At 48.9% G+C, this 70,786-nt stretch overlaps 2 protein-coding genes across 5 annotated transcripts in view; one reads left to right on the top strand and one right to left on the bottom strand.

The window, feature by feature from the left end:
• Nucleotides 1-292: 292 nt before the first annotated feature.
• Nucleotides 293-40,815, bottom strand: FCGBP (Fc gamma binding protein). 4 transcript variants are annotated; one of them, XM_044378229.3, is made up of 20 exons: nucleotides 40,759-40,815; nucleotides 38,070-39,293; nucleotides 35,974-36,320; nucleotides 32,317-32,887; nucleotides 29,646-30,250; nucleotides 26,946-27,513; nucleotides 22,157-22,749; nucleotides 19,876-20,467; nucleotides 19,528-19,727; nucleotides 17,941-18,082; nucleotides 16,101-16,438; nucleotides 14,541-15,114; nucleotides 13,532-14,148; nucleotides 12,557-13,100; nucleotides 11,145-11,716; nucleotides 10,304-10,877; nucleotides 9,097-9,296; nucleotides 4,228-4,611; nucleotides 610-857; nucleotides 293-465 (listed from the first exon to the last, which is right to left on the bottom strand). In XM_044378229.3, the coding sequence occupies exons 1-19, from the start codon at nucleotides 40,811-40,813 to the stop codon at nucleotides 627-629; spliced, it is 8,931 nt and encodes a 2,976-aa protein (XP_044234164.2). In that variant the 5' UTR covers nucleotides 40,814-40,815; the 3' UTR covers nucleotides 293-465; nucleotides 610-626. The 4 variants fall into 4 exon arrangements, with proteins under 4 accessions (XP_044234164.2, XP_044234163.2, XP_057170571.1 ...); XM_044378228.3 differs by having other exon boundaries at nucleotides 590-857; XM_057314588.1 differs by lacking the exon at nucleotides 38,070-39,293 and having other exon boundaries at nucleotides 590-857.
• A 29,834-nt stretch (nucleotides 40,816-70,649) lies between these two features.
• The window catches only part of PSMC4 (proteasome 26S subunit, ATPase 4), a 9,095-nt gene continuing 8,958 nt past the window's right edge, over nucleotides 70,650-70,786 (top strand). The window contains exon 1 of the mRNA XM_026482310.4: nucleotides 70,650-70,774. Within this exon, the coding sequence (XP_026338095.1) occupies nucleotides 70,739-70,774 (36 nt within the window). The 5' untranslated portion in view covers nucleotides 70,650-70,738. The remainder of the gene's footprint in view (nucleotides 70,775-70,786) is intronic.

The raw sequence follows: 70,786 nt of genomic DNA on the forward strand, positions 1-70,786 counted from the left end.
CATCTTCTCTTCATCTACTCTTTTAATTATTCATGTCCCTATCTTCCCATTTCTCTACCCCCATCCACCCATCCATGTCCCCCTCCTCTCTCTCTCTCTTTCCCCTCCCTTCCACCACCCATAATCCATCCACCCACCCACCCACCCATAATCCATCCATCCACCCATCCACCCACCCATCTTTTCACCCATCAATAAATATTCCTCATGTGCCAGATGCCCTGGACATCTGACAGCTGCTGTCAAGAGGAAGCTCAGGGAGGAGAGGCATAAGACAGACACATTGGCATGCAGCTTAGCCTAAGATATTTATTCAACGCTCTAGCAGTTGGCCTCAGTGGATCATCAAAGGGGTAGAACGGTGTAGGGGCACACAGGGACATTGTGCACCCTCCAATTATTGCAATCTCCAGGAGGGTCAGGTCCTGAAGTCCTCATTCCTGGCAGATGACTGATCAGCTGTCACTGCAAGAGACAGACTCTTAGCACTTCCTCTTGCAGACTGAGCACTTACCCCAACCATTGCCTTCCCATGGGGACCCACAGGCCACTGCCCCAAGCAGCCTGGCTCCCATGCTCTGTCCCTCACCACAGGGAGAAGTCCTGCACCTTCCAGCTTTCCGTTGTCATCTTCCGGAGTCATGCCCGTCATTGGTCTGGTCCCCATCAAAGTTTCCGCAGACCCCACACAGCTTCCCGGAATGTTCTTCACTGACCATCACCGCCAGCTGCCCTTTGATGCCAAGATGCACCTGGACCCCTGCCTTCTGATTAACACTCACGGAGCCATCGGGATTCTTTTGTATGGACACAGATGCTGATAACTCAGCTGGGAGAGCCACATGGATACCATTCACCTGGTGGTGGTAGGGGAAAACAGAGGTGAGGCTAGAGCCACAAAGGAGCTGGAGGGTTACCAGCATGGAGAGTCCAAGCAGGACAAGTTGAAGGAGCAAAAGCAAAGACACAAGTGCCAAAAGAGAGACGTGGATGGAGGCACTGTACTGAGGGATGCGTACATAAGCTAGCTGGAGATTTGGACAGATGGTTAAAAGGACAGACAGTGGACACAGAGATGGGTCAATGGATAAGTAAGGATGCACAAAACATTGCAAGGGCATCTGGGGTGGTGAGGAGCACTTTGTACCAGATAAACATACAATCCAACCCCAGCATTGTCCTGTCTGGTTCTGCTCTTCAAAATAAAAGAACACTTGTGTGTGTCCTGTAAGTTACTGGTTCCCTAACAAAAGCAATTTCATGAATTATTTTTTCAATGCTGATGTCCAAAGACAAATAATGACCTAGAAAGTATCATAATCATGTGAGAAAACTACTGGTTCTCTGTCATAAGCTGTGGACTCAGTAACTTTGGGAACCGTATGAGTTTTTCCTTTAAATAACAGTTTTTTGTTTTTATTGAGTTAATCCTTCTAGAGTTAGACTCCCTAGAGAAACTTCTTTGAAATAAAAGTTCTTTTTTTTTTCTAAATGATTTCTGTCTGAGTCTTCCTCTGCCAGTTGATTAGAAAGATAGGTAGATATACCTGGATGGATGGATGGGTGGATGGATGGATGGATGGATGGATGGATGGATGGATGGACGGGTGGATGTGTGGATGGATGGATGGATGGATTGGTGGGTGGATGGATGAGTGGATGGATAGAAGAAAGGAAAGAAGGAATGGAGGGAAGGGCAAGGGGAGGGAAGGAGAGAGGGGAAAGGGAAACAGAGATAGAAGAATAGATGGCTGGAAAGAAGGAGAGAAAGAGAGATGGATGTATGGGACCCCTGGGTGGCTCAGTTGGTTAGGCGTCTGCCTTTGGCTCAGGTCATGATCCCAGGGTCCTGGGATCGAGTCCCGCATTGGGTTCCTTGCTCAGCAGGGAGCCTGCTTCTCCCTCTGCCTGCTGCTCCCCCTGCTTGTGCTCTCTCTCTCTTTCTGATAAATAAATAAATAAATAAATAAATAAATAAATAAATAAATACAATCTTTAAAGAAAGAGAGAGAGAGATGGATGTAGTGAAGGATAGTTGTAGGGGTGGATGCAAAGTTTCACCAGGCTTCAAGCTTTGGAAGTGTAAGAACTGGGTCTGAATCATCTGTGTCACTCAGCACATGGCCTGTTGTAGAGGGAGCAGGGCTGAATGTATTCACAAAAACGACCTTTTCCTGGGAATCCTCTTTGGGTGGCCAGGCCCCATTCTGGGTCCTGGGGAAAAAGTGATGACCAAGATGGACAGGACCACTGCCCACCTGAGGATTATATTCTAATGATGGAGAAAGGCAATAAACACAAACGAATAATGGATGACTTCAGAGAGCAAGAAGTGTTTTGAAGGAAATCAAAGAGAGTGATAGCATGGAGACTGGGATGGAGAGGAGGAACTTCTGTAGGTGGTCAGGAAAGGCCTTTCTGTAGAAGCGGTGATGGAACTAAGACCTGGAGGACAAGAAGGTGTCAACTCCGACCGCCTGAGAGAAGAGGCTTGCAGCCCTGGGAACAGCACATGTGAAGGCCAGAGGTGGGAACAAGCCTGGTTTGCTGAAAGGTCAGCTGGGCCTATCATTAGCATAGCTAATGAGGGACAGAGTTACCGGAAATGGGGCTGGAGGTCAGCAGGGGTTAGATCACACAAAGCCTTGTACCCAGGCCAAGGAAGGGAGGTGGCTTGAGTTTGGAATGCTGCTCCAGGAAGCCACCGTAGAGTTTTCCACCTGATCCGATTCCCATTTCTAGAGCACCTGTCTGCTCTGTAAAGAACTGTTTCTCTCTATAGAGGGTCAAGGGGAGGTCAAGAGTAGGTGTCTGTCAACCTGAATTGTGGATCAAGGAGATGGCTTGAGAAAAGGAACGATTGGCTCAGACCACCCTAAAGAGAGAACGCAAGCCTCCCTGTTTCCCGCAGGGCTGAGTCTCGGCCCATCTCCATGCGCTGGTGGGGGGATGCAGACCATCCACTGAGGGGGGTGTGTACAGCATCGGCTGTCTCTCTCCACTGAACCCAGAAGACCCCAGTGGATGTCTCTGCAATCAATAAACAGGTCATAGAAATAGGGAGATGCTCATCTAGGAACTTTAGTGCAACCTGGTGTCTGTGTTTGGGTCTGGGACACTCCCACGTGGGCCATGAATGATTGGCCCGCAAGTCGGCATCAGCTCTGTCTGGCCAAACAGATTCTCTCTCAGAAATCTGGAATAGGGGTGGCGAGAACCATGGGGTTTGGCAAATGCAAATGTAAGTGAGAGGAAGTCGAGGGACAGAAGGGACGGGGCACCAGGGCTGGAACAGACTCCTAGAGGCAGACAATGACAGACATCGTCAGAGTCCAGGAGAAGTTCCTACCGAACACTGCACTTGGACATGATCGTGGCCCCTTGTGTCCACAGTTACCCCCAACACTTTGTTCCCACCAACGTGGCTGAGAACTGAGCCTGGAGCTGATGGGTTCAAAGCCTGGATCTCTCCCAGGCACTGTCCTAATGCCTTGAATGAATGATTTCATCTTCTTGAGCCCTCGTTTATCCTCTGTGTAAAATGGGGATAAGAATAGTCCTTGGGGCGCCTGGGTGGCACAGCGGTTAAGCGTCTGCCTTCGGCTCAGGGCGTGATCCTGGCATTATGGGATTGAGCCCCACATCAGGCTCCTCCGCTATGAGCCTGCTTCTTCCTCTCCCGCTCCCCCTGCTTGTGTTCCCTCTCTCGCTGGCTGTCTCTATCTCTGTCAAATAAATAAATTAAAAAAAATCTAAAAAAAAAAAAAATGAATAGTCCTTGTCTTTGTGGGGAACCACAAAGAATGAAACTGATTTGGTGAATAGCAAGTCCAAAAGATAGAGGTATGAACCCAGATAATACCTACCAGGGCACCTGGATCCAGCCACGCCTGAGGCTCGACCCCTGGATTTTCTAGTTCTGGGGGCCAAAATATTCCTTTTTGCTTAAAGCAATCTGAATTCGGGTTTCTGCTGCTTACAACCTATGGAGCTGGTTAATACTATGATCAAAATGACTAATAGACTTGAGTGTGTTTTCGTTCCTCAAGAGCTCAGCCAGAACAGAGAGATTAAGTTTGGAAATACTGACACAAATACCAATCCAGAGACTAAACTATAGAGATCTGGATAAAGCAAACGCAAGGCAGATGGGCAGCCGGGATTGTAGGGACACGGCAGCAGGACGACAAAAGCCCATGGGAGATGTGCTCCCATGCCCAGGCTTACCCACACTCCGTTCTCTGAGCTCAGAGTCACCAGCCCATCCTCGAAGAAGACGTGAACCTGGTTCACAGATCCAACTTTGCCTTTGCAGGCCTGGACGACAGCCACCACGCGGAACCAGGGGATCGTGTCTGGTAGCCCCGGGCAGCGGGAAGACAGCTCGTAGATGCCCTGGGAGCGGAAAGCTCCGCGGGACCCATCGAAGGTGGTGAGGTTGGCATCCACAGAGAGGGAACAGAGACCCTGGGGGGCCCAGCAGTTCCGGGCCCCGGCCTGGACCTCACACACACGGTCTGACCCGCAGCTGACTGCCTCACACGTCAGGCCGGTGCTTGGGGAACAGGAACAGCGCTGGCGGCAGTCTGAGCTCAGCAGTGAGGAGTTCACCTGTGCACAGAGAGAGGGGCCAGGTGGCCGGGGTGCGGCGGATCGCACCTAAGGCCGCAATCTCCCAACCCCTCGGTATCCACACAGAGTGAGCTGGCAGCAACTTCCATTGAGAGCCATGGAGTTTACTTCCCCTTCCCCCAGGAATCTGGGTTCACCTTGATGCTATGCTTTGGTTGTTATAAGACAGCAGAAACAATGCCGCCCCATTGGTTGGACCTCATAAGACCTCACAGATTTCTCTCTCTCTCTCCCTCTCTCCCTTCCCCTCGTTTTTGGAATCCTGCCCATAAGAACAAGCGTGGGCTAGTCTGCTGGAGGATGAGACCCCACGGAAGACAGACAATGATCCCAGCTGCTACCACTGTATGCCAGCCAGCCCCCAGAGACCTGCCACAGGACTATCGATGAATGAGTGAGCCCCAGAATCGCGGAAGAGCCATCCAGCTGAGTCCAACCCAAACAGGAGACTCCCAGAATCATGAACTCAACAAACAGTTGTTTTAAGCCACTGTGTTTTGGGGTAATTTGTAACCCAGTAAAAGCCAACTGATACCAGGTAGGACAGAGAGCCTAGAGTCCTGACATCCACAGCCCAGAACACAGGGCCCCAGGAACCCAACTCCGGGAAATAATTTTTTTTTTCTCCTACCTGACTGGCTGCTCTCTCCTCACTGCATTTTCAGTTTGGTCCTCATCTCCTAAATCCTTAACTGCTATTTTGCTCAGAGTGCAGTCTTTAGGCCTTTTCCTTCTCTCTGTGTTCACTACCTGGTGATCTCATCAAACCTCATCAAAACTAAAAGCAGTGTCTGATCCTCATTCGGACTCTGGTCGGGGGGGGCGGCGGGTAATTGTCGTAGAGGACATTATTGGGACCACTGGTAAAATTCAAATAGAATCTGTATAGTGTTGAATCAGTGTTCATTTTCCGATTTTGAAATTAATCACATCATAATCATGCACATGAATTTCCTTATTCTTAGGAAATCCATGCTAAAGTACTAAGGGGTAAAGGGGCACCATGACAGCATCACTCTCAAATAGTTCAGGAAAAATGTGCATATATACTTATTTAGGGAGGATGATAAAGCAAATGTGTCAGGACGCCTGGGTGGCCCAGTTGGTTAAACGTCTGCCTTCGACTCAGGTCATGATCTCAGGGTCCTGGGATCGAGTCCCGCATTGGGCTCCTTGCTCAGTGGGGAGTCTGCTTCTCCCTCTCCCTCTGCCCCTCCCCCTTGCTCATTCTCTCTCTCTCTCTTTCTGTCAAATAAATAAATAAAATATTTTTTAAAAAAGCAAACATGTCAGAAGGTCAACAAGAACCTAAAGGAAAGGTACACAGAAGTTCTTTGTATGAGTCTTCCAAGCTTCCTTAAGTTTGAATTCTTTAAAAATAAAAGTCTGAATACAGAACCCAGAAATGGACCCTCAACTCTATGGTCAACTAATCTTCGACAAAGCAGAAAAGAATATCCAGCAGAAAAAAGACAGTCTCTTCAAGAAATGGTGTTGGGAAAATTGGACAGCCACATGCAGAAGAATGAAACCAGACCATTTCCTTACACCACATACAAAAATAGACTCAAAATGGATGAAAGAGGGGTGCCTGGGTGGCTCAGTTGTTAAGCGTCTGCCAACGGCCCAGCGTTATGGGATCGAGCCCCACATCGGGCTCCTCCGCTGGGAGCCTACTTCTTCCTCTCCCACTCCCTCTGCTTGTGTTCCCTCTCTCGCTGGCTGTGTCTCTGTCAAGCAAATAAATAAAATCTTAAAAAAAAATGGATGAAAGAGCTAAATGTGAGACAGGAATCCATCAAAATCCTAGAGGAGAACACAGGCAGCAACCTCTGTGACCTCAGGCCCAGCAACTTCTTGCTGGACACGTCTCCAAACAAGGGAAACGAAGGCAAAAATGAACTACTGGGACTTCATCAAGATAAAAAGCTTTTGCACAGCAAAGGAAACATTCCACAAAACCAAAGACATCCAAGAGAATGGGAGGAGATATTTGCAAATGACATATCAGGTAAAGGGTTAGTATCCAAAATCTATAAAGAACTTGTTTGATAAGTTCTTATCAAACAACACCCAAAGAACAAATAATCCAATCAAGAGGTTGGGCAGAAGACACGAACAGACATTTCTCCAAAGAAGACATACAAATGGCCAACAGACACATGAAAAAATGCTCCACATCACTTGGCATCAGGGAACCACAAATCAAAACCACAATGCGATACCACCTCACACCAGTCAGAATGGCTAAAATGAACAAGTCAGGAAACAACAGATGTTGGAGAGGATGTGGAGGAAGGGGGAGCCCTCTTACACTGTTGGTGGGAATGCGAGCTGGTGCAGCCACTCTGGAAAACAGTATGGAGGTTCCTCAAAAAGTTAAAAATAGAGCTACCCTACAACCCAGCAACTGCACTACTGGGTATTTACCCCAAAGATACAAATGTAGTGATCTGAAGGGGCACGTGCACCCCAATGTTTATAGCAGCAATGTCCACAATAGCCAAACTGTGGAAAGAGCCCAGATGTCCATCGACAGATGAATGGATAAAGAAGATGTCACACACACACACACACACACACACACACACACACACACACAATGGAATACTACTCAGGATCGAAAATGAAATCTTGCCATTTGCAACAACATGGATGGAACTAGAGGGTATTATGCTAAGTGAAATAAGTCAATCAGAGAAAGACAATTATCATATGATCTCATGGATATGGGGAATTTAAGAAACAAGGCAGAGGATCATCGGGGCAGAGAGGAAAGAATGAAACAAGACGAAACCAGAGAGAGAGACAAACCATAAGAGACTCTTAACTATAGGAAACAAACTGAGGGTTGCTGGAGGGGAGGGGGGTGGAAGGATGGGGTAACTGGGTGAGGGACGTTGGGGAGGGTATGTGTTGTAATGAGCACTGGGTATTACATAAGACTGATGAACCACAGACCTGTACCCCTGAAACAAATGATACATTATATGTTAACTTAAAAAAATAAAAATAAAAGTCTGAAAACATTAAAAGAAATGAATGAATGTAACAAAAGAGCTAAATACCATCTCTACACAGATCGCTCACTCGTCTGTATCTCCAGCCCAGACTTCTCTGGTGAATGCCAGACTCACAAATCCTTCTAGCACAGGCAGAGTGGTCAGGGCTGGGATGGGGGAAGCACTTGGGTAATACCTAATCCAGTCTAGTGGATCAGGGAGGGCTTCCTGTAGTCGGTGACACCCGGAGGAAGGAGAAGTTTGGCATTTCCTTCCCCAGAAATCTTGCACTTCCGGACCTTCTAGCCTCTACCTTTTTGCCATTAATAAAACGATGGGGAGAAATGAGGATGGGATGTGGTCATTCATCTTTCCTTTACTTGATAAATATGTTTCTGAGGAGCAAGGATGCCTACTTGTTCAGAGGGTGGGTCTGGGCTGCTGGGGTGTGAATCCCAGCATCACCACTTGCTAAGTGATAGTCCTGGGCTGACCTCTCCTTGTCGCAGTGGTGCCCGTCTCATACGATTCTTATGATCACTAAATAAATCAACACCTGTAACAAACTCGGGGCATCGCAAGAGCGCAGAAAACATCAAGCACAAAAATAAATCCAATTCACTTTCAACTTCCATCAGTAGACAGATTGCTAACTTCACCACCTACTGTGCTGTTGTAAGTTGCTGGTGTTTTTACTGTATGGTGGAGGCAGAGGGTGAGGGCCGGTGCCCAGGGGGTGCCCTTCAGGCACAACGGCACTCGATCCTCAGACACCTATGGTGCCAGGTTGATGATTAACCCCAGGAAGAAAATGAGACTCCAAGAGGTGACTGTAGGAGTCCGAATAATGGCCCCCAAATATATCAGGTCCCAATTCCTGGAACCAGTCAATGTTACCTTATACGGAAAAAGGGTGTTTGCAGATGTGATGAATTAAGGATCTTGAGATGGAGAGCCTGTCCTGGATTATCTGGGTGGGACTTAAATGCAACCCCGTGTATCCTTAGAAGAGGGAGGCACCGGGAGATTTTCACACACACACACACACACACACACACACACACACACACACACAGGAAGGGAAATGTGACAGGGAAGCAGAAATCGGAGGTGGCCACAAGTCCAGGAATGCCTGCAGTCACCAAAAACGTGGGGCGGGGGGCAAGGAATGGATTCTCCCCTGGAGCCTCTGGAGGGAGTGCCGTCCTGCCGACACCTGCTTTCTGATGCTGGCCTTCAGAATTCTGGGACAATAGATTTCTCTGGTGTGAAGCTACCAAGTTTGAGGTCGTTCGACTCAGCAGCTTCAGGACACTCCTACCGGGACTTGACCAGCACTGAGTCACCGAACTGGGAAATGGAGGTGGCTCCTCTGTCCCCATTCTTGAGGGGGTTGGTACAGAAGCCCCGAGTCTCCCTCGAGCTCCTGCACCCTCCCTGCCCGCCGCCAGCCCGCACTCACCGGCAAGTAATGGCCGTTATGGGCGCAGCCGCAGTTCTGTACGGGGACGCAGGTGCCGTGGGAGAGCAAGAAGCGGTCATCACACTCGCAGCCCTCGAAGCAGCGGCTGGTGCAGCCCGTGAGGCCGGAGAGAGCGGCACAGGAGCCCTGGCAGGAGCGCGTGCAGGTGGAGTAGTGGCTGTGGGCGGGGCACTGGAGCGCTGCGAGGGAGGAGGCGGGTGCGGCGGGTCAGGCCTGCGGCCCTCGACACTGACACTGACCAGGGCCTCCCCGCACGCCAGGATCTGGGTTGGCAGTGACAGGGATGCCAGCTACGAAAACAGCCTCCGGCCCTGCCCTATGGAGCTCATGTCAGTGGGCCCAGCTGGATCAGGCCTGCACCGGGAAGCAGAGGCAGAGGGGTCCAGGGCCAGAATGGGGGCAAATACAGGGAGTTGCAAGGACCCAGGAGAAGCCTCCAGGGTGAGGTCCTTGGCTCTGGCTGAGCAACTGGCGGATGGCGTGGCTGCCTGGAGATGGGGACTGGGGTCAGGGAATGGGAGGATCAGGTTTGGAGTAAAATGCTGATGTCATATGGGAACACAGCAGGTGTAAGGGACCCTGAGGACACCCAGGGGAAAGTGTCCAGGAAGCTGCTGGACCCCCGAGACTGGCAGTCAGGAGAAAGGTCGGGGCTGAAGACAGACAGTGTCCACTGTCAGCACAGAGGACAAATCGAGGGCCATAGGGGTGGATAATGGCTCTGGACATAGGTGCTGTCCCTGGGAGAATGAACGAGACATGGCCCTACTTTGAGAGTTTGAAGGAAACATAGCCCTAACTGTGGGTACCTGAGAGATACAGTCCTGGGCTAGGGATCTGAGGGGATATGGTCCCATCTTGGGGGGCCAGGTGAGCCACAGACAGGCTTTATCATGTGAGCTCCGGACCTGCCTGACCAGCCCTCCCGGGTCCCCACAGAAAGGGTTCAGGATGAGCCCTGAGGAAGAACTGCGTCTGCGGGTTCCGGACAGTAGGCCCCTGAAAGGAGTCTGAGAAGGGCCAGTCAGGGGGCAGGAGGGAGGCCAGCAGGGTGTGCTGTGGGAGAGGCTGGGGAGACTTCCAGAGGGAGGGACTGCTCCTGAGATGCAGACAGGACAGGAGCAGATCAGGGGGGTGTCCCTGAGCCCGGTCTGGAGTCTTCTGAGGGGCCCCCCTGGACACTCACGGCAGAAGCTATCTGTCCTCCAGGACTTCACGGTCCCACCGACCGCCTGGCAGGCCGCCGTGTAGGCTGCCAGGCTGCTGCAGAGGAAGGTCGTGCTGCCTTTGTGGAAACACAGGTCGTACACGCATTGGCGGAAGTACTCAGAGGGGTTCAGCACTGCGTGGCAGTCTGCGAAAGGGCCCTGCGGGTCCTGGATCTGACCACAGGCCTGGTTGCTCTCATACGGTGCCGTCTCCTCGGCCGAACACACGGGACAGCCGCTGGCCCCACAGCCCTCGCCACAGCCCTGGGAGGAGCTGGGTGCCCGCCACGCGGCTCCAAAGGCATCCACGCTGGGGGCCTCGGCGCCACTGGGCAGGACAAAGTCGTCGGTCCAGTTGCCGTTGAAGTTCCCACAGAGGCCACAGACCCGGCCACGGAAGGGGCTGGGGATGGATATGAGGACATGGGCATCGCCATCAAAGAGAAGCCGCAGTGCTTTGGTTGTCTGCAGAATCGTGTTCCGGCCCTCGGCAGTCACCCGCACGCGACCCACAGCCACAGGCAGGGCCACAGCCTCACCATCAATGGTGACCTGAGTGGAAAGGTTAGCGGGGTCAGGGACTCACAGAACCATGGGTGAGGTAGTCCCCGCAGACTCCTGGGGTGGAGCTATATCTTTTGCAGACCCTTTGGGGTTGGACCATTTCCCTTGGACTGCACGAGGGTGGAACTGTGTCCCCTTCAGACCCTCAGATCTCTGTCCCCCTCACTCGCCTTGGGGTGGGTTACAGCTCCCTCAAAACCCTCAGGGTGGGCCCTATTCTGCTCAGACCCCCAGGGTAAGGCCACGTCCACTTACCTTTGGCCCCCGAGCCAATGTCACAACCTGGCCAGCCACAGTAACCACCAGCTGTTGGAGATCACCGGCCGCATCCTTCTCAAGCACAATACTAAAGTCCTCGTCCTCAGGCTGTGGGTTGCAGACTTTGGCCAAAACGTAGGAGCAGGAGCCATGCAGGTCATAGACACGCCCATCAAGGGTAATGTAGTGGAGGCCCCTGTTGGCCACACAGCGGCCACAGCCTGTAGGGTGGCAGGCCTGGACACCGTCCTCTACTCGGCACTCCTCGTAGGGCCTGCAGGCTGAGCCCTCCTGGCAAGTGACTTGGCCGCCCGACCCACACTCACAGCGCCGCTCACACTCAGGGCCGGGGTAGAAGGACTCGCCCAGCGGGTAGTAGAGGCCCTCGTGGAGGCATCCGCACTGGCCCACGGGCACACAGGTGTCGCCGCTGAGCACGAAGCCGGCATCACAGACGCAGCCCTCACGGCAGCTCTGCACGCAGCCCTCGGGCGCAGAGAGGCTTGGGCAGCTGACAGGGCAGGAGTCACCGCAGAGCTTGTAGTGGCTGTTGGCAGGGCACTGGAGGGCTGTGGGGACCAAGAGGGAATGAGCCAGGCAGGTGTGAGGGAGGGGACAGGGGAGGTGCGGAGTGGGAGAACCTGCCCAGGTGAATCTGACTGGGGTGTGGGGCCAAATGTATCTTGTATCTCTGGTCCGAATCCACCTGAGTATAGGTGGCTTGTGGATGTCTGACCCGGAGCCTCTGATGGAGTCTCTCTGACAAGGTTAGTGTCAGCGTGACTCTGACCATGTGTATCTGATTGGATGAAGCTGACAGGATACATGTGACCAAGGCGATGTGTCTGAGGGAACTGTCCTGGATGATCCCACCATGAACCTGTATGTATCTACCTGGAGCGATGTCAGGGTCATGATTCTACCTGGGAGTCTCTGCCCAAGTGCCTCTAACCAGGACAGTCCCTGTCTGAGGTTATCAGACCAATTCTCTCTGCCCTTGTGTATTTCAGTGTCCGAAACAGGGTAGGTGCATGGGACCAGCTCTCTAGGTCTCTCTCCAGGGGTACCGGAGAGAATCTACCCGACCAGGTGTATCTTGCTGTGTAGCTTTCGCAGGCTCAGCCACCCCAGTCCGTCTGACTAGGATATCAACACATGAATCTCTGAGAGGGTACTGGACCCAGGGTTTCTGTCCAGGTGTATCTGAGTCTCTCCCATTGCAGTGTGTGACCTGGTGCATTTCAGTGTGTGAATGCCAAGGTCGTTTTTGGACTGGACCTACCTGGCTCAGGGTAGGCAAGGTGGTGCCTAACCCCATGGTGGAGGAGAAGGCTCTTGTCTTAGAGCCGCGAGAAGGGGGAGGCAGGGAGACCCCCTACTATGTGGACCAGGCATGCATCAGTACTCACGACAGAAGTCCGGCCGCCTCCACTCGCCGAGCTGGGCCCCCGCGGCCTGGCAGACTGCCACGTAGGCCGCCACGGCAGGGCAGAGGCCTCCCGGATGGCCCTGGGCCTGGCAGGCGTCCAACAAGCAGGCCTGGAAGTACTGCTCTGGTGGCACGAGGCTGTGGCAGGGCGCCAGCGGGCCATCGGCGGCGGAGATCACGCCACAGGCATCCGGGCCGGCGAAGGCCCCCTGCTGCTCGGTTGTGCACTGCGGCGGGCACGGCCCAGGCACGCACTCCCCGCAGCCCGCCTCGCCGCCCACCTGCCATCCGGACGGGTTGCCGTCCACAGCCTTCAGGTCGTCGTCGGGGTCCTGGTTGTAGTTCCCGCACAGGCCACAGAGGGCGCCTGCGTACGGCGCCGGCACGCGCAGGCGCACGAAGCTGTTCCCGTCGAAAGCCAGAGAGAGCCCAGCGGCCGTGGTCACCACCACGTCCGCGCCGCTCACGTACGCGCGCAGGCGCGAGTCCAGCTGGTAGGGCAGCGCTACAAGCTTGCCGTCCACCTGCGGGCACGGGGTGGGGGTGGGGGGAATGAACGGTGCGGGTACAGGTTCGAATTTTGACTCCACTACCCACAGGGGTCGGGGGGGGAGGGGTCGGGTGGAACTCTGAGACTGTGATCTACCCTTCGTAATAATAATAATGATAGTAGTAGTAGTAGTAACGAGCACCTATAGACAGATGCCGCTGCTTCCCCACACTACACTCTGAAGCAGGTACTTTCCTTAGACCCATTTTATACAGGAATAAACTAAGGCCAAACTATCTAAGAAATGGGGAAGCCATTGCTCCGAGCCCTCCTGCTCCAAGGCCTATACTCCGAACCCCTGCATCATGCCCCGCTAACCTGTGAAAGGTAATCAGGGAAATGGCAAACTCCTAACTGTCCCAGACAACCCCAGGGCTGGCATGTGCTCCCATCCAGGCCCCTCACCTGCAGCTGCTGGGGCCACTGGGCACTGAGGGTCAGGCTGTGTTCGTAGATGTGCAGGGTGACGCTGCGAGTGTAGCTGACCGCCTGGCTGCCCCGGTGCTCGTTGACTACAGTGACGGTGAAGTTCTCAGCCCCCGTGGGCAGCGCATTGCAGGGCGCGCTCAGCAGGTACTCACAGTTGCCTTGGAAGTCGTATCGGTGCCCATCCAGGGTGACGTAATGGGGGTCACCCCAGGCCTGACACTCCGCTGTGCTGACAGGCTGGCAGCCATGCTGGCCCGAGGGCAGCAGCGCACATTGTTCACCTACCCCACACTTGGCAGGCTTGCATACTAGCGAGCCACCCCCAGGCCCACAGTGGCACCTCTGGGAGCAGGTGGCATCAGCCCAGAACTCACTGCCAGCTTCGTGGTAGGTGCCATTGGCCCAGCAGCCGCAGCCACCATCCAGGGGAACGCAGCGGTCGGCGCTCCACACGAAGCCCGAGTCGCACTGGCAGCCCTCGGCACAGGGGCCGTCACATGGCTTTGGGGTTGTGGGGGGCGTAGGGGACGGGCAGCTGTCTGGGCAGGCTGGGCCACAGAGCTCGTAGTGGCTGTTCTCGGGGCAGGCGATCTCTGTGGGTGGACCGAGGAGTGGGAGGGAGAGAGAGAGAGAGGGAGCGGTGTCAGGGGGTGGGGTCAGAGGATTGGAAGGAGACAGAGTTAGACAGAGACAGAGGGACAGACAGAGGGACCAAGGGAAACAGCAAGAGACACTGATAGACAGCAAGAGGGACACAGAGGAAGACCCAAACAGAGACAAGGAGAGAGAGAATGAGAAATGGAGAGGCAGAGAGACAAAGGCAGACACAGAGATAAGCGCCAAGAGACCGAGAGACAAAAACAGAGACAGAGAGATTGAGAAACAAACAAAACAACCCAGAAAGTCCCAAATGAGACCCATCCAGTCTGGCAGAGACAGGACCCCTCCCCCACCCCCAGCTCCTGCTCTGCTCCCCATTACTCACCACAGCCAGCCTGCTCCCTCCAGTCCTTAATGGCAATCCCGGCAGCCTGGCAGGCGGCAGCATAGGCGGCCAGAGCCTGGCAAAGGATGTCATGGGCCCCACCGCCTAGGCAGACATCCAGAACGCAGCCCTTGAAGAAGCTGTCGGGGGCCACATGGGCATGGCAGGCAGCAAAGGGGCCTCCCGCGCCAGGGGCCAGGGGCCCACAGAAGCCAGGGCCCTTGTACTCCTCCAGGCGATCCTCAGGGCATGTTGGACAGTTCCCCTGACATTCATCCCAGCACAGCGGGTCCCAGTCTGGAGCGCGCCAGCTGCCGCCCCAGACGGGTATCGAGGGAGCCAGTGTGCCATTGGGGAAGACTCGGTCGTTGCTGATGTTGCGGTCCATGTTCCCGCAGAGCCCAAACACCTCGCCATGATAGCTACTAGGCAGCGTCACCTCCACTCGCCAATCCCAGTCATAGCTGACCTGAAGCCCGAAGTCAGTCACCAGAAGCGCTTTTGATGGGCCCTGGGTCACCGAAATTCGGCCCCCGGCCAGAGAGACTGGCAGTGCTGTCAGCACACCGTTCACCTGGGGGTGAGGGGGAAAGGAGGTAACCAGAGCTCACTCGTGTGGAGGCTCCAGCTCTGGCCCCCTGCCTCCCTCCCTCATCCTGCTATGGCTGGCAGCTGCCAAGGCCTCTATCATGACCGATGAATGGTTATAGGTCATTTGATAAGCACTGCGGACATGGCTGGAGTCCAGGCCCTGGAGAATGAAACCTCACTCTGCTGCTTTTTCCGGGTCTCTTGCCCTCCATCTCCCTTCCTTCTCTCCTCTCTCTGTCTCTCTGTTGTCTCTCCCTCTCTCTATATCTAGACTTCTTTCTCTTTCTGGATCTCTCTCTCTCTGGGTTTCTCTCTCTCACTCTGTATCTCTCTCTCTCTGTCTGGGTCTCCGTGTCTCTCTCACTCAGTGACTCCCTCCCTCCCTCATCTCCTGTGCATCTCTGTGTGTCTGGACATCTCTTCAAGTCACTTGACATTATTTATTGAGTGCCTACCCTGTTCCATACGTCTCTCTCCCCCTGCGGACTACCATTCATCTGCAACCCCCATTACCTTGGGCAGGAAGAGTGGCCCATCTCCACCCCTCCCTTGCCCGCATCCCTCTCTCCATCTCCCTGAATTTCACTCCATGTTGGAGGCTCTGGGCCTCTCATTTAGTCCCTCACAAACATTCACGGGCTCTCAGCCAGATCCCTGTTTCACAGATAAGGAAATGGAGGCCCACCAAGAAAAGTCACTCGCCCAACGTCATGCAGCTCACAAGGAGAGTCTGGATTCAAACCCAGGTCTCTAAAAAGGCAAGTGCTGAAGTCCTACATCAAAGCCCTTAGCAAAGGGCTGGGCTCGCTTAATTCCCAACAGAGAGGTGATGTTTGCTCTAATTATTGTTGCCTTCGCCGTCGTTTTGTTTAGGGCCTCAGCCAAGAGAGAGCCTTCAGCTCCTAACCGAGGCTGGCAGGACCCCTCGCCCCCACCAGGGGGCTCAAGGGGCCATGCTGCCCGACTTACCCGGACTTTGCCGACCTCTCCTTTGTGGATGGAGATATTGAAGCCGAGGGCAGACACGGTGACGAGCCTCACATAGGACACAGCAGGGTTGCCCCGGTTCTCATTCTTGGTGGTGACAGTGAAGGGGGTCAGGCCCTGGGAGCTGCCCCCCTCGGGGCCAGCTGCTGCTAGCACGTAGTTGCACGTGCCTTGGAAGTCGAAGTCCCAGCCATCGAAGGAGTGGTAGTGTGGGTCACCCCACAGCCAGCATGTGGCCTCGTAGTTGGGCACGCACACGGCCTGGCCAGCCTTCTCCTGGCAGGTCTCCTGTGGCCGACACGTCACACCGTGGCAGGGGTCTGGAGACAGGGAGAAAGGACATTCTGGAGCTGTCCAGCCTAAGGCCGGCTGCTCCCTGGCATCTGCCCCAATCTACTGTACTGGTGCAGGGGGCTGCTGTGGTGAGGACGGATACCAGGGGCCTCCCAGCTGAGACCCACCCCCAGCAGTTTGCTGTCCAAGACCCAGGCCCTGAGGACCTTGCAGCCAAGACCCAGATGGTAGGGTCCTTACATTGGAACCCAGCCCCAAGGGGTCCTGTTATCTGTGATGCCAGCCCCAAGGGCATCCATGAGAGGGCATCCATGGCCTTGGGGTTTTCTGTGTTTCGGACCTGGGCCCCCCATTTCCCCATGCGCCTGAGCTCCCAGCCTTCTGGGGGGCCACCCCCTCTGAGACTCTGTCCAGGAGGTTTCTGTGCTACACCAAGTTACTAGAGGAACTTTCTGGTGAGAGCTTAATCCCAGAGACCCCAACATTTGAGACCCTGACCCTGGGGTCCCTGTATCCCCTCCTGGCTTGGGGATCCCTCTGTGTAAGACTCTGCCTCCCTGGAGTAGCTGCCTCTGAGACCCTGGCCTTGGGGACCTCATTTCTAAATCCCCACCTCTGAGGGTCTCTTTGTCTAAAACTCTGTCCCTAGGGTCATTGTATCTGCGACCCGTTTTTGAATCCCTGTGTCTAGGACTCCAGCCGTAAAACTTCCTCCTCACTCCCCCATGCCTGTTTTCAGTGTATCGCCTCTCAGCTCCAAATCCACCAGTAGAGCTGGACTTTGTCGGGAGAGAGCGCTGGAGGGTCGAGGCAGGGGGTGTGGCTTCCGGGTGCCCTTCCTGCGTTCTGAGGCACTTAGCCAGGTCCATGGCCCCAGCTGGTCCCCTGGAGAGTCACTTAGGCTCTGCCTGCAGCTTCCCACTGAGTCCGGTAGTTTTGCCATCATCCCAGCAGGATCTCCCTGCCTGCAAGCTCCAGCCTGCACAACCTCTAAGCCACTGGGCTCTGGCTGTGCCCTCCAATGACAGCCGCCTCTCGGCCTCTCTCCCTTCCCTGGGTGCCCTGCTTTAGCCTTAGGGGCGGGGTCTGCTCCTGACATGGGCTCTTCTTGTGTTCATTCATGTTCTTCTTACCCCCCAGTACTTGATCTCATGCCACGATGGCAGGGTTGGGTAGTTAGGACTGAGACTCTAAGGCCTTGCAAGTTTAAACATTTACCATCTGGCCCTTTAGGGGAAAAGTTTGCCTATCCTTGCTTTATGCCGAGGGTCTCTGACACCTGCCCCAGGAAACCTTAGCCTTGAGGGTTCCCGCAGCCTGGATTCTACCATAAGAGTCCCTGCCTCCCAGCCTGGAGGCCCTCTGCCCCTGGCCCTGGAAATCCCCAGCCCAGGGGTCCCCAGGTTCAGACCTCAATCCTTAGTCCTCTGTGCCTCCCACTGTGAAAATCAGCGTTTCCACCACTCTCTGCTCCGGAGTCCCCGCCCTCCATTCCCAGCCCCGCCTGGGCCCAGCCCCAGCCCAGCACCTTTGGTGATGCAGCTCAGGACGCCTCCCGAGGGCTCGCACACCTGTCCTGGCTGGCAGCTGTGGGCCTGGCACACCACGCCTTCCCCGGCGTGGCACACACACTGTTGCTGACAGTTGTCGATGAGTATCACCTCGTTGGGCTGTGGGGACAGAGGGTGACGGCCATCAGGGCGGGAGCTGACGATGGCATTTCTGGCGTTCCGGGGCCACAAGGTCCGGAGAACACGAAAGGGGCATCTCTGAGCAGGGCAGCCCCTTGTCTGTGAACCTAAGGCACCGTAGGGCCTTGGGGCCCAATTCATTCATTCTTTCGTTCGTTCACTCATTCATTTTTTCCAAAATGCCCACTCAATATCTGCTGTATAGGAGAAGCAGCGTGACGCAGCGATTAAGAGCAAAGGCTCTGTATCGAGCACTGGGTATTATATAAAACTGATGAATCCCTGATCTCTACCTCTGAAACCAATAATACATTGTATGTTAATTAACTGAATTTAAATGTCAAAAAAAGGGTAAAGGCTCTGGAGCAAACTGCCTGGATCTGAAGCTTGTTTCTGTTATTTCCAAACTGTACCACTCTGCAAATTACTTAACCTCAGGGCACCTGGGTGGCTCAGTCGGCCTTCGGCTCAGGTCATGATCCCAGGGTCCTGGGATTGAGTCCTGCATTGCGCTCCCTGCTCAGCGTGGAGTCTGCTTCTCCCTCTCCTGCTCCCCCTGCTTGTGTGCTTGCAAGCACGCTCTCTCTCTCTCTCTCAAATGAATAAATAAAATCTTTAAAAAATTACCTAACGTCTTGATGACTCAATTCCCTCATCTATAAGCTGCTGATCATAATAGCACCTACCTAAGTAGTATTACTTAGTTAATAATACATAGGAAGTGTAGGGGGAAGGAAAAGGAAAAGGGGTTTTTTAAAAAAATAATCCAGGTTGGAGAGGAAACAAGATGGGGAAAATGTGGTTATCACTAAAGCTGCGTGATGGGTCCATGGAGATTTATTACACTGTTCGCTCGACTTTTGCATATTTGAAAATTTTCGTAATAAAAAGTTCATATGGATGTGCAACGCACCTAGACTGTGCACATGGCATTGAAAGCCGTAACTGGCACGTGGCAAGCACCATCTATCTACTCTTTTGCTTTTGTTGCCACTTTCATTTGTATGAGGAGAAGAGCAGAGAGGGCACCTGCCCTTACAGAGCTCGTGGTCCTTGGCGGGAGACAGACTTTAGACAAACAGTCAAATCAAAGAAAGAGGAGTGTGTAGGTGAGGGTGGGAGAGGGAAGCAGAGGGAGTTAATCTGCTGTGGCACAGAGACAGTGCAGACCTGGGGAGCCAGGGGAGGGTTTAAAGTTGCAGGGCCCACGGCCATGGAGGAAGGTGGCCCAAGGGAGCAAGAGTGAGGGCAGGGAGGCAACAAGTGGGAGATGATAAATGGGACCACAGTGGGGCAGGGGGGAGGGGAAGGGCTGGGTGGGAGAGACATTCAGGAGGCCAAGTGGACAGGCTGTGGGGTGATGGGCAGTGGAACGGGGTCCCGCACGAGGCCCCAGGCTCTGCCCGCCATGACCGGGTTCCTACCTCATAGTAGACACCGTTGTGGAAGCAGCCACATTGCTGGATGGGCACGCAGCCCTGGCCGTTACTGAGGAAGCCGGGGTCACACTGGCAGCCCTCAGCACAGCTCTCTGGGCAGTGCGGGGGGGCGCTGAGCGCTGAGCAGCCCAAGGAGCAGGTGTCTGCGCAGACCTCGTAGTGGCTGTTGGGGGGGCACTCCATCGCTGCAAAGAGGGAGTTCTGGTCACAGACCCCTCCCAGGGGCTCTGCGGAGGGGCTGCACGGCCCCAGGGCCTTCCCCTTCTGCGCCTCAGTCTCCTCTCCCTCTGCCCTTCAGTCCCCCTAGCCCGCCCTTCTCTGCCCCTTACTCACGACAGAATGATTCGGTCCTCCAGGGATCAACATTGCCGCCGGCCGCCTGACAAGCACTCACGTAGGCGTGGATATCGCTGCACAGGATGCTCTCGTTCCCACCACCCAGGCACAGATCAAAGATACAATCCTTTAAGGGACCCTGGGGATCAACCAGCTTGTGGCAGGCGGCCAGAGGCCCGGTGGGGCTGGTGAGGAGCCCACAGAACTTCTCCTGCTTGTACTTCTCCTCCAGCTCAGGGGAGCACTCGAGGTCTGAGTCGCAGTTCTCGCCGGGCTTGCAGGTGGGTGGTGGCAGGCAGGGGGAGCCTGGCACGGCCTCCTCCCAGGAGTTACCGAACTCGTTGGAGTTGCCCGCCTGGGAGCCGTCGGGCTTCTGGAAGTCATCCTTGGAGTCGCCATTGTAGTTCCCGCACAGACCACGCAGCTGCTGGTAGTAGTTGCCTGGGACGGTGACCCGCACGTTGTACACGAGGTCATAGGCCACACGCAGGCCAAAGTCAGTGTCGATCACGACGTCTGAGCCGTGCTGAGTGGCGCGGACCTGGCCCTGGGCCAGCACCACGGGCAGCCTCATGTCCACACCGTTCACCTGGGAGGCGGGAGGTTCCATGTGTCAGAGGGGGCCCTCTGAGAGGGAAGACCCTAGTTCGAGCCCCTGCCTGACGTTGGAGATCCACGTGACCTCACTTCTCTGGACCTTAGTTTCCGTATTTGTAAAATGAGCGTAATGATTGGGTCGTGTAGTGGGTCGAATGGTGGTCCCCAAAGGATATGTCGACTCGAATCCCTGAATATGACCTTATTTAGAATAAGAGTCTTTGCAGACCTACTTCAGGTCATGATCTCAAGATCATCCTGGACGGGTGGGCCCTATGCCCAATGATGAGTTTCCTTTTACAATGATGAGAGCCAGAAAAGGAGACAGAAAAAAGAAAAGAGGCCATGTGAAGACAAAGATGGGTGGTTGGGGGGGGGCATGGCACAGTCGGTTGAGTGACCGACTCTTGGTTTCAGCTCCGGTCGTGAGATCGAACACTGCGTCAGGCTCTGTGCTCAGCCTGGAGTTTGCTTGAGATTCTCTCCCTCTCCCTCTGCCCCTCCGGCTCGTGTGCGCTCTCTCTCTAAAATAAATAAATAAAATCTAAAAAAAAAAAAAAAAAAAAAAAAAGACTGGGATCGGAGTGTCGTGGCCCTAAGCCAGGGAGAACACCTGGACCTACTAGAAGCTGGAAGCTGCGTGGGTTCCAACACAGCTCTGCCCCCTCCTCTTCCTGGGACTCTGCCTGTGAGGCACCTCTCTGTTTGTTTCCTCATCTCCTGAGTAGGGTCCACGTGGTTACTGTCAGGATTATTTAAACCACCCCTGTCTTCAGAGCCAACTCTATGTGAGACGCTCTCCCAGGAGCATGTGCTCCCTCAGGGAGCTAATGCAAGCAGCTAATGCATGGCCAGTGCATAGTGGGCCCCTGAAAAAGTCAGCTCTTTATCAGGAACCTCATCATTAATCCTGCACAAGTACAATGGTCATGGGCCTGCATTTTAGTGAGATCCCTGGGGAGATTCCTCCACTTTCCACAGGAGACCAAATCCTTCTCAGAAAAGCACCGTGGAGTGTCCAGGGTCCAGTGCACTGCCTCCCGGCATGTCGTCCAAAGGCACAATTTTGCTGGGGCACTTTGGGCCAGTGATGGGACCTCCCCCTCTAAAGAATAAAGCAAATCTTGGTACTTCCAGAAGGAAGGATGAAATGACACTATGGATATGAAGTGTTCAGTGGCCAAAAAGATCAGGGGTCAGCAGTGTAAAAGCCATAGGTGCTGTTTCTGTTGTTGTTATGTTGGTGAGGGGTGATGGGGTCACCCCCAGATCATCCTCTGTCGTTGAACCTTTCCCATCCCCTGAACTTGCCCAGCCTCTGACTGCATCATGTTGCAGACCAGGAGACCAGGGACCAGGTGCAGGGAAGGTGCAGGGAAAGGGAGGAGGGGGTGGGGAGAGATGTTCAGAGGGGATAGGAAGGGACAGGGAGAGGAGAGACTGAGGAACAGACAGAGGGGGAAACTGAGCCACACGGAGCAGGTCCCAGGTCCCCAAGGCCTCCTGACTCCTTGGCTCCCCACCCAGTGCTCTGACTGGCACCTCCCCTCCTTTGGGGACCCCGTGCCTCCCACATCCACTTGGAGCTCTGAGCTCCCTGCCCCTCAGCTGAGTGTTGCCCATGTCCAACCCGCAGAGCACCCTCTATCCCTCCCCTTCGTGTTCCACCGCTGCTTCTCACCGTGACCTTCCACTTGTTCTGCTCCAGCCGCAGGGTGAAGTTGGCCACCTGGACGGTGATCACCCTGGTCACACTGACTTTCCCATTGCCCCAGGCCACGTTCTCCTGCAGGACGGTAAACTGCTGCAGCCCGGGCCGGGTCTGGTGGGTCCGAGACAGCACGTACACACAGGTACCCATGAAGTCGAAGCGCCGGCCGTCGAAGGTGGTGTAATGGGGGTCTCCTGAGGCTTGGCAGGTGGCAGAGCCCACAACCACGCAGCCCAGGATGCCACCAGACGGCTGGCAGGCCTCCTGTGGGCCACAGGCGGAGGGCTCACAGGACACCAGGCCGCCCTCCTGGCATTGGCAAAGGGAATCACACCCAGGTCCGGGGTAGAAGGTCTGGCCTGGCGGGTGGTAGACGCCCTGGTATACGCAGCCACAAGAGGGCAGGGGCACGCAGGACTCACCACTGAGCGCGAAGCCCTCGTCGCACACACAGCCCTCATAGCAGTCGAAGCCACAGCCCCCGGGCACTGGGAGGTCCCCGCAGGACAGCGGGCAGCCGTAGGAACATGCCTCGTAGTGGCTGTGGGTAGGGCAGCTCAGAGCTGCAGGGAGAGCAGTGGTGAGCATGTGAGCGTCAAGAATCCTCTGCCCCCGGGTGACACACGTGCAGGCACACCCTTGCTCACACACTCACATGTAAGCCGTCCGGCTGCAAGGAGCCCCTCTGTTCAGTGGGGCCTGGGGGGCAGGTTATATCACAATTAATCTGGGCCTGATAATTAGGATTGTATTCCAACTTAACTGTAGTTTGTGGTTATCTGTAATGTCTTTAATGACATATCTTAAACATGTAAGTGAATATATAGCATGTGTGTGTGTGTGTGTGTGTGTGTGTGTGTGTGCGTGATCCATGCAATGCATTTGCGAACACAGTGGTTTTAATGTCTTCATTCTATAGTGGTATAGTAGGAGTAGGAGTAATTCTGTAGTAAATTGAAATCTTTGGCCCACGTTGTGAAGAGGAAAAAAATAATTCCTGTTCCTCTCCAAACTCCAGTCACTCCAGATGATAAGACAGGTGGTTCCCTCGAAACAAAACGAAACAAAGAAACTAAGACTGAGCTCAGTAAAGCCTCTATCTGTGCTGAGATGATAGCCACGTGTGGCCTTTTAAATCTAAATTAATTAAAGTTCAATAAAATAGAGGATTTAGTTCCTGGGTCACACTCGCCCCATTGTAAGGGCTCCATATGTGATTGGTGGTGAGCATGAAGGACAGCTCAGGGGCACAACATTGCCATCGTCACCCAATTTCTATTGGACAGAGCTGTTCTAGATCCTACAGCCAGCTTACAAGAGAATCTGGGGACAGAAGACAAGTTAAATAACACTTTGAAGAAGCAACTAGCCAAATCCAGAAAGTAGGAAATTCTGCAGGACAAATGACTTCATTTTTTCCCAATAAAGAAATCGCCCGAACAAAATAGATAGAGGGGCGGATATGAGATAAAGCAAGCACAGTAAAATGTAGACTGCAGAATCTAGACGGTAAGTGTATGGGTATTCACCGTAAAATTATTTCAATTTTTCTACACATTTGAAAATTTTCATAATAATGTGGGGGGGGGGAAGGAAGAGGCTATTACAGGATGAAGATGATTTAAGAAAATCAACCCAGTGCTGTGTGTGGATCTGCTCTGGATTCAGATTCAAACAAATTAAAAAAAAATAACAAAAAACCTCACATTTTTTTAGACAATTGGGGAAATTTGAACCTAGGTTGAGTTTAGACGATGTCAGTGTTATTTTTGTTACTGGTAAGAACAGCATTGTGGGGGCGCCTGGGTAGTGCAGTCGTTAAGCGTCTGCCTTCGGCTTAGGGCGTGATCCCGGCGTACCGGGATCGAGTCCCACATCGGGCTCCTCGGCTAGGAGCCTGCTTCTTCCTCTCCCTCTCCCCTGCTGTGTTCCCTCTCTCGCTGGCTGTCTCTCTGTCACATAAATAAATAAAAATCTTAAAAAAAAAAAAAAAAGAACAGCATTGTGGTCATGTTTCTTAAAAGTTTTATCTGCTGGGGATGTTTACTTAAGTATTTATGGGAAAATTCATACGTCTAGAATTTGCTTTAAAATATTTCAGCAAAACTGGGGCACCTAGGTGGCTCAGTTGGTTAAACGTTTGCCTTCGGCTCAGGTCATGATCCCAGCGTCCCAGCCTCCCTCTGCCTCCCCCACCCCCACCACTCGTGCTCTCTCTCTCTTGCTCTCTCTCAAATAAATAAAATCTTTAAAAAATAAAATAAAATATTTCAGCAAAATAAAAACAAACAAACAAAGGGGGTGTTGGAGGGACTGAGAATGGCACAACACTCACCGTCGTCAAAGCTGGGGCTGGGTGCATGAGGTAAGGCCCCACCCTGGCCCCCCTCTGCCTGATGTCTGCGTCCTCACAACCCAGTCATCTAGAACTGCCCCAACGGGTACAAGCACAAGAGTCGTCTTAAGGAAATACGAGATTCTCAGCGTCCACAAAGGCCACAGAAGGAAGCAATTAATGGTACGAGTTCAGGAGCCAAACTGCCTGGACGCAGGTCATGCTGCCTGGCTGTGTGACCTCAGGCAGATGATTTAATATCTCTGTGGTTCCAACTGCTCGCTTTGTAAACTAGGAATAGGAACGATCCCACCTCACAGGGTGGTGGTGAGGAGGAAATGAGAAGAACCCTGAGAAACCCTTAGCACGGGAACTGCGCCGTGGGAAGTGTGCCACACGAGCGCTGCCCATAGGGACAGGAACCCCTCCTAAGACGACCAGCCTGAGACCGAGCTGCATCTCCCTTCCCACTGTCCCTTTGGTGACCCTGCTTCCTCCACTTAACAGGAGACAACTGTGCACTCCCCACCCATCCTGAATCAACACGGTGTGTTGCCCAGGGGCATGGAAACCTCTGGGGACACAAAGGGACACTTCCAAATACTGCTGTGAAGTGTGGGGACAATGCATGATGAATCCTTCCTGGGTAAGGGATCGGGACCAACGTTGGAACAAGATGGAACAAGGGTCTGACAGAGCTGGCTGCCCAGAGGATAGGAAAAGTAAGTTTTACAGCATCTCCCTGTGTGCCTGACCTCCCTACAACTCAAAAGGAGTTCAGAGTGGAGTGACATTGCTGGGCCAGAACCCCTTCCACCCACTTATTAGTATCCTATATACAAAAATCAAAAACAGAATTGATGTTGAACCTGGTCTCGCTCAACAGCAGATGTGAACCCTTGGAGGAGGGGGGGAAGCTGCATCCATCTCTCTAAGAGATGTCTTTCCAGTACATTCTACTCTTGATGTTGAATATTTTTTTTTTTAAAGATTTTATTTATTTGACAGAGACAGAGACAGCCAGCGAGAGAGGGAACACAAGGAGGGGGAGTGGAAGAGGAAGAAGCAGGCTCATAGCAGAGGAGCCTGACGTGGGGCTCGATCCCATAACGCTGGGATCACGCCCTGAGCCAAAGGCAGACGCTTAACCGCTGTGCCACCCAGGCGCCCCATTGATGTTGAATATTTTTATCAGTCGTGTACTAATGATACTTGCAATGATAACTCACTCCATCTTTTTTTTTTTTTTTAAGAACTTTGAGTCTGATGGTCTCGGGAATTTCTGAAAATAATGAAATGTTCACAGGTGTCTATGTTTGTGGCAGAGAAGTATGATGGGGATTGGGACAAACTGATGACGGCCACCCCTTCTTCTGGGCTTGGCCATGGTCCTGGCTTTGGCTAATGGGACGATAGCAAATGGGACACCAAGGAGAGGCTGAAGTGTGCTTGCCTACTGGGGCTCGTCCACGCCTGCTGTTCTTTGGAACCTTGAGACCACTGTGCGAAGAAGCCTGCACCAACTGGCTGGAAGATGAGACTGAGTCAGCAGGGACAAGCAGTCCTGGCTAAGGTCCCCCAAGCCAACCAGCCTGACAACCACCAGATGTGTAAAGTCAGGCCATTGTAGACCATCCAGCCCCCACAGAACCGCCAGCAAGACTGCAGAGATAAACCAGCTGGCTCAGACTAGGTCAGCCCAGCAGCCTGCAGAATCATGACAAATAATAACTACGTGTTGTTTTTATCCCCTTTTCGCTGGAGATGTTTGTTACACAGCAAGGACTAACTAATGCAGTGATCAAAAAAGAGACTTTTATGTATATCAGTATATTACGTTAGGTTAAATTCTGCTGGAACTAAAAAATCATTAGAAGGTCAGTTCAGGAGAGCAAGAATTTTTTTTTTTCTCCTGTTTTCTCCCCCATTATATCCTCAGTGCCTGGAATATAGTAGGTGTTCAATAAATATTTGTTGAATGAATTAATTAATGAATAGTAGTTGAAGGAGAAAAAGAAATGATGTGACATGCATGTATTTATCATGTGTATTTCAATGGACAGTGATGTGCACCATCCACGCAGATGCTGTAAAGGAGTGAAGAGGGCCAGATGGTGACCAAAAACACTGGAGAAGGACCAGGCTTCTTCTAAAGGCAGCACTGCTACTCATCTCTGAATGACAGCTGCCATACAGGAATTAGACCCCGGGGCCACCAGATATTTTCAGTCATCTTACAAATATTTACTGCATCTGTGACTTCCCAGGCATGTAACTGAATCTTCCTAAGCCTCTGTTTCCTTATCTGTTAAATGGGTATAACCGTGGTCCCTACCTCAGAATACCTTTCTAAGAATTACACTAATTAATGCTATTTATATGTTAATGAATATTCATAAGGCCGAGCCCCCCAGTTGTACTCACGGCAAAACTTCTCAGTCCTCCAGGGGTGCACAGTGGCCCCGGCAGCCTGGCACGCAGCAGTGTAGGTGGCCAATGCCTCACATAATGGCCCAGACTGGCCTGGCAGCAGGCAGCGGTCATAGACACAGTCGCGCAGAGCACCCTGGGGGTCCAGCGTGCTGTGGCATTCGCGGAAGGGCCCCTCTGGGTCCGCAAGGATCCCGCACTCCTTCTTGCTCTGCAGCTGCTGGGCCACCAGGGAGTCCAGGTTGGGACAGTCCCCTGGCTCAGTTGCTCCGCAGCCTGGCCTTGTCTCCTCTTGCCAGCTGTTCCCAAAGGCCAGGGCATTGGCCGCTTGGCCTCCACCCCGCAGAGCCAGGTCATCATTGGGGTTCCCATTGAAGTTCCCGCAGAGCCCACATAGGGCCCCAGCATAGCTGCTGGGCACCTTGGCAATCACACGGTCATTCCAGTTGTAGGTGACAGTCAGACCAAAGTCTGTGCGCACAACGGCATCTTGGCCCTGGCGGAACACCTGCACCTGCCCATCTGCTGCCTGGAGGGGCAGGTGATGAAGGATGCCATCCACCTGGACAGAGATGAAGGAGGGCCAAGGGGTCAGGGTATTCATGGCTGTGTGTCCCGCCCTTCACTCGGCTCCAACTATTCTGAACTCCTTGCTGTTCTCTTGAGCACACAACACTTGGTTCCACCTCAGGACCTTTGCACGTGCTCTTCCCTCTGTCTGGCATACCATCTAGCTGTCTGCAACCTTCAGCTATCAGCTTAAATCCAAATCCCTAACCCATGGCCTTCAGAGCCTACAGGATGTGTCTCCCCATTACCTCCCTGAACTTACCACCTCCCACTCCCCCTGCCTCACTCAGTCTGCTCCAGCCACACTGGCTTTCTTGTTATTCCTCTACTTCTCTCAGTTTAGTCCAACTCTAAGGCTTTTTTACTTTGCCAAGAACATCACCCAACACTGCCTCCTGGCCACTTCTCCTTCATCCTTCAGGACTTGGTACAAAGCCAAGCCTCTTCCCTATGAGGTTTCATTTCACTTTGGCTCTGTCCACCTCTGTGCCTGCATCACCTGCCTCATCACTCACTCAGCCTCCCTGCTGTCTCCCCGAACACACCAGGTGCTCTCCCACCTCATGTCTTTGCACTTGCTGTGCCCTCCTCCTAGGATACCACCCAGCACACTTTAGTTGGCCAATGCTACTTCAGATGTTGGGTGTTAGCTTTGATTCAAACCCCTCACAATGGCCTAAAAAGCCCTAGATGATCTAAGCCTCACTGTTCTCCAATTTTGTTCTCCAGTACTGCCCATCCCCACCCCTGCAACTCCAGCCAGGTATTCTCATCTTCTCCTGGACTCAGCGAGCTCAACCCAGCCTCAGGGCCTTTGCTGTGCCTTCTGCTTGTGACATTCCTACCCTCTTCCATGTCCCTATTCTTTGCCTGGTTGCCTCCCCATCATCCTTTATGTCTCAGTTTAAAATAGAACCCCTCTCCCCACCAGGCCTTGCTTGTTCCCACTTTTCTGACCTCGTCTCTTACCAACCTCTCTATCTCATTCCCCCCAGCCTCACTCTCAAGTACAGCCGTACTGGCTCCGTGCTGTCCTCCTGTACTCTTCAAGCTCGGTTCAGCCCAGCCTTTGCAACTGCTGCTCCCTGCGCCTAGGAACCCCTACTCTTCATCTGGTGGTCTCTTCTTTGTCCTTCGGGTTTTTGTTGAAATCAAGACCTCCATCATAGTCATCCCCCACATCATCCCCTTCCTCCATTCCAGCCCCCTGGGCCTCCAGGCTGTTCCTCTGACCCTCTTATTTGTTCCTGCCTCAGGCCCTTTGCACTCACTGTTCCTTCTGCCTGGAATACTCTTCCATCCACTTCTGTCTGCCTGTTCCAGGAGCGGCAACAGGATGTAGTGGTTAAGAGCGTATGGACTCTGGAGCCAAACAACCTGGCTTCAAATCGTGGTTCTGTCACTCACTAGTTGTATGACCTTGAATAGATAACTTAACCTTTCTGTGTCTCAGTTTCTCATCTAACAAGATAAGCTATTTCACACAGTTGTTGTAGAGATTGAGTCAAGCATTTAACACGTAGAAGTAACTTAGTATGTATGGGCTATGATTGTTCCAGACTCAGTTTAAGTGTCATCTCAGAGAGGTGGGAACATAAATATGAATCATTATGCCCTCTGTTTATCTAGAAGTTTCTCTATGCCAGACACTCGGCTTTATGGGCAAAATTTCCTTTCCTCCAAGGTCATCCTGAGGATTCTGACCTAAGGCCTGTAAAGGGTTTAGTGGTGGTGCCTGGCACATGGGAATTTCCTTCGTTTTTTCCATTTCCAATCCATCCTCCTTCCCAGGACATGGGCCACTGTCCCAAACTGCTCAGTAGTAATTATTTACTAGAGCTGTGACTCTTACAACCCCGCCTCTCGATTTTTATCTTTTTTTAAAAGAGAAAAATCAGTGGTTCTTGATTTCTGCTGGGTAGTGGACCCGGAGGACAAACTACAGCCTGGAAAGACAGTCACACAGCTAAGGAGACGCCGCGCCGCCTGCCTTAAGCACTGGCCACAGGGTCTTCTAACAGACCCCCCCCCCCCCCCCCGCCCATCCGGGGTTCAGAGCCCCTTCTCCTTAAAGGGGATTTCCTGCCCTTCTACCCGCCCTCCCCCGGCCCCCGGGTCTCTCACCAGCACTTGCCCAGGGGACTCCCGGCGCACGGTCACTTTCACGCCACGGGCCTCCACGTGCACGGCGCGCGTGTAGCTCACGGTCTGGCTACCCCGGTGCTCGTTTTCCACCAGCACCCGGAAGGCCTGCAGCGCCGCGGCCTGGCCGCAGGAGCCGACCAGCAGGTACGTGCAGGTGCCCATGAAGTCGAAGCGCCGGCCGTCGAAGCTCACGTAGTGCGGGTCCCCGGACGCCTGGCAGCTCCCAAAGTGGTCGGGGTAGCAACCCAGGAGGCCGTTCTGGACGCGGCAGCGCTCGCCGGTCGGGCAGCCCTGCGTGTCCTTGCAGCTCACCTGCTGGGTGGCGCCGTTGCAAGTGCAGAGCCGCCGGCACTGCTCGTCTGCCCACACCTGCTGGCCCGGCGCGAGCGGGCGGCCCTCGTAGATGCAGCCGCACGACGAGGCCTCCACGCAGGCGCCGCCGCTGGCCACGAAGCCCGGGAGGCACACGCAGCCCTCCGCGCACGGGCGCCCGGAGCAGTTGGCGGGTGCCGCCTGGGAGTTGCAGGTGGCAGGGCAGGCGGGGCCGCACTGCTCATAGCGGCTGTTGGCAGGGCAGGACAGGGCTGCGGGGGGGAGGAGACGGAGAGAGAGAGCCGGGACGTGGGTCAGGATAGTGCCGGGCCTGGTGGGTGCTCTGTCGGAAGGCTCAAGAGGACTTCCTTCCCCACACCCTGCTCCTTCCCCGGAGCTCCCCGTGACACTTCCATCCCTCTGGGTGCTGGGGCCCCAAACCTCAGAGACACAGTTGACTCCTTTCCACCTTCATTTTCACGGACAACCAATCTGTCAGTAAGTCCTGTGAGCTCCATCGTCAAAATCTATCCAGAATCTGTCCCCTTCTGTCGCCATCGTCCCCACCCTGGTCCGGTCCCCCCCAAGCAGCCTCCTGCCTGGTCTCCCCCATAACCCCATTCTGCCCTCACAGGCTGTTCCTCACATGCAGCCAGAGGGGCCTTGTGAACACGCGATGTCCCTCTCCTGCTCAGAGCCCTCGTGTGGTGCCATCTCAGGGAAAAGTGGGGGTCCTCCTGGTGGCCCATGAAGCTCCCCATCATCTGCACCCATCGCCTCTCTCCTCATCTCCTCTCACTCTCCCTTTGGTTCACTCTGTCCCAGGCACAGATGCTTCCTCATGGGTCCTCACACTCCCACCTCAGGGCTTTGCACTGGCTGTTCTCAGGGTCTGTACTGGCCGTTCCTCCGAAGGCAGTGCAGTATGTGGTTAAGAGAAAGCTACTGGAGTCCAGATAGCTTTCCAACCCCAGTCTCCCATTTTTAGCTGTGTGGTTGTGAGCAAATGACTCCAATCGCCCTGTGCCTCAGTTTCCCCATCAGTAACATGAGATGATAATAGTACTGACCTCACAGGGTTCTGAAGAGTCAATGAGTTCATCTATGCAGAGACAGCCCATAGCATCATTACTACTTAGCTGACTTCATTGTCTTATCCTGCTTTTGCCTCCAGTGTCCCCTTCCCAGAAAGGCCGTGCCTGAGCACCCTCTTCATGAGCCTCCCGTTTGCTCTTATCACATGAATTTTGTTTCTTTTGCTCTTTAAAGATATTCCATGGTTTGCTGCTTACTACTGTCTGTCTCCCCTGCTAGGCTATAAATTCTGTGAGGGTGGGGGTCTGGTCAGTCTCAATCCCCCCACTGAATCGCCAGGACCAAGGACAGGGTCTGGCCCACAGGAGATGCTCATTCATTCAGAAATGAACGAGTGGATGAATGGATTCACCAGCTCCTCCTTCACACCAGGCATTGGGGGAACTCGGGAGGGTGGGTGTTTACTGGGCACTGAGGACAGGGGAGTGCCTGAGACAGGCTCCCCGTGGCCTCAGTGTCTCCCCCAGACTTACTCCCCCTCTGGAGTCCCCATCTTAAGCCCTAGGCCTGGGCCTGGACACCTCCTCTTCCCTGTGCACTAGACTTTCTGTCTCCTGAAAATTTCTCTGGGAGCCTCTCAAGGGCGGGGCAGGTGTGTGCTGGCCCCCACAGTGCCAAACACCAGCAGAGAGATGGGGTCAGATAGGGGCTTGTGGAATGCATGAATGAAGGCGTGAATGAGTAAGTGGGTGGACACCTGACTAAGGAGCTTAGACTTTACCCAGAGGGCACTGGGGAGTCATGGAAGGGCTGTGAACGAAGGGATGTTCACATCTCTGCTTTGGGACTCGGAGGACTGCCTCTCATGCCAACTTTTGCACATGCATCCTCCTCTCTCAGCCTGGAACCCACATCCTGCTCCCCCTTTTTCTGTCTCATTTCAGTTCCTCCTACAGGTTTCAGATTGGGCATCCCTTTCTCTAGGAAATCCTCCTCAACCCCCCAGGCTGAGTCGAGAAGCTTTCCTAGTCCCCTGGACTTCCCCCCTCCTGGCCCGGACCACTCTGCCTGTGCCTGGCAGAGCCCAGGAGGGACCACCTTAGTGGTCACCGTCTAGGAACACGTCTGCCCCAACCTTAGGCTCGCTGTGGGCACAGTCTGGCCATCTTGGCCATCCCTGTGTCCCTGGCACGGTCCGGCTGCAGGCTGAACCTCAACAAGTGCTCAGATATTGAGCAGATGCAAGGAGTCCCCTGCCTCCCACCACGCGTGCTCCCAGCCCCGCGCCAAGGGCATCACTCACGACAGTGGGCCAGCGACCTCCAGTTCCCGACGGAGATGCCAAGCTCCAGGCAGGCCTGGGCATAGGCGCTGAGGCTGCGGCACAGGCTGGGCCGGTCCCCGTTGACCACGCACAGGTCGTACACGCACTCCTCCAAGAAGGGCCGGGGGGGCAGGGCGCTGTGGCAGACTGCAAAGGGGCCGTCAGGCTGGGTCAGCATTCCGCAGAGACGGTTGCCCTCGTAGTGCTGGGCCTGGCCTGGGGTGCAGGAAGGGCAGTCATTCTGGCAGCCGTCGTCGCACAGGTAGTCCCCATCGTCCAGCTTCCAGCTATTGGCAAACTCCACGGGGTCAGTCGCCAGCTCTGAGTCGTAGGTGAGGAAGTCATCATCAGGGTTGTTGTTGTAGTTGCCGCACAGCCCGCACACCTGGCTTTGGAAGCGCTCGGGGAGGCTCAGGGCCAGCTGGCAGTCCCAGTCGTAGGTGACGACCAGCCCGAAGTCCAGCTCCACTATGGCCCGTGTTCCGCTCTGGTACACGCGCAGGCGGCCCTCGGCCAGGGAGGCGGGCAGGCGCGAGCGCTGGCTGTCAATCTGCAAGGGGTGGGGGTGGGGAGGAGTGGGTGGTCAGATCCTGTGTGGTCAGATCCTGTATGGTCTGGCCCTCACCCCTCAAACCCTCCCCACTCACTTCCCCCTGCCCCAGCTGCCCTGGGATTCTTTCTTCCTGTTGCTGCTACCGACGAAGCCTTGGGATCTTTGCCATCGCATCCCTGTGGCCTGAAATGTTCTTCCCCTAGACGCACCCATGGCTCACTCCCTGACCTCTGACCTCTTACAAAAGCTTTGCTCAGCTGTCACCATGGCAGTGAGGCCATTCCTGACCACTCTGTTTTATGTGGCAACCCTTCCCTACTCCCTATGCCTTTCCCTGCTCTATTTTTTTTCCCCTATAGCTTCTAAGCTTCTAACATATCATTTGCAAATTTCTCATGTTTACCATCTGCCTAACTCCATAGACTGTCAGCCCCACAAAGACAGGGATTTTTGTCTGCTTTGCTCATGGCTTCACCTCCAGCACCTAGAACAGTGCCTGACGGAACCACAAGTGCTCGATGAGTGAATGAAGGCGCTGCTGTGTTAGACAAACATTCACCGGGCACTCCCTCTGTGCCTGGCCCTAGCTGGGCGATCCTGGGAGTGATGACAGAGACAACCCAGACCCTGCTCTCCTGGGGCTCTCAGTCCAATGAGGGAGACAGACTGGTCACTATATCAGAGTGATCAGAACTGGGATTGTGGAAGCACAGGAGGGTCTGGGAGTTTAGAAGAAGAGTCAGATCTGATGTAGCAGGTCAGGGGAGGCTTCCTGGAGGCAGGGACAGCTGAGCTGAGCTGCGCTGTAAAGGATCACTGAGGGAAAGCCACGAAAAACAAGGGGAAGGGTATTCCTTCACAAATATCCTGAGTGGAGAGAGTCTGGCCGGGAGGTGAGGGGCGTGTCTCTCTGTTCCTTGGGCCCAGTTTCCTCTTTCTGAGCATTTCTTCTGAATTCTTTCTTCACACATGCTTGTCTTAGTCAAGAGGATGGGGTATGAGAAAAGGAATAACAGGCAGAGGGGAACATATGAACAAGACCCAAAGGTAGGATAGATCTTCATTTGGTCAGTGAGTCAGCAATGCCCCCCGAGAGCCCTCCTGCTTGTCCAGGTCCATGTTGGGCAGTGCCGTGGGAGGCAGGGACCGAGATGCCCACAGCTCTCAGCGCAAGGAGGCTAGACATCTCCATTTTTAAATGACACAAGTGATATTCGTTCATTGCAGAAAACTTATAAAATGTTCAGGAGCAAAAATGAGGAAAGAGAAATCACCCGTATTGCTGTGGACAAACACACACACACACACACACACACACACACACACACACACACACACGGGTACATTTATAAATCCTGCCAGGGCTTTTTCTACCTTTTAATTTATATGTATTTTTCTTTTTAGGTAATGAGACCATGCTGAAGTCCCCATTTCATGAACCCCTTTTTCTCCCCGCAATGGTCCTGGGGTCATCCTATCATGATGCTATCAGGAGCTCTAAACCTCTGTCGAGTTTGTAAGGATCTGACAAAAGTTACAGGGCTCTCTCTCTCTCTGAAAGCCGCACAGCAGATGGAAAATTCCGCACATAATTTCGGGGACTTGAAGTTCCTCTGAGTTTGTGTTCAATCCCTCTAGATCTCGAGAACACCTACTTTACTCCCCTTGCTTATTAACCTCACAGATCCACCTGCACACCTGCACAGCGAGGGGGTGCAGAATGCTCGGTGCCGTGCCATTTGCCACTGTGAACAAAGCACCCATCCGCGGGGGGCTGAGTTAACTGAAGGACGGGCATCCATCCAATGCAGAATTGTGCAGCGTAAAGAACAACAACGACAAAAAAGAAAGCAGAGGCTCCCTTTATGTTGATATGGAAACAGAATCTACCATACAGTGTAAAAAGCAAAATGCAGAACACAGCAGACAGCACAGTACTCTTAGGGGAAAGGTAAGAATGTAGGGTTACCTTGCTTGTATTGGCATAAACAAACCCTAAGTGAAACCTCAAGAAATGAATAAAACGGGAGAGCAGGGGAGGGGTGGGGAAGGGAGAGAAAGCAGATGAAGACAGGAGTGACAGCCAGACCTTTCGCAACATGCCCTGCTTGTTTGAGTTATGCCGATGCTTTACCTCTTAAAAAAAAAAAAATGAATCGCAGCAACACGGAAGAAATTCGCAAGTTCTATGCTGAGTCAAAGAATCTTCCCGCACATGGCTTCTTCCACTATGTGATTCCATTAACATGAAGTTCTTGAACAGGCAAAACTAATCCATGGTGGAAAAAAGTCAGAACTATGGTTGCCCCTAGGAGCGGGTTGGGATCGTCTGGGAAGGGGCATGAGAGAATGTTCCGGGATGATGAGAAGAGTCTGTATCTTAATGGAGGTTGGGGTTGCACATTTGTCAAAACTCCATGAACTGAAGATTTATGGATCTTTATTATGTGTACATTTGATATCCAAAGTAAACAAAACGGCGTAAAAATATGGTATGAGGCAGAATGGCAAAGAGGTTAAGAATAGTGACTCAGGGCTAGCCTGCCTGTGTTCCCAGCTCCAGCTCTTGCTGGCTCGGAGCCCTTGGGAAGTCACTGATCTCTCTGGGCTTCAGTCTCCTCACCTAAAAGTATTAATAATAATCATGCCTCCCCCCACAGATGGCTGTGAGCATTCCATGCATTAAGACACGGAAAACACTAAGAAACAAATCCAGCGCACGCAGGTGCTCACTAAATTTCGTGTTTGGTCAGTGAAGACATCCCCCATTGTTGGACGGTTAGTTTCCTTCTTTTTTCTTCTGCTATCACAAACCACATTGGCATTAACTTTTCTTCCCCTAAACATATCTCTGAGTATCCTTAAAATTTCTAGAACTGGAATTGCTGGATGAAGAAAGGGATTTAAGGCTCTGCCACTGATTTTCAAATTCCCCTTCCCCAGAGCCACTCCCGTGCCTCCCCTCCTCTCTACCCCCCACCCCACAGCCGAGGGCTTGGGTTTGGGGCCCGACACCCAGGCTTTGCCTCCACCTTCTGACTAGAGGCTCACAGGTATTAACCCTGAAGCTTCTGGACACTTACCCGAGCGAAGCCAACTTCCCCTCGGACCAGAGATACTGCGTGGCTGTAGGCGCGTACGTTGACCAGGCCCACATAGGAGACCCGGCGGCTGCCCCGGTGCTCGTTCTTGGCTTCCACGCTGAAAGCAGGCAGGGTCTGGTCATTGCTGCACAGCTCCGCCATCAAGTACAGGCACGTGCCCATCATGTCATAGCGCCGGCCGTCGAAGGTGGTGTAATGGGGGTCACCCTGGGCGCGGCAGGTGGCCACGGGGACCGCCACGCACTTGGCCTGCTCATCCACCACCTGGCATTTCTGCTGGGGACTGCACTGCAGGTCTTGGCAGGAGGGTTTCTGGGACAGCACGGCTGGGGGGCGGCAACGAAGAAAGAGTCAGGAGTCTCCTCACAGGTGGGAATCCTGGAGCTCTCCTGCTGTGCGGAGTTGGGGCAGTTGGCTCACAACTCCCCTATTGGAAAAGTGGGGAAACTGAGGTTGGAGGCTCCCAGGGAGATGGCTGCCCAGGTGTGACTCAACCCCAGGTATTCTAATTCCCTAGTTTGACACGGCTCAGCCCAGAAGAACTGGAAGGTAGTGAAGAAGGACGGGCAGGGATCATCGTGGAAATGTTGATTTGTGGTTTTTCTTTCCCCGTGTCCCTCTTTCCTTGCATTCCCACTCGGGTCAGAAGGCTAAGGAATCTTTTTTAAGGACAGAAAACGGAAGGCAGAGACTGTTCCTCGGAACAGAAATGACTATGGATCAGGCTGCCTAGATTAGAATCCTGGCTCTGCGGTCAGCTGGGAGGCACTGGACAAGTAATTTTAAACTTTCCAGGCCTCACTTTCCTCATTTGCAACAAGGGGGTGGCAACAGTACATTTTTCACAGGGTTATTTAGGGAGGAAGGCTTCCCAGGCTTAAAGAAGCTAAAGTAGAAGTAGGGTTTGGCCCCGGTGGTGAGTGCTACCTGTTACAATGAATCACCTACCCCTTCTCCTTTTCTACTGTTCAAGCCCAAAGTGGCTCTTTGAAGGTGGGTGGCTTGCATGCCCGTCGTTGGAGGGGGCATTTTTTTGCCAGTGCTGGGGACTCTGATGTCTAGGGTCCTAGCTTGAAGCAGGGGGTCCACATAGGAAGAAACAACTTCTCCTCCCCTCCCTCCCAGTGTTCAAAAGCTCTTGCTTTTTGTCTGCTCATAATAACTTGCCAGATAACCCCTAAGAGCTTTACAAATGTTAACTCATTGCTCCCCCACTCCAATCCTGTGAAGGGGTATAGCTATTATCCCTATTTTACACAGGGGGAAACCAAGGCCCACGTAGGCGAGGTCACATGTCCAAGGTCGCACAAGCAGAGGTGGGATTTGAACCTGGGAAGTCTGGCTTTAGCATCTGTGTCCTCAAACACCACGTTGCACTGCCCAGGGGCAGTTCCTCAAATGCGCTGAGCCTAAAATTACATGTAGGGCCAGGTCCTAGAGGTTATGCTAACACACACAAGACATCTAGAATGGTCTCTGGTATATTGAGAGAGAACTACCCCCACATGGTAGCCATTATTATTTATCATACTTTCAGACCCCTTGAGTTGGGGGGTAAACATTCCTATAGGAGGTGGGGGAGCAGTAGTTAGCCACTGGTATAGTTGCTAAAATAGCAACATATTTAAAAAAATAAATAAAATATCAAAATACTTCCAAACTAATAAGAAGCTCCTCCCCACAGAGACCCCTCCCTCTAGGCACCTTGGCTCTTTCCTCGGACTCTATCCCTAGCCCCCTGCCCCCTGCAAAAAGCAACAAAGGGCTGAGGCCAGACACCTGCCGGACACCGTGGGGGCTTATATATAGGACCCTGCTGCCGTGCTCTGGCTGGCATCTCTTCTGAGTGGTGGGGACCTTGGATCGCACTCGTTACTAAATATTTAGCAGTTCTTGGAGGGGGTTGGGTAGGGAGGAGCTGGGAAGCCTTAGGGAAGGGGAGGATGGCAAAGAGGAAGGAAGTGAGGTGGGGACAGCCACAGGGGAGCAGGTGGGTGGGAAAAAGGAAAGGGCGAGAGAGCCAGCCAAGGGGTCACGGGTTGGACAGGGCCGGGGGGTCATTTCCCATCACTCACTTCGGCCGCAGACACCTGCTGTCCCATAGCTTGCAGCCTGGAGCAGCCCGAAGGTGAGCAGCCCAAAGTTAGTTGTGGCCTCAATCATGTGGATCTTGTCAGTGGGGCCAAGTTCCACCTCGGCATAGGAGAACTCACTGCCGGGCACAGCTGTCCAGGAGAGCTTGTCCCCCATCCTGTGCCCTTCCATGGTCAGCTCATTAACCGCCTTTGTCTGTGTTACCACCAGAGCCACGCCCTCAGTGCCTGGCACGGTCTTCACCACATAGGCCTGGCAGTACGCTGCCACATCTGGGATCAAGGCCAGGTGGGGGTCATAGGTTATTTGGCCCCTTGTGGCACCGGTGCCAAACTGCAGGACCTGGATGCCCACGTCTGCAGACAGGTAGAGCGGCTGGGACGGCCGGACCTCAAACTCTGCCACTTCGCCCGCCTGGAGCCCACGGGAGCCAGCAGTGCCCCCCTGATTGTAGCTCAGCTTCGTGGTCCGGCTGGCCACGACATAGACCACATCGTAGCGGGCCTGGGAGGACAGAGAGGGCACCACGTAGCGGGTGCCCCAGGCGGATGTGGGGAGCAGCTGCTCTACCACGTGGTTGCAGTTGGTGTGTTTCTGGGCACAGCTGTGGCCGGAGAACACAGCCACAGGGCCACTGGCTGTGATCCTTGACCCCGAGAGCTCAGCTGTGCTCTGTACCTGGGCCACCTGGTACGGCTGCAGAGTCAAGGTTACAACACTGCCCGCTGGGTAGAACTTGCCCTGGAATGTCACGGACCCCTTCAGCTGCATATTGACCGAGGCCCCTGCTGCCCCCACCACCACGGCGAACTCCTTGACATTCTTGGACGAGACGCTGGGAGGTGTGAGCACAAAGTACTCAGTGCCCAGAACCCGGACAGGCCACAGCCGCGTCAGCTCTGCTGTGTCGGGCTTCGTGTTTACGGCCTGTGCAGAGATCTCGCGGTCAGAGTGGACCGCCACCGCATATTGGAAGACCTTACTGCCGACCATCTCAGCCTTGGAACTGATGTTGACCATGACTGACTGCCCCGGGTTCACTGTGACATTCTGCCTGGTGCCATCTGCGTGGCAGTGAATGGAGACCGAGGCAGGTTGGTCCGACAGGCTGGAGAGGAGGAGTTGGAGAGAGGCCCGGTGGTAGCTAGGCAGGTAGTTCTGCAGGAAGGCCGCAAGGAAGTCCACTGAGGTCCCTTGGGTCAACCCTGGGGTTGGGGGGGGAAGAGAACGCAGTTGCGGGTCTGCTCACCCAGTCCTCTCCAGAAGAGAAGGAAGCCCTTGCATTGTGCCTAGATACCACATTGAAATATTAACTTGAGCTTTTTCTCCCCTCTCTCTCCTTTCTCCTTATTCACCTACCAGCCTTTCTGGCTTTTGTGTTTTAAAAGCCTGGACAGGGGGCTCCTGGGAGGCTCAGTCGGTTAAGTGTCTGCCTTTGGACCAGGTCATGATCTCAGGGTCCTGAGATTGAGCCCCATGTAGGGCTCCCTGCTCAGTGGGGGTCTGCTTCTCCCTCTCACTCTCCTCTGTGATCTCTCTCTCCCTCTCTCTCTCTCCCCCTCTCTAAATAAATAAATAAATAAATAAATAAATAAATAAATAAATAAATAAAAAGGAAAGAAAATAAAAGCCTGAACACTTCGGACCGGGATCTCAAATGCTGGGTGGCCAGCATGCAACCTAGAGCATTCATATGCCAAGGAAAATGGGTAGGGTTAGCCTGTCATTATGATGAATTATGGGCTCTTTTTTCCCTTTTTTTATGCCAGGAGAAACTGGCATTTTTTAGGAGAAACTGGCTATTTGAAATTCCATGTGAAATCTCCAACCCAAAATCATTTTAAGTGCTGTGGGGCTCAAACTGGCTGGATTCAGCTGCCAGTTTATGACTTCTGTCTTAATAAAACCCCGGGGGGTTGTAGTAAAGGGGGTCAGGGAAGAAGGAGATTATGGCAGTGTGGACAACATGTCTCCTAGAAAGAGAGAGGAGTGGGTGATTTTCAATAACCCCAGCTAGGAAGAGATTCTCCAGGGCTGGGAAGAGAGGAAGAAGGGAAAGAGAGAGGGTAAGGAAGGAGATCTACAGGGTCTGGGAGAGAGTATGGAGTTATAGAAAGACTGTCTGATGTATTAGAGGAGCCTGGAAGGATGTCCCAGTGTCCCATGGGGTCAGGGGATCAGGGACAATGAAGAATTCAAAAGTGACCTAAGCAGATGCTGCTTGATGACTAGAAGGCTCTGAGGCCCCATCCTACCCCTGGTCGTCTGGCTTCACCTGAGACACCCATCCTGGGCATCACCCTGGGGAACTAACTGGGCACCAAGCCCTCCAAGAATGACTTGAATGAAATTTTCACTCAAGTGAAGCAAAAGGACGCTCAGAATCAGAACCTTAGTTGAGTTACAGAAAATAGAGAAAGTGGTACTTCTTGAAGACTTAAATTCGGGGACTGCAGATTTTATCTGCTTCCTTCTAGGGCAGAGAGAGGATGGGAGGATCCCACCATATTTCTCTGCAGAACCTAAGGGGCCTCACTCCCATTTCAGCTAGTCTGGGGTGGCACTGGGAGATGGGGTTGTGGAGGGCATACAGATGGAGGATGCTGACCACAGTAGGCAGAGTCCCCCAGATGAGAACAAGGATGTGGATGGGGTCTCAGTCCGACTTACCACACAGGAGGGTTGCTCCTGTCCAGAGTGTCCACCAGCTCCACAGGGAACCCATGCCTGCAGTGGGGAAAGAGAGGGGGTCACAGAAGGTTAGTTTGCCCCTCTGGCTGGGCACTGTTCCAGAGAGGACAAGGACCACCTGGGCACCAGATAGGCTGAGGTGGGCTGGATCCAAGGGCCAGTGTGTGTGTGTATAGGGCAGTTACATGTCCAGTGGGTCTGGTGGGAGGCGGGGAGGCCAGGACAAGGCAAGGATGGGGAGTTAGGTGTCCAGTGGGTCCAGTGGCGTTGGAATGGGGATGCCTGGAGCCAGGGGCTAGAGTAGGGGACGTGATGTCCCACTTCTATAGGGGACCCCAGCCTCTCTCACCTGCAGGTCCCTGGAGCTGCAGGGCTAGCCCCTGGGCCGGGCTATATAGTGGAGTTCCGTGGTTCCTCAGACCACACCCTGGGCCACCTGCCAAGAAGATGGTGCCAACTTCCTGGAGGAGTCTAGTGATCCTAGGGCCAGGTGGAATGGGGACCCTGAAGGCCTGGGAAGGGTGGAGGGCAAGCCTGGACAACTGGGTCCTTAGAGGGGTGTGAGAACAGCTGGTGGCTGTGGCCTAGGAGCCTGTTGGAAACTTCAGAGCTGGAAGGGTGGTGTCCCTGAGGGAAACAGCTGGGGAGCAGGGTGCTGGGAGCCTGGTTCCCCGGGGGGTGGGGGAGTAGGGGCGGAACGTGGTATTTGGTCTTGTTTGCTGGTTTGATGGTTGGATCTCTTCCTTTGCCTCCTGCCAGGAACAATAGCAAAGGACCCATATCCGGGTTCTGGCTGCTCCCTAGTCCCCACAAGCTGATTCCTCCTGGTCCCCAGCCATCCAGTTCCTGTGTCCAGGCACGACTGAAGTGTCTGGGGTGGGCAGGGATCCGAGCACCTGACCTAGGCCAGTGGGACACAATACTTCCACCTCCCCCCCCCCCCAGTTCATCAGGACCTCCTAGGAACCTAGTCTGCAAAACGTTAACATCAAAATCAGCCTCACTGGGGACTGTGGGTGGGACGCAGGCTCTTCTGGTGGGGACCCCCTTGGAGAGCAGGGTGGGAACTGGGGACTGGAGCTGTGTGTGAAGAAGGATGGAGGCCTCTGTTTCCTGGTTCCACACCGACACTGGGTTCTACTTCCCTGAGAATTATTTGTTTTCTGGGAGGTCTTTTTGCCCCAAGAAGGGACTGGCTGGGGACACATGGGTGGTTTTTGGTTAAGCATCTGTCTTCAGCTCAGGTCATTATCTCAGGGTCCTGGGATTGAGCCCCAGGTCAGGCTCCCTGCTCAGCAGGGAGTCTGCTTCTCCCTCTCCCTCTGCCCCTCCCCCTGCTCATGCTCACTTTCTCTCTTCTCTCAAATAAATAGATAAAAACAAAGAAAGGAAGGAAGGAAGGAAGGAAGGAAGGAAGGAAGGAAGGAAGGAAGGAAGGAAGGAGAAAGAAAGAAAGAAAGAAAGAAAGAAAGAAAGAAAGAAAGAAAGAAAGAAAGAAAGAGAAAGAAAAAAGAAAAGAAGGAACTGGCTGAACAGGCTTTGGGGAACTCTATGCCTCTCATCACCCCGGAATCTACCTGGGCTGGGAGCCTAGGTGTCACATGGGTAGCAGAGGAAGAGCCTGCCGGGAGGTGCTGTGGGCTTTGCGGTCTGTTCCTGCAGAGATGGCCTGACCCATGCCCTCGTTTCCTCGCACCCAGTGTCAGGACTCATTGTTTGCTGGGGAGTTTCCCCAGCAGCTGCAAAGCCTGGGCACCCTCTCGGACAACACCCCAGCAGCTGCTGCCCCCGGGACTCCCTCTCTTATCACCAAGGCCTGTGGGTGGCCGGGGTGGGTGGGGGCCCTGGCATCCCCCACTCAGGGCAGGTTCCCAGAGGGAGAGATAAAGCCTCAGAGTTGAATGGGACCCAAAGTCAACCAGGAAAATGAAGTGAGCAAACAGGAGACTGGATGAAAGCCAGGGATGTCAAGAAACAGGTGGGGGGTGGGGGTGGCTCACGGGAGCAGGAGATTCCTGGGGAGCAGTGCCTGGCTCCCTGAGGAAACGAAGGACAGGGAGGAAGGGCTATTGGGGTTCCTGAGAAGGAAGCCGTTATTGTACACCGAGGTGGCACAAACTTCTAAGCCGGATACCCCCTGTGGTCTGAGACACTCAGAGAAATGAGGGGTGAGGGGGAAGAGAATTAGGGTGAGCCTCAGGGGTGATCTCGCCCCTCCAATCTCCTCTAAGCCTTGAGGTCTCCCCTTGGTTGACCGCAGAGAGAAGACTTTGCCTCCTCAAAACCCACTGTTGCCCTTTGCAGCCAGAGTCTCTGGAAATGGGGTGGTAGTGGGAAATCTCACCATTTAATATTTTGGTTTTTTTTTTTAAGATTTTATTTATTTATTTATTTGACAGGGGGAGAGAGAGAGAGAGACAGCCAGTGAGAGAGGGAACCCAAGCAGGGGGAGTGGGAGAGGGAGAAGCAGACTCCCAGTGGAGCAGGGAGCCTGATGTGGGGCTCGATCCCAGGACACCGGGATCATGACCTGAGTGAAAGGCAGACGCTTAACAACTGAGCCACCCAGGCGCTCCTCACCATTTAATATTTTGGATTTGACACCACTTGGAACTTTCTTCTCACTCTTTTCAGGGCCCAAGGGGTGTGTGTGTGTGTGTGTGTGTGTGTGTGTGTGTGTATGTTGACACACCCTGTGGCCTATTCTGTATCACATGTATTCTCGGAACTCCCTTATCTATTCTTGGAAATCCCACTGGAGAGAACCAGCACACACACTTCCTTATGGTCAGAGAAGCACGTCCATCGGCCCCTTGAATCCTTACTCGGAGCCCAAACAGGGGTGTTTGTGAATCAGCCTTCTGGCCTCTCCCTGCGGCAGGATCTGCAGGGGGCAGATCTGCACTCGACATACCGCTTGAGACCCTTGGGACCCTCGGGCTTGTCTGGGCTTTACAAACCAAGGGCACAGCTGGAGAGAATTTACTCTCTGCAGCTAAATGCAGATTTTTTACAAAAAGATTTTATTTATTCATTAGAGAGAGAGAGAGAGCGAGCTCACAATCAGGGGGAGAGGCAGGCAGAGGGAGGAGAGGCCGGCTCCCTGGTGAGCAGGGAGCCCGATGCGGGGCTCTATGACAGAACCCCAGGATCATGACCTAAGCCGAAGGCAGATGCTTAGCCAACTGAGCCACCCAGGCACCCTGCTAAATGCAGATTTGCTGCAATTTCTAATATCATTCCTTCATGCCTGGGTCCCACAAGGATTCCCGCCACCCCCTTGGGGAACTCCTCCATCTCGCATAAGCTGCCGCTAACCTGCCTTGATCTCATTCCTCTCCTGGTCAATACCCTTCCATGCTTCCCTGTCCCTGTGAATGCAAGTCCACACTCTTGGCAGGATTATCTGCTTGCACCTGTTACTTGGCTCCTGCCTGTGCCATTCCTCCTCCTCAGAGCTCCCTCCTTGATATTCTGCTTGCTGACTCTGTGTCTGGATTCCAGACCTCATGTTTTGCATGGCTTATTTCCCAAGAACCTAAGCTGAGGTGAATCTGTTTTATTCCTCTTACATGACACCGACTACTTGTTCCCTTGCCAAATGGAAATCTCCCCCTTTTTCTCCACGCTTGAAATTGGGAGTCCATACTGGACTACTGGATCCATAGTCTTGTGCCTCCCCACCAATCTCCCTTCCACCTGCCACAGTCTGACCTCCACACTCACCAAACTGTTCGTGCTGAGCCCTCTTATTTGCCACTTGGTTCCAGCTCCTTCTGTTACATTTGACACAAACACTTTTTCCTTGAAAAGGTCTAATGCCTGGGCGCCTGGCTGGCTCAGTTGATGGAGAATGCGACTCTTGATCTCGGGCTTGTGGGTTTGAGTCCCACATTATGCATAACGATTACTTAAAAATAAAATCTTTAGTGGGACACCTGGGTGGCTCAGTCGGTTAAGTGTCTGCCTTCAGCTCAGGTCATGATCCCAGGGTCCTGGGATCGAGTCCCGCATCAGGCTCCTTGCTCAGCAGGAAGTCTGCTTTTTCCGCTGCCCCCACTTGTTTTCTCTCTCTCTCTCTGACAAATAAATAAATAAAATCTTAAAAAAAATAAAATCTTGAAAGAAATTTTTAATGCCTCTGTTTCCACACTATCACTTTCTTCCAGATCTTGTTACTTGGTTTTTTTCTTACAATGACTCTTTTAACATTGGTGGTTCTCAGATTCTCTTTCTCTAATTACCTCATTTCTCTAGGAGATCTTACCTGTGTCTACCCATGCTAATAGAACTTTCTGTGATGATGAAAATGTTCCCAGTCTGGCACTGTCCAATGTGGTAGGCAAGAGTTACATGCGGCTACTGAGCTCTTGAAATGTGACTAATGCCAGGCAGGGACTGAATTTTTATTTTTATTTTTTTAAAGTAGGCTCCACACCCAAGGTGGGGCTTGAACTCACGACCCTGAGATCAAGACTTGAGCTGAGATCAAGAGTCAGACACTTAATTGACTGAGCCACCCAGGCACCCCAAATAATTTAATTTTAATCAATTTAAATTTTAATTTAAATGACCACCTGCAATTTGTGTCTATACTGGACAGGACAAAACTCTAGAACTGTGGCTAGCACAGGCCCCATTTCATCCAGCTATCTCACTGCATAGCCATCTGTCACTCGCCTACCCACCTATTTATTCTCTTTTATACCCATTTTCCATTCCTATTGCCCCCTTATAGGCAATCATTCTAATGTGATTCATGGGAATAGTTTTTAATGTCTCAATGGAATAAAGTAGAGGTATGAGTAAGTTCATGTTCTAAACAAAAGGTCCATGGGTGAACTCTCAGTTTCCAAGGGGAACAGTTAATCGATATTGTAAAAATTTAATAGAAACAGAAAGAAGGGAAATCTGTGTATATAGGTGAGGACTATCGTAAGCAGTAAAGGAGAATAAGACAGTTTCGTCAAATTGGGTACTTAGAACATCCAGCGTCATTAGCTGGGGAAGCCTCATGGGGAGAGCCAGGCTGGAGTCGCGATGGAGAAGCCCAGGCAGAGCATCCTCCCCTTAGGTGAGACCTTTCAACCGATCGTCCCCTTTAGGGCCATATTTATAGGGCAAATGATGGGGTCTGAAGTTAAACATTTGTTCCCCTAAGTGCAATGTGGAGCCAGCTGCATTTCTGTGTTATCATGCCTTTACATATTCAATGAGGCTGGGCTAAGTGTGTTTGCCTCCCCTCCCGGATTCCATTCTGGGGGGCCAGCCCAGCCTGGAGCTCAGAGGGGATACAAGGCACAATTCATAGCTCTAGGTGTCCGGGTCAGAAGGGCCGCTTCTGACCTGGAGGCCAGCTAATGTCAACCAATCAGGGTCCCAAGGTCACTTATGCAGCAGGAGTCCGTGTATGTGTGGGTCGGGGTGGTGGGTTATGCAGGACAAATCATGGAAGCCTCCAGCCATACAATACAGCACACAGATTATAAACATATATAGCTCACTGAATTATCTCAAAATGAATACACCCTCATAACCCTCACCCAGGTCAAGAAAGAGAACACTCCTAGCATCCCAGAGACCCTCTTCATGCTTTTCCCTAATCACTATCCACTCCTCCTTCCCAAAGAGAGCCATTATTTCGGCTTCTAACACCACAGATTACTTAGCTTGGTTTAAAATTTTACCTCAATGGAGGGGCACCTGGGTGGCTCAGTCGGTTAAGCATCTGCCTTCGGCGCGGGTCATGATCCCAGGATCCTGGGATTGAGCACCGCAGCGGGCTCCTTGATCAGCGGGGAGGCTGCTTCTCCCTCTCCCTCTGGCTGCCACTCCCCCTGCTTGTGCTTTCTCTCTCTCTCTTTCTCTGTGTCAAATAAATAAATAAAATATTTTTAAAAATTAAATAAATAAAATAAAATTTTACCTAAATGGAATCACACATCTGTGTTGCTTTGTGAATCACTTCTTCTACTGGGTGCTATCCTTGTGCCCAAAACCACAGTCATTTTCATTGCCGTATGGAACTCACTTGTATAAAAATCACCGCATACTTACCCATTCTACTGTTGATGGACATTTGGATTGTTTCCAGTTTGGGCCAATAGATCCTATCTTTTGGTGCACATCATTTCTGTTGGGATGTGCTGTGGGGTTTCTAAGGGTAGAATCGCTAGATCACTGGGATCAGTTTTAGTAGATGTTACCAGATGTGCTGTAATTTCAACTCCCACGGTCAGTGTGTAACCATTCTGGTGGCTCCCCAGCAGTACTTGATCTTGTTAGACTTTGTAACAAAGTCATGTTAGCCACGCTGGAAGTGTAGTGGTGTTGAGTTGTGGTTTTATTTTGCATTTCCTGGATTATCAGGGAGGTTGAGTGCTTTTTGATCGATTTATTGGCCATTTGGATCTCTTGTTTTGACTTGTGATTTTAGTAATGTGCTTATTCAAGTCTCTTGCTAGTTTTTCTTTTGGGTTGCCTGTCATTTTTCTGATCCGTGTGAGTTTTTTTGTATATTCTGGACACAAATCATTCATTGGTTCCCTGTTTTGCAAATACTTTCGTGGTTTCTGAGAAACTGATCCATTTCGTGTAAACTGTGAAATTTGTGAGTGTAAAATTGTTCATAGTACACTCATATCATTTTAATGGTTGTAGGGTCTGTGTTAATATACCATCTTTCATTCTTGATATTAGTAATTTCTGACTTCTTTCTTATGTTTGTCAACCTTGCTAGAGATGTTTATTAATTTTATTGATCTTCTCAAATAACCAGCTTTTTGTTTCATTGATTTTCTCTTATTATGATCCTCTTCTCAATTTTATTAATTTTTGCTCTTTATTGTTTCCTTCCTTCTGATTGATTTGTGTTTGTTTTGGTCTTTGGTTTTTTGGTAGGAGATTAGATTATTTGTTTGAGATTTTCCCTTTTTCTTTTTTTTAAGATCTTATTTATTAATCTGACAGACAGAGCACAAACAGGGAGGGGGCAGAGAGAGAGGGAGAAGCAGACTCCCCACTGAGCAAGGAACCCAATGTGGGGCTTGATACCAGGACCCTGGGATCATGACCTGAGCTGAAGGCAGATGCTTAACTGACTGAGCCACCCAGGCACCCCAACTTTCCTATTTTTCTGATGTAAGCATTTTAGTGCTATAAATATGCTCTCCAGCACTGCTTTAGCTGCATCCCATAAGTTTTGATATGTCGTATTTTCATTCGCATTTAATTCTATGTATTTTAAAATTTTTCTTAAGACTTTCTCTTTGACCCATGGATTATTTAGAAGTGAGTTGTTTAATATCCATGTGACTAGAGATTTTTCTCTTGTTTTTCTGTTATTGATTTCTAGCTGATTCTATTATGGTCAGAGAACATACTCCATATAATTTCAGTTCTTTTCATTTTTGTCCTGGTTTGCGTTATTACCCAATGTATGTTTTCTTTTGGTAAATGTTCCATGTATTCTTGGAAGGACTGTGCCTGCTGCTATGTTGGGTGGGGTGTTCTATAAATGTCAATTAGAACCTATTGATTGGTGGTGTTATTCAGTTCTTCTGTATTTTTGCTTATATTCTCTCTAGCAGTTCTATGAATTGATAACAGTAAGGTTTTGAATTCCTGGACTAGCAGATTTGTCTATTTTGCCTTTCAGTTCATTTCTTTCTTTCTTTCTTTCTTTCTTTCTTTCTTTCTTTCTTTCTTTCTTTCTCTTCTTTCTTTCTTTCGTGAGCACTCCAAGGTCAGGGAGAGAGAGAGGGAGAATTTCAGGCGGACTCCACACTGAGCTCTCACAACCCTGAGATCATGACCTGAGTGCAAATTAACAGTTGGACGCTTAACTGATTGAGCCACCCAGGTGTCCCTCACCTTTCTGTTCTATCAGTTTTTGCTTTGTGTATTTTGAATCTCTATCGTTTGGTGAGTGAGCATTTAGGATTACAATGTCTCTTTGGTAGAATGATCCTTTTACCATTATATAATGTCCCTCCTTGTTTTTAGCAATTTTTCTTTGCTCTGAAGTCTACTTAATTTGATACTAATGTAGTAACTTTTGGCTTTTTAAAGTTAATGTTTTCAAAGCATGTCTTTTCCCATCCTTTTACCTTTATTCCACCAATACTGTTGTATTTCAAGTGAGTTTTTTGGAGACAGTTTATAGTTGAATTATGTTTTTTTAAATTCCCTCCACCAATCTCTGTTTTTGATTCTGCGTATTTAGATAACTTACATCTAAACTGGTTATTGATGCTTGGTCTTAATTTTGACATTGTATTATTCGTTTTCCATTTGTTCCTTCTGTTTCTCATTCCTTTTTGTTTTTACATTTGTGTGGGTTACATGAGCATTTTTTAGAATTCCATTTTGATTTCTATTCTTTTTGAGTGACTTCCTTTGGACAATTGTCTTACCATTTGATCTAGGTGTTACAATATGAATATGTAACATACCATCTAAGTCTAACAACTATATTTTACCACTTTGACTGAAGTACTGAATCTTTACTTCTAAGTATATCCATTTACCTCCCTCACTTAAAAAAAATATAATTGTTTTAAGTATTTCCCCCATCTGCATTGACCACTACATCAGACGATGCCATAACTGTTTCATTGTACTTAGAGAGGGGTATGGAGAAATGAGTCTCTACCATCTTGTCTGGAACCACAAGCCCCCACTTCTTATTCTAATAATTTATTTGTAGGTCCTTTTGGATTCTCTACATACACAATCACATTGTTTATGAAGAGTGAGTTTAATTCCTTCCTTTCTCACCTCTATGTCTTTTCTTTAGGCTTTCTGATGTGTCATTGAATAAAAGACATGATGGGGGCATCCTGGTCTTACTCCTGATCACAAAGCAAAAGCTTTCAACATTTTGCTATTAAGTATGGTGCTTGCATAGGATTTTAGTAAGTACACATTATTGTGTTAAAGAAGTTTCCTTCAATTTTTAGTTTCATCACAAGTGGATGTATAGCTTTATTAAATGATCCTTCTGCATCTAGCTCAGTGATGTTAATATCCATTGTTGATCATTAACTAGTCATTACCGAATTACTGATAATCCTATTAAATCGGAATTTCAGGTAAACTAAGTTAATTTTCAGTGCAAGTATGTTCCATATAATCTTAGTATAATTTTGTAAGTATGTTGCATGCAATTTATCTGCTAACTCTGGCAAACTACCTAGAGCCATTATTTCATTAGGGGCTTTGCAAAACGGGGATATCTAATTTATTGTCCTTTCTTCATTAATTAGCTACTAATTAATGAAGAGAAACATCAGTAGACTTCAGTACTATCCAGAGAAACATTCCCACATTAATTCTTTGGGTACCCTGAGTTGCAGTTAACACAGAAAAAGCAACTTAAATGCTTCCATTTTCAGATTTAGGCGGTTCTCTCTGAAGATGAACAAACATGGTGTGTATGTGTTCGACATTATGAATACATAGATTTTGAACATATTTGGTGTTTCAACCCATTGCTGGTCCACCTTAGAGCAGAAGCCTCCTTAATTTATGGCATGACAAGATGTTCCAGGCTCATCTTTGTACATTTCCTGACCAGATCCAGAATCAGCCATTTCTCAAAGAGCCTGGATCCCTATTGATGTGATGTGGGCCAGGACGAACAGTCAAGAAAGAATTCTTAAGATGTTTTCAGGGCAAAAGTTGTTTTTATTAAAGCAAGGGGACAGGACCTGTGGGCAGGAAGAGCTGCACTAGGGTTGTGAGGAGTGACCGATTATATAGTTTTTAAGTTGGGAGGGTGGAAATAAAGGAAGTTTCCAAAACGATCTTCTTATGTTAAAGAAGACTTACAGGATCCTGGAGGTCTGGCTATTGTCAAGCTAAGGTTGCTTTTTGTCTCTAGCAAAGCATCAACATTAAGGCAGTTGTGAACTCCTTGAGGACTGTCATACTCTGCCTGTCTCAAGCACCAATTTGAGTGTTCATCTCAATTAGAAACCCAGAAATATTCTTGTGGTACTGTGGAATGTATACACAGCGTTGTTTTCATGATAGCGTAGGGTCTACCTTGTGCATGCCATTCTATTCTGTAAAGCTGCCTTACGCATCTGTATTACTTCAGTATTTAATAGGGAAATGCTATTTCGAGGGTTGCGGCTTTGACTGTATGCTTGTTAAGAGCTTCCGTGTACCAAGCGATATCCTCCAGTCCTAAAGAGGGAACAAAGATGGATGCTAGGCGGTCATACCAATGAAACACGGAACATGTCCATGGTTGTTTTAAATTTGGAAGGCTGGCTGGGTTGGTAACGGTTGTAATAATGCGTCTGTGCATCCAGGCAAAATCCAGAGTGCGGCAGCCTTTCCAGCCTGCGCGAAGCCATGGCCACAGGTTAGAGCTGCGTAGCTACTGGGTCCCATTAGGAGCCAGCCATCGACTTCTGGGCCTCCTTGTCTAGTCAGTAGCAAACCGATCGGTGGCCTGATGAACAATGATTTGTGAGCGTATTTCTTTTTTCTTTTTTTTTTTTAAAGATTTTATTTATTTATTTGACAGAGAGATACAGACAGCGAGAGAGGGAACACAAGCAGGGGGAGTGGGAGAGGAAGCAGCAGGCTCCCAGCAGAGAAGCCCGATGTGGGGCTCGATCCCAGAATGCCGGGATCACGCCCTGAGCCGAAGGCAGACGCCCAACGACTGCGTCACCCAGGCACCCCTGTGAGCGTATTTCTGATGGCAACCATCATAACTGCCATGTGCTATTTGTTGCCATGTGTTGTTATAACCTATCACAAAATATAGCAATATTTGGGTCCTAGGTCTAAGACATAGTTATATAAGGCATGCTAATCTGTGCCTGAAATAGGGAGACCCACCAAGGCAGACCAGATGTGCTTAATATAGGCAGAATTCCACATATCCAGCAAGCTGTTTGATTTTGAAGTTCTGCATAATGCTGTGCCCCCTGTAAGAAGGAATTGTCAGTATAAATCAGGGGAAAAGAGAATGAAAAAGAGGTACAATCGTCACTGTTGTTTGAAGAGAGGTTTGAGGTCTACCACAGGAGTGAGAAGGTATGTTAGCTGGCACACTGGATTCCTGTGGGGAAGGTACAGGCTTGATTCTTAATAATGACGTGGGAAGCAAAGGCAGAAGGAAATGTAGATAAAAGGAAATTTCCTTAAAACCTGCAGCCCACTGACAAATACTTGAGGGAGGCAGAGTACAATGTTCCCCCAGGAAGCTCCCAACTGTCTTAATGTTAATGCCTTGCTAGAGGGAAAACCAACCTGGGTTTGACAATAGCAAGACCTTCAGGATCCTTCTCTTACCTTTACTTCCCCCAACCCCAAAGTATATAATCAGTTGACCCTCACAATCCTGGGGCAGCAGGCAGCAGCAGGCAGCAGCTCTTTCTGCCCACCGGTCCTATCCCTGTGCTTTAATAAAACCATCTTTTTACACCAAGGACGTCTCAAGAATTCATTCTTGGCCATTGGCTCCCAATCTCACCAACATTCCAAAACTACAACAATAGGAGTCCATGAGGAATGTCCTTCAAATTTTATGGCCATGGGAGTATATAATGACCCAGTAGGGGAACTCCCATTTTGGAGTTAAATCCCCTGCTGCGTTAGACTTCCAATCCTTTAAATAAACCATGTCTCAGGGCACCTGGGTGGCTCAGTTGGGTAAGTGGCTGCCTTTGGCTCAGGTCATGATCCCAAGGTCCTGGGATTGAGTCCCACATCGGGCTCCTTGCTCAGTGGGAAGCCTGCTTCTCCCTCTTGGTCTGCCTGCTGCTCCCCCCCTGTGTGCTTTCTCTCTCTCAAACAAACAAACAAACAAACATACAAATAAATAAATAAAAATATTTTAAAAAATAAACCATGTCTCCTGGGTTTATATAGGGTGGGTTGCTAATGACTGTCAGGTCAGGTTTAGGGAGGATATTGATGTGGAAATGTTGGGGTTTGGAGCCTATGTCTAAGAAAGAATTCTTGAGACGTCTTTGGTGCAAAAAGGTAGTTTTATTATAGCAAGGGGACAGAACCCAGGGGCAGAAAGTGCTGCACTGGTGTTGTGAAGAATGGTTGATTATATAGTTTGGAGCTGGGGGAGGTAAAGACAAAGGGAAGTTTCCAAAAGGACTTTCATACGCTAAAGAAGACTCACAGGATCCTGGAGGCCTGTCAAGCTAAGGTTGTTTTTCCCTCTAGCAAAGCATTAACATTAAGGCAGCTGGGAGCTTCCTGCTTCAAGTACGTGTCAATGGGCTGCGGGTTATAAGGAAATTTAATTTTATCTACATTTCCTTCTTGCCTTTGTTCTCCACATCAATATGGTCTGCATATTTGTTTAAAGATTTATTAATTAACTCAGCCTCAAGTTAATAATGTAACTAAGTATTATAGTCTCCATCTATTGATAGGTCTACAATGAGAAAAGGCTTTCCATACAGTAACTCAATGGGGCTTAATCTTGTTGGTTTTAGGGCAATTCTCATTTTGAGAAGCCCTACCAGTAAAAGAGATCATTTTCTTGAGTCCCAATGCTTAAATCTAATATCTACAAAGATGTGTTATTGAAACATATTTTCTCTATAATCACCCTCATTTTTATCAAAGGTAGCCAGGTCAAGACTAGTTTATTTGAAAACCAAGTCCAATTTTAACAAACTTGATGTAATTATTTACATAAGCTCAGCAAGGATAGAGATCAATCATATGTATTTTTAAAAATCTGCTTTGCCGGAACTTTTTATAGGGAATCTCTAGATTGAACTTTTAGTAGCCCCAAGGCCAGAAGCCAAGCCAAATATTTGCCATCAGACATGCCTGCAATACCTGCAGATTTATGCGAGTTCTCTTCTCAAGCTCCCCAAAATATCCTGAGGTTCCTGCATCTGCCAGAAATGACATTCTTTACTCACCTGGTGAGGCTGCTGAGAACTCTGTAAGCAAGATATCCGGTCAACATTTCCAAGGGGCTTTATGGCTTCATGTTTCATAAAGTCAACTTTAGTTCCTTAAAGCTGTTTGGTCATATCTGAGTCTATACATGTCTCTCAAATATGACATTCCAGTCAAAGCCTTGGTAAAATAACCAATGTTTCCAATGGTGTCCTGTTACAAGGAGAACAGATTCTTATTGAACTCATGCAAATAACTATGATTGCCAAGGAAGAAAAGTTAAAGGCTTCAGTTTGTTCACAAAGGACTATTTTATCACGTTTCTGTAAATCAGAGATACCTTAAGGGAAAGTTTCCTTAATCTGGAAGAGCAAACATTAGAGAACCAGCAATGTTTCAAACAGGAGTCACAAAAACTATAATCATCTTCCTCAGTTCATTTAGTCCCATGTTACTAATTCTTGCTCAGTTTCAACGCAGCTTTTCAAGAGTTAGTTTCGGAAATTTTTACCTATTTTAGTTTTACGATTTTAAAGATATCAGACTGATGAGGGAGCAGAGGGCTAACTAAAGACAAAGCAAAAGCTGACATCCTGCATCCCCCGTCCCCCACTCCTGGGTTGGTTATGTGTGACATTCTTCCAGGAAGCTCCCAACTGTCTTAATGAGGGAAATGGGAAATAAATGAGGGAGAAGTCCCCAAGAGGAACTTGGGTCTACTAGGAGGAGGAACAGTAAGAGTTAGTGTTTCCCTTCATCAGGGATGGCTTGTATTTCCTCCAGCAACCTGTGTCTATTAGGAGGAGACCTACTTAGATAATCATCATCCAATATGGTGGGAGGGGGTTTATTAGCCTGGTTAGTGGCCAAACACATTCTGCAAGAGGCCCTTAGGTCAGGGTCCTGATTTAGGGCCACGCAGGCCTGGACATGGGGTACCTCTATTTGTTTGCCTTGTTTCCTGCAGAAGAGATCTGATAGATCATACTGAAGCTTAATGTCCCATTAATGGGCCATTTTTCTTATCTCAGAAGGAGTACTGAGGCCATGCATTGTTATAGAAGATCAATCTTTTCTCGCCTGAAATCTTACAACCTGAATTGTTTTCAGTGGGTTAAAAGGCATTCCAAGGGAGAGTCCTTGGGAACTGAAGAGGATCCCATGCTCCTAGAAAAGTAGAGAAGGTCCATTACCAAGAAATTTTCCCTACCAACTCCTGGGTGACATCCCATGGAGGGTATATCAGAGGTTTCTGGTGTCAAAGCAACTGGAGGCGTCCCTCAAACAAAATCGCTATGATCACTGCCATACTGTGCCCTGTAGGTGGGATGCCAGCGTCCTTCCACTTCCCCATTGCATCCTAGGCTACAAATGGGTGCCGGTGAATGAACCAAAATACCGTGCCGTGCTGTGAAGGCTGTGAAGAACCTGCCATTTTTAACCCATGAAAAACACTAGAAAAGTTTTATAAGGGGAAATTACCCAATTTTGCAATTTAAGTAGTTAGTAGGGGACATTGATGGAAAACAGTAAAGATAGAAATTCATCATGATCTAAGTGACATGCCAACACATGTAGTCCTTACAGCTGACTTCCCTAGGAAATGATCAGGTTGAGTTTTAATTCAATTGGGTACGGTTTTGCCGGTTCCAAGCAGAGGTCTACCTGGCCAGAAGCAGCTAGACCAGAGATATGGAAGGGATCCCATTAGACCAATGAGGAGGAAACCTCACATGGGAGTCTTAAGGTTGGCAGCTGTCCTAGTGACTTAGGTGGCTGTCCTGTGCCCAAGACAGACAACTTTGTGTAAGAATAGGAATAAAGAGAGGGCATCAAGTTTCTGGGTCTTATTACCATTACAGCCAGGGTACTAATTTCCAGCCAAAAGGCAGGCCTTCTCCTCCCCATTGAGTAGCCATGGGCTAAAGGAATGCAGCCTGAGCAATTGACATGAAAGTATTTCAATAAGACCGTACTCCTTGTAAAGCCCTTGAAATGAAAGTAAAAGAAGAGAAGAGGAAGTACTCACCAAGTTTGCATCCAGGCTCGGCATCCAGATGATAAGACCCAGGCCCCGTGTTGGGCACCAAAATGATGTGAGGGGCCTGGAAACAATGATCAAGAAAGAATTCTTTAGATGTTTTCAAGTGCAAAAAGCTGTTTTTATTAAAGCATGGGGACAGGACCCATGGGCAGGAAGAGCTGTGCTGGGATTGTGAGGAGCAATTGATTACATACTTTTAAGTTGGGGGTGGGTTAGAAATAAAGGAAGTTTCCAAAAGGATTTTCAAATGTCAAAGAAGACTCAGAGGATCCTGGAGGTCTGGCTATTACCAAACTAAGGTTGCTTTTTTTTTTCTTTCTAGCAAAGCATCAACATTAAGGCAGTTGTGAACTCCTTGAGGATTGTCATATTCTGCCTGTCTCCAGTATTTGTCAGTGGGGTGCAAGTTGTAAGGAAATTTACCTCATCAAAATGTATCAAGCATTTCTTGTGCTGCTTCTATGTTTTGAATCAGAGTTAGCACCACCTTGCCCACTTCGAGGTTATAAAGGAATTCATTATGTTTCTTTTAGTAATTGTACAGTTTTCACTTTAAAAAATTCAGATCTCTGGCCCGTTTAAAATTTATCCCAATGTGTGTTGTGAGGAACAGATCTAATTTGAATTTTCCCCACAGAGTTATCCACTTATGCCAGTACCACTTATTCAAAAAGTCCTTCTTTTCTCCAATGGTTTGAGATGCAACCTTCAATGTATACTAAATTTCTACATGCATTTGGGTCTCTTCCTGGATTTTCTAATTCTGCTCCTTTGGTCTATCCATGCATGTGCTAACCTCACATTGTTGTAATTACAGGGATTTTATCATATGTTTTAATATCTGGTAGGGCCAATCGTGCCCTCCTACCATGGTCTTTCTCAGAGTTTTCCTGGTTGTTCTTGTCTGTTTATTCTTTTAAACAAGTTCTTTAGGGGCGCCTGGGTGGCACAGCAGTTAAGCGTCTGCCTTCAGCTCAGGGCGTGATCCCAGCGTTCTGGGATCAAGCCCCACATCAGGCTCCTCTGCTAGGAGCCTGCTTCTTCCTCTCCCACTCCCCCTGCTTGTGTTCTCTCTCTCGCTGGCTGTCTCTGTCAAATAAATAAATAAAATCTTTAAAAAAAAACAAACAAAAACCCCAAGTTCTTTAATCAACCTTTTTCTAATTCTTGATAAAAGCTTGATGGCACTTTTGGAGAAGATTGTACTACATTTGTAAATCAAGTTTGAAAGAATTTATATCTTTATTATGGGAGTCTTCTGTCCAAAAACATTGCCCTTCCATTTGTTCATGTTTACTTTTGTGTCTTTCAGGAGTATTTATAGTTTTCCTCTTATACATTTTGTACATTTCTTGTCAATCTTATGCCTAGGTACTTTATTACTATTTGCTCTTATGAATAAGGTCTGCCTTTCTGTTCTCTCTTCTTCTTCTTCTTCTTCTTCTTCTTCTTCTTCTTCTTCTTCTTCTTCTTCTTTTTTAAATAAGATTTTATTTATTTATTTGACAGAGAGAGAGCGAGAGAGGGAACACAAGCAGGGGGAGCTAGAGAGGGAGAAGCAGGCTCCCTGCTGAGCAGGGAGTCCAATGCAGGGCTCGATCTCAGGATGTCGGGATCATGACCTGGGCCAAAGGCAGATGCCTAACGACTGAGCCACCCAGGTGCCCCTCTGTTCTTTTTTTAATTGGACACTGTAGAAGACTGCTGATTCCTGTATATTCATTTTATGTCATGCTACTTAACTAAATTCTCCTATTTGTAGTTGCTTTTTCACTGATTCTTGAATATGTTATCATCAAATAGAGATAGTTTCCAATTCTCATGTCTCTAACTGGTGTTGGCTCATGGCTCCAACAAAAGTGAAAGAGACTTAAGATAAGGGCATCCCCATCAGAATGCTATTCTTCTAAGTACACTCCTTGTCTTCAGCTTTCTTTCCACATCCTCCCCCCACTACAGTCTAGCTTCCACTCTACCACTGCTCTGAGTTGAAGCCCATCAAGGTTGCCAATAACCTTGTACTTAAGTCCTAAGAACATTTCCTGCTCTCAGAATAAGTACCTCTTTTTTGAATGTTCTCCCTCCATTGACTTCTCTGGCATCACACAATGATGTCCACACCACACATGCACACACACCCCCCCAACACCCCTCATCTCCCACCAAGCCCTCTAGTTGCAACTTTCAAGCTCCTTATCCTCTGTCACTTCTCATTTTCAAGCCTCTTCTGACATTGTACAGTCTTCCTAAGACTTCTCAAACCCTTTCCTGGCTTCATGGTGACTCATGTCCCATGATGGTTCTAAGTGACCTTCTGCCTTTGTTATATTTCTTATTGTAAACAAGACATCCCCCCACCTCATGCATACAAACAGAAGTTACCAAAATTCATTTTTTACCATCATGTAATTGTTGAGATGAAAGGATTAAGTCGGCTGCTGCTAGGCCAATGTAAACAACAGTGATTGGAAACATGAAATGGTAACTCTTGATAACTCATGTAGACGTTCAGAAGAAAAGCATGATTCTATACCGACTGAAGAATTTGGAAATTTAAGAAGAGACAGAGCTCTCCTTTGAGTTCCAGATGGTGTGTCTCACTGCCTACTTGATACCTACTGAATGTCTCAAAGTCACCTCAAACTCAGTAAATGCCAAACCTCATTGTCTCCCACCACCTACCCCAGGTCCTTGTCTTGTTCTGAATCTCAGGAAATGATGCCACCATTGGCACCAGTTCTGCAAGCCAGAGAGTAATTTGTCTATTTTATTTTAAAACAACACACAGTACAATTGATGTGTGTGGATTTATGTTACCACTACCACAAGCAGGATACAGAATAGTTCGTCATCCAAAACCCTCCCTCATTCTATTTTTTTTTTTCATTCTATTATCTTCAATCACACCTTCCCTCTGCTCCTAGCCCCTGGCAACCACTGATCTATCTTTTCCATGTTCCCATAGTTTTGTCTTTTTCAAGAATGTCTTATGAACGGAATCAGACAGTCCCATGTATCCATCTGACTATGGGAGATTTCCACCAGAATGTTTCACAGGCACATTAACTCAACATCATGACCTTCCTTCTAAATCCACCCTTCCCCCTATCTCTTCTCAGGGACTATGCCATCACCCAGCAGCCCAAGCTAAGCATGTCATACTTGGTTCTTCTCTCTTTCATCCTCACTTCTAATTAATCACCTAATCTTATTACTTATACTTCCTTTCTGTCTCTCCAATTAATCTATTTATTTCAAATCCACTGTCATTTTACCAATGGATTCAGGCAGCTATTTCTCACCTGGTTTATTGCGACAGCTTTCTGGGATTTTTTTGTTCAAAAGTCCTATTGCTTTTGAGTCCACATCTACACTGCAGTAGGAGTGATCATCCTAACAAACACAAAATCTTCTCAAGTCATCCCCCTGCTTAAAACCCTTCAGTAGTTGTCCTTTACCCTTAGGATCAATTTTAAACTCCTTAGATGACACTCAATACTTTCCATAATATAGCTCCAGTTCTACCTCAACCCATTGCTCCTGGTCTCACCCTCCATGTCTCCCACACATATACTCTCACTTGCCTTGCTTCTTCTTTTAGTCTGGAGTGCCATTCTCTTTCCCTAATCTAACTAATTTCTACTGTTCTTCATGTCTATTTGGCTATAATCTCCTGGCTGGGTGCCAGGAGTGCTATTATTTTTATTCCTGTAGGAGAACCCTGAACTCTTCTCTGATACTTATCCCTAGTAGAATAGTTCTCAAAGTGGATCTGCAGATCCCTGCTTGTCTCTGAGCTTTTTAGAGGGTCCCTGATGTCAAAATTATTTTTATAAGGAAACTAAGATGTAACCTTAGTTGCAACTAACCTTAGATACAACTAAAATTATTCAGATTTTTCATTGTGTTGAAATTTGCACTGATGGTACAAAAACAATGGTGGATGAAACTGCTGGCCCTTGTCCCAAATCAAGGCAGTGGCAACAAATGTCTAGAAGTTGTATTCTCCACAACCACTCATTCACAACAAAAAACCCAAAACAAAACAAACAAATTAAAACCCAAAACAACAAAAACCAGTTTCACTTAACAATGTCCTTGATGAAACAATAAAAATTATTAATTTCATTAAATCTTTATCCTTGAGTACATGTCATTTTAATATTCTGTGTAACAAAATGCAAGGTATATGTATAAAGCTGCATATTGATATATGATGAATTATCTCAAGAAAAAGTATTTGATCATTTGATTTATGAACTGAACTAGTAGCTTTTTTCATAGTATAACTTTCTTTTTCCCAGAAAAAACAAATAACTATAGTTATATGGATTTGAGTATCTGGCAGGTATTTTCTAAAACATGAACAGGGCCTGTCCCTTTAAGGAAAATAACTAATGAATTTGTTACAAATGATAAAATCTGAGCCTTTCGGGGGAAAAACCATATCCAAGCTCGATAGTGTTCCAAACACTTACAGCTTTTCTGGTGAAATCAATATGGATATTTATGACTATGACATTTTTAATATTATACAATAAAATACGTTAACATATGGAAAGCTGAATAACTCAGTAAGCCAGTATTTTCCAAATGCCTGATGCATGTTGTTATAAAAGTATGAATAGGTAAAAAATCCATTCAAAGTTCAAGACAGACTGATGGATTTTTAAGTTTGTTGATAGAGTTTCAGACTCTACATTACAATGAATCTTTAAGAAAAAACCATTTGCAGTTTTGGTATAGTATTAAAGAAGATTCAAATTTATCTGAAAAGATTATTAAATACACCTCTAAATCAAAATTACTTCTATGTGTGAGGCCAGATTTTTTTCATGTACTTCCATCAGAACAACATATTACGATATATTAATGCAGAAGCAGATATCAGAATCTAGTTGTTTTCTATTAAGCAGGACATTAACGAGATTTGCTAAAACTCAAAACAATGTCACTCTTGTCAAAAGACTTGTGTGTGTGTGTGTACTTATGCTTTTCATTAAGATTGAGCCTAAAAAAAAAAGATTGATTAAGCCTACTATATGTAATCTCTCACTGATTACAACTAAATGCTCTGGCCAGAATACATAAAGCAACTACCTGAGAACACTGAAAAGTACTTGAGAGTAGGCAGATAGTAGAAGGAAGTAAAAATTTGAAAAATGACTGATATGGTGGTGAGGTTTCTGTGGGTTTTTTTTTTCTCTCTGGTACCTCCCTACTTTAACCAGAGGGTGATCCAAATCCCAGACCTGGGCACCCCAGACAGAAAAATTCTGAGAAATACTCTTTTTCTGGTCGGAGAACTGGGAGGGATCACATGTAAACAGAAAGTATGTGGGGACAAAGTAGGGAGCCAATGGAAAAATTAAATGAAAAAAAAATTCAAATCCAAAAGAAGGCAGAAAAGGGGAAAGAGGAAAAAAAACACAGACAGAACAAGGAAAACAATAAAATTATAGGCCTAAATCTAATTTATCAATAATTATATTACATGTAAATGATCTAAGTATAGCAAGTAAAAGACAGAGATGGTCAGATTAGATTTAAACTACATGCTCTCTATAAGAAAGTCTCTTTTTTAAAAGATTTTATTTATTTATTCGAGAGAGAGAGAGAGAGAGCACGCGTGCATGACCTGACTGAGCCACCCAGGTGTTCTAAGAAACTCACTTTAAATATAATGCTGCAGGGATGCTTGGGTGGCTCAGTCGGTTAAGTGTCTGCCTTCAGCTCAGGTCATGATCCTTGGGTCCTGGGATTGAGCCCTGCATTGGGCTCCCTGCTCAGGGGGAAACTGCTTCTCCCTCTGCCCCTCCCTTGTTTATGCTCTCTCTCTCAAATCAATAAATATAATCTTTTAAAAAAATTCTGAATACTTTCCACTTAAGATTGGGAGCAAGAAAAGAATGTTTGCTCTCACCACCTCCTATTCAATATTGTACTTAGTTCTGGCCAGTGCAAGCAAGCAAGAAGAAGAAATAGATCCACACATGCATAGTCAATTGAATTTTGACAAAGTTGCAAGACAATTCCGTGGGAAAAGATAGCATTTTCAACAAATGGTGCTGGAAAAACTGGGTATCTATAGGCAAAAAAGATGAACTTTGGTTGTGTTTTTTTTTAATATGAACTTTGATCAATACTTTTTACCATATACCAAACAACAACAACAACAACAACAACACACCCAAAACTTCAAAATGAATTACAGATCTAAATGTAAAATATGAAATTACAAAACTTTTAAAATAAAATGTGAATTTCTATTATTCAAAGATTTTTTTTAGATAACACTGACAGAATGATCCATTTTTAAAAAATTGATAAATTTGACTTAAAATCAAGAATTTCTGCTCTTAAAAGACACCAACCATTAAGAGAATGAAAAAGCAAGCCACATATTGGGAAGGTATTTGTAAATAACATACCTGATAAAGGACTTGTATGAGTCTTATGGACTGAATGTGTCCTCCCAAAATTCATAGGTTGATACCCTAACCCCCACTGTTACTATATCTGGAGATAGGGCCTGTGAGAAGGCAGCAGAGGTTTAATGAGGTCCTAAGCATGGGGTCCTAATCCCATAGACATGCTACCCTTATTACAAGAGGAAGAGATGTCAGAGCTCTCTTTCTCCATTATGTCAGGACGCAATACAAAAGCAGCCATCTCTAAGCTAGGAAGAGAGCCTTCATCAAGATCCAAAACAACCAGCACCTTGATCTTGAACTTCCCAGGCTTCAGAACTGTGAGAAACAGATTTCTTTTGTTTGAGCTGTTCAGTCTGTGGTATTTTGTTATGGCAGCCCAAGCAGATTAAGACACCAGGATAAATAAATAACTGTTGAAACTCAGTAATGAGAAAACAACACAATTAAAAATGGGCAAAAGATTTAAACAGACACCCCACCCAAGAAAATATGTGGGTGGTAAATAAGCACATGATAAAAGGCTCAACACTATTGGTCATTGGGTAAATTCAGGTTAAAATCACACCTATTAGAATGTCTGAAATGGGAAGACTAATTTCAAAGTCAGGAGTGTTTGGTGAGGACGAGGAGCAGCTAGAACTCTCGTATTGCTGATGGGGATGTGAAATGGTTATACCATGCTGGGAATCGATGTGGCGGTTTTTAAAAAAGTTAAACATACATCTACCCTAGGACCCAGCCATTCCACTCCTACGTGTTTATCCAAGAGAAGTAAAAGCACGTGTCCAACTTGTACATTCACAGCAACAGTGCTTGTAATAGCTGAAGACTGTTACTCAGAGGAATACTCAGCTATGCAAAGTATAGACAATAACATGCATAACTCTGAGAATATTTATGCGGAAGGAAAGAGTATGTACTGTCTGATTCATTTACATAATATTCTAAAAAATGCCAACGAATTAGAGTTTCCTGGGATGGAGGAAAGGAGAGTAGAAAAAAGGACCTGAAAGAACTTTTGAGGGTAATAGATGGGTACATCATCTTGATTGTGAAGATGGTTTCTTGTGTGTGTACATGTTCCCGAACTTACCAAGGTGTATACTTTAAATATGTGCAATTTATTATATATCGATTTTACCTGCTTTTATAAAGATACTGTTTTATTTTTATTATTTTTTAAAGATTTTATTTATTTATTTGACAGAGAGAGAGAGAGAGAGAAAGCACAAGCAGGTGGAGCAGCAGAGGGAAAGGGAAAAGCAGGCTCCCCAGTCGAGCAGAGAGCTGGATGTGGGGCTCAATCCCAGGACCCTGAGATCATGACCTGAGCTGAAGGCAGATGCTTAACTGACTGAGCCACCCAAGTGCCCCATGATACTATTTTAAATAGCTTGAAAAAATGAAACAGGTAAGGGCATACCTTGTTTTATTGCATTCGCTTTTTCGTGCTTCGCAAATATTGTGATTTTACGAATGGAAGGTTTTGGTCAGCTCTGCACTGAACAAGTCTATTGGTACCATTTTCCCAAAACACTTGGTCACTTCATGTCTCTGTGTCACATTTTGGTAATTCTTACAATAATTAAAAAATTTTCATTATTATATCTGTAATGGTGATCTCTGATCAGTGACCTTTGACGTTACCATTAAAATTGTTTGGGGTCACCATGAGCACTGCCCACATAGGACAGTGACCCATCCTACAATGGCCCCTAAGTGTTCAAGTGAAAGGAAGAGTCACACGTCTCTCACTTTAAATGATAAGCTAGAAATAGTTAAGCTTATCAAGGAAAGCATGTCAAAAACCAACATAGGCTGAAGTCTCAGTCTCTTGTACCAAACAGTTAGCCAAGTTGTACACTCAAAGGAAAAATTCTTGACGAAAATTAAAAGTGCTAGTCCAGTGAACATATAAATGATAAGAAAGCAAAACAGCCTTATTGCTGATATGGAGGAGGTCTGAGTGGTCTGGATAGAAGATCAAACCAGCTACAACATTCCCTTAAGCCAAAGCCGAATCCAGAGCAAGGCCCTAACTCTCTTCAGTTCTATGAAGGCTGAGAGAGGTGGGGAAGCTGCAGAAGATAAATTTGAAGCTAGCAGAGGCTGGTTCATGAGGTTTAAGGAAAGGCGCCGTCTCCATGACATAAAAGTGCAAGGTGAAGCAGCAAGTGCTGATGCAGAAGCTGCAGCTAATTATCCAGATCTAGCAAAAATAATTAATGAAAGTGGCTACCATACACAAATTTTCAATATAGACAGAACAGCCTTTTATTGGAAGAAGATGCCATCTAGGACTTTAATGGGTAGAGACGAGAAGTCAATGCCTGGATTTAAAGCTTCGAAGGACAGGCTGACTCTCTTGTTAGGGGTAATGCAGCTGGTGACTTTACATTGAAGCTGGTGCTCCCGGACCATTCTAAAGATTCCAAGGCCCTGAAGAATTATGCTACATCTGCTCTGTCTGTGCTCTGTAAACGGAACAACCAAGCCTGGATGGCAGCACATCTGTTTACAACATGGTCTGCAGAATATTTTAAGCCCACTGCTGAGACCTACTGCTCAGAAAAATATATTCCTTTCAAAACACCACTGCTCGCTGACGATGCACCTGGTCACCCAAGAGCTCTGATGGGGATGGACAGTGAGATTCGTGTTGTTTTCATACTTGCTGACACAACATCCATGCTGCAGCCCATGGACCAAGGGTCATTTCAAGTCTTTCAAGATCAATAAGTCTTTCAAGCCTTATTTAAGAAATACATTTCATAAGGCCATCACTGCCATAGATAGTGATTTCTCTGGTGGGTCTGGGAAAAGCAAATTGAAAACCTTCTGGAAAGGATTCACCATTCTCGATGCCATCAGGAACATCTGTGATTCCTGGGAAGAAGTAAAAATATCAACACAAACAGGAGTTTGCAAGAAGTTGATTCCAATCCTTATGGATGAATTTGAGAAATCCAAGAGCTCAGTGGAGGAAGTCACTGCAGATATTGTATAAACAACAAGTGAACTAAAATTAGAAGTGGATCCTGAGGATGGGACTGGATTGCTGCAATCTCACGATCAAAGTTTAACAAATGAGGAGCTGCTTCTTGTGACTGAGCAAAGAAAATGGTTTCTTGAAATGGAATCTATTCTTGGTGAAGATGGTGTGAAGATTGTTGAAATGACAGGATTTAGGATGTTACATAAACGTAGTTGATAAAGTAGCAGCAGAATTTGAGAGGACTGACTTCAGTTTTGAAAGTTCTACTGTGGGTGAATGCTATCAAACAGCCTCACATGTTAAGAAAAACTGTTCATGAAAGAAGAGTCAATTGATGCAGCAAACTTCATTGCTGTCTTATTTTAAAATTGCCACAGCCACCCCAACCTTTAGCAACCACCACCCTGATCAGTCGGCAGCCCTCAACATCAAGGCAAGACCCTCCACCAGCAAAAAAAGATTATGACTAACTGAAAGCTCAGATCATGGTTAACATTTTTCAGCAATAAAGTATTTTTAAATTAAGGAATGTGGGGCGCCTGGGTGGCACAGCGGTTAAGCATCTGCCTTTGGCTCAGGGCGTGATCCTGGCATTCTGGGATCGAGCCCCACATCAGGCTCTTCCGCTATGAGCCTGCTTCTTCCTCTCCCACTCCCCCTGCTTGTGTTCCCTCTCTCGCTGGCTGTCTCTTTCTCTGTCAAATAAATAAAATATTAAAAAAATAAAAATTAAAAAAATAAATTAAGGAATGTACATTTTAAAAACATATTGCTATTGCACACATAATAGACTACACTATAGTGTAAACATAACTTTTATATGCACTGGGAAACCAAAAATTTCATTTGATTCACGTTATTGGAATATTTGCTTTACTGCGATGGTCTGGAACCAAACTTGTAATAACTCCAAGGTATGCCTGTATAAATCTGCCAAATATATGCAGAATCTGTATGCTGAAAGGGACAAAACACCAATGAGGGAAATCAAAGAACTAAATAAATGGAGAGACATACTATATTAATGGATGGGAAGACTCATTATTGTTAACATGCCAGTTCTCCCCACATTGATCTATAAATTTAATGCAACCCAAATAAAAATTTCAGTAGTTGTTTTTAAAAATGTGTGTGTGTGTGTGTGTGTGTGTGTGTGTGTGTGGCAAGACATATGTGTAATATGTACGTGTATTATACACACACACATATATAAGTGCATATATAGGAAAAAAAGGTTTCACATATAGAGAAAAAGACAATAAAGTGTATGTTTAAGATGATAACATTTGGGGAATCTGGGCAAAGAGTATGTACCATTCTTATAAGTTTTCTGTAATTGAAATATCAAAATAAAGATTTTTAAATATTTATTTGAGAGATAGAGCAAGCTAGAGAGAGCAAGAGAGCACAAGCAGGGGGAGAGGCAGAGAGGGAGAAGCAGGCTCCCTGCTGAGCAGGGAGCCCCACGTGGGGCTTGATCCCAGGACCCTGAGATCATGATCTGAGCCGAAGGCAGACGCTCAACCAACTGAGCCACCCAGATGCCCCCAAAATAAAAAGATTTTTAAAGGGTTTTTACTTATTGCTTTGTCATCTCTTTTTCCTTTTAGGTATTACATATTTAGTGAACACATGGCACACTGTTAAATATTCTACACCACTTTTAAAAAACAAGTCATAGTCTATAATAAAAGATAGTTCAGTTTATTTAACAAGTCAGCTATTGTTAGATATTTACACTCGCTTTTCCCTGAGTTTCATCCTTATTCATCCTTTACCTCATATTCTTGCTGCCTTGTAATTGTTTCAGACCCCTCCCTCCACTTCCACCCTGGGACTGAGTAAAGCTTTTCATTCCTAGGCCTTTGATGGCAATGCTGGGGACAAGATGAGCCTGGACCAGGGGTCATCTATCCGTTGTATGAAGCCCACTTTGGCCTGCACGGTGTGTGTGTGTGTGTGTGTGTGTGTGTGTGTGTGTGTGTGTGTGTGTGTTTTAATCAGGCTCCACAACCAGCATGAAGCCCAGTGTGGGGTTTGAGCTCATGACCCTGAGATCAAGACCTGAGCTGAGATCAAGAGCTGGACAATTAACTAACCAAGCCACCCAGGCACCATGTGGCATGGTGTTTTTAAGTGTTTGAATTTATTGTCAAGATTTAAAAATTAGAAGATTTTACTTGAAAATCTCAATTCTTGATTTTCTTGAAACATCAGATAGGCAATAGTGGGCCCACATTCTGGCATGGCTCTCATGGCTGGAGTTCAGCCACTCTCTGTAGTTGAGGAATAGGTTCTCTGCCAGCCCAGCTGTCTTTACTTCCTAGTCTGTTGGCTCCTGTATGCTCCCAGCCTCATGCAGGGCTCTAAAGACCCGGATCTGGGAATGCCCTCACTGAACACAAGAGCTGCTCAGGACTTGTGTCAGAAGGCAGTGTAGTTTAGAGGAAGAAAGCCCTGGACTTGAGGCAGGAGGGAGAAATTTTAGTCAGTTGGCCTGATCCTAGTTCTAGTTTGCCCATCTGTTAAATGATCTAGATGGGTAGTTCTTAACTGGAAGATGGGAGGAAGGATCATAATGTTCAAATAAGGTAAAGGTGGGTCTAGCTTTACTCCCTAAATGATGTGATGTCCTCCTGCTTGAGAATGACTACCTTACTTGTTGAAGATCATCTGCAAATCCAAACGATAACTATCACATGAGGTTAAGGGCCCAGGTTCTGGATTTGAATACCAGCTCTACCATTTCCGTGCTGGGTGATCTTGGCCAAGCGACTTCACCTCTCTGAGCCTGATATCTTATGTCAGACCTGAGAAAGTAGGAAGTAAGACAAAGTTTCCATTTCAAATTCCACTTAAATAGGAGATTAAATCAGATGACGTGTATAAGACACGTATGATTCCCTGGCAGAAGGTAAAGATTCTGTATAAATGTTGGTTACTGTTACTACCCGCCTTGTAAGGTTGTTGTGAGGACTCAATGAGATAATACAATAAAGTGTTTTAGCAAAGTGCCAGGTACACAGTGTTCAGGAAATGGTTACTTATAATTATTATACATAAAAACTCTAAAGTGATTCATTGATTTATCATCGCTGAAGATGACAGAGAGAGCTCCGTGGTGGTTTGATGGGTCTTGGGAAAGTAAAGGCAAGGCTCTCCCATAGGTTTGAGTCTGAAGTCTGGAAACTGGGAGGCTAGGGAACAAGAGGCAAGGAAGGAGATGATGAGTCCCTGTTTGAAGAGATAGATTCTAAGACTCAAGAAGAAATTGCAATGCCTTTTGGAGGAGACAGAGATATGGAAGACAGAACTAAGGGTTGTCAATGCAGAGAAAGAAGGGAGGGTTGGTTGTCATTGTTGTTTCCCTTTTTTGGGGGAAATAAAAGCCCTGGGACTTGAAATAAAGAAGGCAGGGGCCAGATCTGATTGATTTCTGGGTCCCTCTGGCACAGGGTTGGCACTGAGCAGAAGCCACTAATTCTTTGTGACTTAGTAGAAGTGACTTTCCCCTGCCTGAGCCTGTTGCCTCATCTGTGAAATGAGGAAAAGCAAATCTACCTCTGAGGGTGTTGTAAGTGTTCTGAGTTTGGAAAGTGCCTGGCTAAAAGTGCACAAATGGTGTCTGGGGTGACAACCCACAGCACACCCACCTCAATGGGAAAAAAAAATTGAAAGAGACAATATCAAGTGTGTGCACAAGTGGTGGGAGTGAAAGTTAGTAGAGTTTGATGGTGTCTACTGAAGCCAAATACACACCTGCCTTTTGACCAGCAATTCCACTCTTTGGGATATACCCAGATGTGTTTCGAAGAAATGTATGAGAAGATTCATAGCACCAGACTAACCCCAAGTGGAAAATATCCAGTTTGAGGCATAGTCACACAATGGAAAGCAGACAGAAATGAAAACGAGGGAACTATTCCTATGTGCAACGTGGACGTCACAAACATGGTGTTAGGTGAAAAGAAGGCAAATACACAGTACGTGCTCCCTCGGTGGATTGAAATGGGCAAAGGTAATCCAGGGTGCCAGAGATCGGAAAAGGGAAAACTTTCAGAGGGCATGGCGTGGCAGGAAAAGAGCCTGCGGGGGGCACCTGGGGGTGCCAAATGTTTGGTGTCTTGATCTGAGTACTGGTTATACTGGTGTGTTCACTTTGTGTAAAGCCATTGAATGGCACGCTAATGATTTGTAGACTTCTTTGTATTTATACTTTAATAAAACGTTTACTTAACAAACACTGAGCAGTGTATCCCTGGGGCCAGAAGCATGGGCTGCGGGGACAGACAGATCCGGGGCTCCACGCTCTGACCGTTGTGACAGACAAGTAGCTTCAAAACTCTGAACCTGTTTCCTTCTCTGTAAAAGGGAAAGTACTGTCTTTCAAGATTCAGTAAGTTGAGGCACCTATGACTAAGGCAATGCCTGGCATAGATAGGTCTGCAGGTCTCCCACGTGACACAAAGCTAGGCACGCTGCCTCACTTTCTCCAGCCCTGACCATGGTTTCTACCTGATTCACTGCTAACCAGTAACGCGGGCTTGGGGCTCATCACCCCTGATGGGAGAAAAAGAAACTAAGGCCACACTTTGCTGAGGCTCGCGTTCCTGGGGTGGGTGGGTGGGATTCCTGAGGCTTACAGAATGTCACACTCCTACAGCTCTCTCAAGGACTTCCTCTATTGCTTTACCACCATAGCTTTGCTCTTGTTAGTGTCACTTTCTCTCATCACTATAAACACTCCCCAAGGTATATCTGCAATGACCTCCTGAGCATACGACCCACTGATACACATCTGAAGAGCCTCAAAGCTGACGTTTTACTAGGTATTAGTAAACAACCTTAGCAGCAGCTAGCCCCTCAGGGTCTTGAAAGCTTTACTTCCAAATTCCTTAGAGACTTACCCTATCCTTAGCACCGCCCCCGCCCCAGGGTAAAAGGTATTTAATCAGTCTCTCCCCACAAACACAAATGCAGTTTTCCTGCCCACAGGTTCCGCCCCCCTGCTATAATAAAGCACCTTTTTCCACCAAAAACGTCTCAAGAATTCTTCCTCCAGCCTTCGCTCCTGGCCACAGCACATCAACCCCCAGGCTGGAGCCCGGTGCTTCCCGCCCCCACGCTGGGGACAATCCTCGGGCGCAGCCCACATTTCGATCTCCTAAAGGAACCTCTCTGGGGAACCCCGCCCAAAGCATCTCCAGCCCCGCCACTAAATACGCGCCACAAGCACTTGGCCACCAAGCTCTCCCTGACGGATTTGCGAGTTCTTCAATTGAAAAAAACGAGGCAGCGCCGCCTACTGGCGAGAAAAACCACGCGCGGACGCCGCTCGAGATGGTGCCATCACGCACTACTGCGCACGCGCAACTCCCGAAGCCCAGGTAAGGAGGGCGCGTAAGCTTGTCTTGGGGGCGGAGCCCAGGACGAAGACTTACCTTCCCTCCATCCTTTGCGGCCTCTCCAGCCGGCTTCCCCGAAGTTTTAAACTACGTTTCCCAGAATCCACTGAGGCCCTAGTCTTCCGGCAGCGTCGGCGGAAGCGGTGACTAGATCTGGCTGGGCCACACAGAGGCCGGCTTGGTCACTATGGAGGAAATAGGCATCTTGGTGGAGAAAGCTCAGGTCCGGTGGGGC

Source organism: Ursus arctos, unplaced genomic scaffold (assembly GCF_023065955.2).
Source record: "Ursus arctos isolate Adak ecotype North America unplaced genomic scaffold, UrsArc2.0 scaffold_19, whole genome shotgun sequence".
Taxonomy (NCBI): domain Eukaryota; kingdom Metazoa; phylum Chordata; class Mammalia; order Carnivora; family Ursidae; genus Ursus; species Ursus arctos.

Coding starts and splice junctions, on each gene's coding strand:
- FCGBP (XM_044378229.3), bottom strand. CDS start 40,813: ATGGGTTCCCTGTGGAGCTGGTGGACACTCTGGACAGGAGCAACCCTC. Junction 30,251..32,316: donor GAGGTCGCTGGCCCACTGTC/GTGAGTGATGCC, acceptor TCCCCCCCGCAG/CCCTGTCCTGCCCTGCCAAC. Junction 16,439..17,940: donor CCTGAGCTGCATCACCAAAG/GTGCTGGGCTGG, acceptor CCCTGTCTCCAG/ACCCCTGCCACGGTGTGACG.